The sequence below is a fragment of the Chelonia mydas genome, chromosome 3 (genome assembly GCF_015237465.2).
Source record: "Chelonia mydas isolate rCheMyd1 chromosome 3, rCheMyd1.pri.v2, whole genome shotgun sequence".
NCBI classification, from domain to species: Eukaryota; Metazoa; Chordata; order Testudines; family Cheloniidae; genus Chelonia; species Chelonia mydas.
The window spans coordinates 65,384,179-65,456,013 of NC_057851.1; the positions used below are offsets into that span (position 1 = coordinate 65,384,179).

The 71,835-nt window shown below is 41.8% G+C and overlaps 1 protein-coding gene across 2 annotated transcripts; it reads left to right on the forward strand.

Annotated features, from left to right (window-relative positions):
- Positions 1-9,753: 9,753 nt before the first annotated feature.
- Positions 9,754-35,536, forward strand: SPACA1 (sperm acrosome associated 1). 2 transcript variants are annotated; one of them, XM_043542647.1, is made up of 8 exons: positions 9,755-10,071; positions 16,338-16,394; positions 20,530-20,631; positions 21,021-21,127; positions 22,541-22,676; positions 34,731-34,851; positions 35,156-35,263; positions 35,306-35,536. In XM_043542647.1, the coding sequence occupies exons 1-8, from the start codon at positions 9,915-9,917 to the stop codon at positions 35,466-35,468; spliced, it is 951 nt and encodes a 316-aa protein (XP_043398582.1). In that variant the 5' UTR covers positions 9,755-9,914; the 3' UTR covers positions 35,469-35,536. The 2 variants fall into 2 exon arrangements, with proteins under 2 accessions (XP_037749454.1, XP_043398582.1); XM_037893526.2 differs by having other exon boundaries at positions 9,754-10,071; positions 35,156-35,536.
- The last annotated feature ends 36,299 nt before the right edge of the window (positions 35,537-71,835 follow it).

Here is a 71,835-nt window from a genome sequence, read left to right on the forward strand (position 1 = left end):
GGCCTTCAGGCAACTACCACAATGAAAATTATTATTAATAATAATAATAATAGTAGCCAAGCACTAACTGACTGAATTAGGAAAAAACTTTCCCTGTGGGTGGATTATTCCATACTTGTCCATTATAGGGATTCTAGCAGCTTCTTCCAAAATATGTTGTATTGGCCACTGTCAGACAGGACTGAGCTAGATGGGTCACTCCTCTGATCCACTTAGGCAATTTCTAGATTCTTAAGGCCACCTCCTTATGCTTTGTCTGAGTGGCTGGGCTTCAATCAGAGGGAAAATAATTTATTCCACTTACACTCAATGGCCTAGTGTGTGAGCTGTTCCCAGGATGTACATGATCCTTCCGTGTAGCTTTGGGATGCAGGATCCTCTGGAATTAATTTCCTCACTGCCTTTTCACAGTGGAATTGTGAAGGCCTGCTGGTGTTCTGTGTAAATAGTCTCCCTACATGTTCAGTTTACCAGTATTGATGGTAACATTATCAGAGTCAAAAGGTCAGACTCTCTCGTATCCAAGGGGACACCCAACACATGCACATTTCTTGAACTGATCTGTTTTTCAAGATACTCCAGATGTTGTTCTGCCACAGGATTTCCCCTTTAACAGTATTTTAATTGAATAGGCCTGTCCTATTACATATCCCTCAGCTGCTTAATTGATAATTTTTAGAGATATGCAGTCAATAGATTCTTGTTCCTGAAAAAAAATTTTTACAGGCAAAGCTTGCCAAAAGAGTCTTGAGAGCCCAGTTGTCTTGAACTGTTATTGTGATGGTGGCTCTAGTATGACAAAACAACTAGAAAGCAAGAACTAGTCCAGGGATGCACTTTTAGCACTGCTGTAAACACGATTTAAAGCTAGCAGACTAGGCGTTAACACAGTCATTTTGAACAGCTAGTATGTGTATCTGATATGCAACCGTACATGCCAGAAAAAAATGTATTTTAAGGCCATAACAATCATGAAATGATTGAAAATCTGTGTATTTCCCTTCACATCCTGCAAACCCTGGCATTTCCTTCATAGACAGGGCCTGAGTTTCATAGGTGCTGAGTACCCACAGTTCCAGTTGAAATCAGTGAAATCTGCAGCTGCTCAGCACCTTTGAAGGTCCATGGCCTTGCTCCCACTGAAGTTAGCAACAAAACTCCCGTTGACTTTTAAGTGAGCAGGGTTAGATTATGGGGACCAAATTCAGGCCTCACTTACACCCCTGCAACCCTGTTGAGTATAAAAAGGCTGCACAAGTGTGAGAGCAGAATTTGACTCCTAGTTTATGAAAACTTGCAGGCAGTTTTAGTCATGAATTCTCTCAGTTGTTAATCTCTCATTCCTTATATGAAATAATGATCAACCTATTGCTAAACTGTCTTTCCAAAGCTTGTGTTCAATGTGCTGATATATTTAAAATATGAAATTCAGTGGGAATATATGAAAAAGTCTGAAAATATATATGGATACGCTGATGTTTTGGGCCTTTTTTTTGTAAACAATTGTTTTTGTTTTTAAAAGGATCGTTTCAGGAAGATACAAGTAGCCGGTAAATAATATAGACATAGATAATCAAATGGTTTACATTTGATTTTGCAACTATAATGCATGACTTACTGAATTAACTATACTGCCCCTCATGGAAAAAATCTCACTTAAAGTCCACCAAAAGCCACCAAAGCAGGAAGTGTGCCAGCAGTAAAGAAGGAGCTGTGGAAGATCAATGATGGCTACTCTAGTAATCAGGGCCAGGTCCAGGGGCAGGTGAGCAGAGTGGTTGCCCTGGGCACCAACTTCCAGGGGGGCACCATACTACTGTGCTGCTTGGCTTCCCCCCCCCCCTCTGATTGTCTGGCTCTTGGTTTTTTTGTTTATTTTTCTACTGGAAGTGGGCAGGGGGCACCGAAAACGTTTTCCTCCCTGGCCAGAAAAATGGCTGTGGCTGCTCCTGGTAATGATAGTTGAAAGCAGGGATGGGAGAAAAGCAGCAGCTAAGAAAAACTGTACCCATCTGTGGAAGGTCAAGCAGGTAGCTGTCAGAATAGAGCAGGAGGGAAGACTTTGCCTGACTTTTGCACATCAGATGAGGTACTACATGCTGGTTTTAGTCACGTGAATGGGGCTTTACTCTTTGAAAAGTTTCCCTGAGTTTTGTCTATAGTGCTGATTATTGCTGTTCAGAAATAATAAATTTGTATTTTTGGTTTTGTGATGTCTTGGGCAGGCTATGATATATTGGTCACCATTAAAGAGTCATTGCTTATCAACAGTTACTATACGGTGGCAGGATACCATGTTTTCTTCCTGTTCTCAGTACAGCGAAATAAGTGTACCGACTTCTGATTTTTGTAAGTGACAACCACCATACATAAGACAAAAAAATGCATGGCAGGTCTGACTATGTTAGGATTTGAATGTAAACTGCAGAAGGAACAGAACTGCTCTCCCATGAGAGGGAATCTGAGCAGAATCTCAGATACTTTTTCCTGAAATGCTGCCAACAGTGTGTTCATTAACTACTTATGGATCTGCAAAATAAGTAGAGCAATTTCCAGCTGAGAAAAGCTTAGCTCACTTTTTAGTGGCTTGGGGGAGATTTCCATTTAATTCTCCTGATAAAGCCTACTGACCTGTCTGAGCCTCAGCTATGGTAACATATATAAAATACGTGCAGAGGAAGTCCAATGACCAGCGGCCAATTCTTGCTCCCATTGAAGTCAACTGAAAAATTCCCATTGAGTTGGGGATGGAACTAGGACTGTGTCCTGAGGTGTTCTGTGGTCTCTCAGTGCTTACAGAGCATGCAAAAGCTCTGCTTTATTCTGTGTCTAATTTCAGCTGGCTGTGCATAACAACAAGAACTTCAGGCAGTGCCTTGCCCAGACTCTATGTCTGGAAAGCTCAGTCCTTAAAGGCACAGGCTGCACCACCACATCTTTCTTTCCTAGCAAAAACTTATTAACAATAACACTTAAAGAACCAATATTAATATAACATGCGGTTACAAATACTTATAACTAATCTAATAACTAAACTTACTAATAACATTCAGTTAGTCATTGAGGTGCCCTGTATGCTCACTTGGACCTGCAGTGCGGCCCTGGAACCTCAAAACTACTGCTCTCAGGAGGTGGCCAAGCCACTTAAAAACATAAGAATGGCCCTACTGGGTCAGACCAAAGATCCATCTAGCCCAGTATCCTGTCTTCCGACAGTGGCTAGTGCCCAGTGCCCCAGAGGGAATGAACAGAACAGGTAATCATCAAGTGATCCATCCCCTGTCGCTCATTCACAGTTTCTGGCAAACAGAGGCTAGAGACACCATTCCTGCCCATCCTGGCTAATAGCCATTGATGGACCTATCCTCCATGAATTTATCCAGTTCTTTTTTGAACCCTGTTATGGTCTTGGCCTTCACAACATCCTCTGGCAAGTAGTTCCACAGGTTGACAGTGTGAAGAAATACTTCCTTTTATTTGCTTTAAACCTGCTGCCTATTAATTTCATTTGGTGACCCCTAGTTCTTGTGTTCTGAGAAGTAGTAAACAACACTTCCTTATCTACTTTCTCTACATCAGTCATGATTTTATAGACCTCAATCATATCTCCCCTTAGCCGTCTCTTTTCCGAGCTGAAAAGTCCCAGTCTTATTAATCTCTCCTCATATGGAAGCCATTCCATACCCCTAGTAATTTTTGTTGCCCTTTTCTGCCCTTTTGCCTCACTTTTTCTGGTTGTTTTATGTCCTGGGCCTCTGTTGTCTCAATCTGCTGTAGGTTGCCTGTCTGAGACTCTTTGGGCAAAAAGGCAAGTCCAGTGCCCAGTATCATCCTCCTTTTTGGGATTTGGAGAAGGTGTCACCATAGTATGTATCCACCTAAGGTGAAAATCTCATATGACTGTAGGGCAACCTACCTCTTGTGACCCCACTATTGATTGCAACCATTGTTTCCCAACATAGAGACACTCATCATCATTTTCATGAAGTGGTGGCAGCTGCCAGGACCTCAAATCATACTGATTTTTTTTGTTTGGCCTTATCTATCTCTATACAGCTGCAAGTCCCCAGAGACTGACATCAGTTTCTAACAGTGCAGATGTTCTTGTTTTCTGTCCAACAAAATTTCAGCAGGTAACAACTCCTGCTTGATTGATGTTATTCTGTAATTTAACAGTGCTAAATACAGCTCAGTCTGACTCCACAGCTTTTTTCAGTAGGTGCTTTATTATTTTGATACTGCTTCCCACCAACTCATTGGATTGGGGATAATGGAGACTAGTGGTTATATGTCTAAACCTGTACTTCACTACAAAATGCTTAAACTCATTCCCACTAAACTGTGTCCCATTGACTGATACTACTATGCCAGGTATACCATATACTAGCAAAAACAGATTTGATAGGCACAATCACCTGTTTAGATGTAGTATCTTCTAGTAGGACTATCTCAGGAAAGTGAGAATAATAGCTTAGGACAAATACATAGTTTTTCCTAGCCAACATAAACAAATCTATGCCTACTTTGCTCCAAAGGGCCATTTTTTCCTGTGCCAACAGTGTGGTCTCTTTCACTTGACTGGGCCTGTATTTTTAGCATATGTAACAAGCCTTAACAGCTTCCTCTATGTTGCTGTTCATTTGAGTCCAGTATAAAATGGCTCTGTTCAATTTTAACTGGCTGTGTGTAACAACAACAAGAGTTTCACAGCACCCACCCACACTCTGGGAAGCTCAGCTCTTAAAGGCACAGTCCCCAGTACCGCAGGTCCCGCATGAGATATCCCACTAATTCTCTTAGTTTAAGTTTATTCTAGTGTTTGGTCCCCTGTTGATAGATACTGGGGAGCAAATTCAGATGTTGGAGTAAGTAGATACAACTACTCAGGCTTCAACAGAATTGCATATGCTTATCCCAGGTCTGATTATGATCTAATATCTTGGTATGTTACTTTTTTCACATTACTGTAAAGCATTGAAATTTATTTGAAATAATTTATTCTACAGGAGAGAGTACAAATATGTTGACGACATGATTGCAGATTTCCAAACAATAATATTAATAATAAAAAAAATCTGCTCTGTTATTGATCCAAATGAATGTTGAAAACATTACTGTGGCAACAATTCTTACTTCATGGAAGAAGCATGGCATTATCTGTGCATAGGAATTAAATAGGAAGAGGTGTTTTTCAATGTGTTTCCCTCTACCCACCCACTACAGATGTGCTGACCTTGTGACATCAGCTCCTGCTGCAGGAAGTGTCTATTAAATAAAACATAGGGAATTATTCATTGGCTCATGCCCAGTGAATCAAGAAATACTACTGACCTCCAGCACGCTGTCACAGAAGACAACACGGTATGGAATTCACATTTTCTGAAAGAATCAAGCATCTTTCTTGCATTTAAAGCCACCATATTTATCACTGTGAATAAAAGAGACATGTTGACAGGTCCATGTTAGTGGTGTGTGTGTTTTGGTTATGTGCAGTTACAAAGCTATGAAAACACCAATTATTAGCTAAAGAAACTCTGTGAGACATCCCTGTTTGTTGTACTCTTTATGTGAATGAGTGAGGATTTAGGGTAAAAATACAAATTGTTTTCGTTCCCTCTTCTAATAGTGGCCATAAGCCTAACAAAATAAGCAAGAAACTAATTTGCATTATGTGGCTAAATAGGTCTGTCACATACAAGCCAGAGCACTAACCAAGAGCACTAATGAAGATAGGGATATTTATAACACTTCACAAGCCTTGTACTTCCTGAAGGTGTTAACTTTACCTGGGGTGCATCTCTTCCCCCTCAACACCTATGTGGGCACATGTAAGGAAAATACAACTCTGATCACTGATGTAACTCCTGCTTCTATGATCCTGGAGTGATGGTGGCTGCTATGGGCCCAGGAAGACTACTTCCCCCCTTCCTATAACTGGCAGGGGAGAGAGAAAGTATTACGTGACGTATGGTGCCAGTGATAAGAGCAGAGCCTGGAAGAAAGCTTCCAAACACCCATTCCACTGCAGAAATGCTTTTGTTGCTGTCCTGGTGCTGGAGAGGTGAGGAAGCAGTTGCAATCTCTTTCAATGATGTTCATCTGCCGGCCCCTTTCCTGTTGGGGCAGCCCAGGGTGCAACTAGCCGTGGGAGCAGTACAGGTAGGTGTGGCAAACCCACTACTTGGCAATCCACTATGCTCCTCCGTGGAGTCACTAGCAGAGTGAGTAAGGGGGGTGAGGAGAGCAGACTCGTGCACACTGACCTTATTTAGGAGGGACACCCTCTATTTTTGAGCAAAAATTTTAGCTTTTTACTTGGTCCCTTCAAAAAGCTTTCCTACGTCTGTATATTTCATTGGAGTTACATGGTCTTATTTTAATTCCGTTATGTCCTCATTTATAACTTTCAAATGCTGTCCTATCTGGAAGAGGTGAAAAATAAGGAGGATTGGAAAAGTGAGAGACAGCATGGGGAATAGTTAGACACAAGTTTATGGAGAAGGACACTCAGTATTTGTGGGGGTGCAGTGCAGAAATGGAATAAACTTCCATACTAAAGAATAATATTGACATAAAGCACGTTAACTAGCCACCCACTAGTTCTCTGCAGTTTACTCTGTGTCCATTTAAAAAAATCTGTTTTTTGGTAAGATCTTAAAAACTGAGCTCCTGTTTACCCTGTGTGGACATTAAAAATCCACTTATGTGAGAGCCATGGTTTTTCCTTGCCACTGTCTCAACATTGTCATTTGTTCTATGCACCAGTTGTTTTCTGTCCTCCACACCAGAGGTGCATTGCATTGGCACTATATTGTAAAGTGCTTTGAAATCCTTCAGGATGAAAGAATCAAAATGTAGAGTGGGAGATGGCCTATTAATTCATCTAATATATCATTTCACTGCCTACAGAGGATTATTCTTTATTTCACATTTAGTTACATTTTTCCAAACTAGTTTTAAAAGTTCCACTGGGTGGGACTTGAAGCTATAGACTATATCCTTATCATTCTGACAATATAAATGTTGTATGCAGTGTTGTTGTAGCCGTGTTGGTCTCAGTATTTTAGAAAGACAAGGTGGGTGAGGTAATATCTTTTATTGCACCAACTGCTGTCAGTGAGAGACAGCTTTTGAGCCACACGGGGCTCTTCTTCAGGTCTGGGAAAAGTACTCCGAGCATCACAGCTAAATGCAAGGTTGTCATAAAGATAAAGGGAAGGGTAATCACCTTTAAACTCCCTCCTGGCCAGAGGAAAAATCCTTTTATCTATAAAGGGTTAAGAAGCTAGGATAACCTCGCTGGCACCTGACCAAAATGACCAATGAGGAGACAAGATACTTTCAAAAGCTGGGAGGAGGGAGAAAAACAAAGGGTCTCTGTCTGTCTGTGTGATGCTTTTGCCGGGGACAGAACAGGAATGGAGTCTTAGAACTTAATAAGTAATCTAGCTAAATATGCGTTAGATTATGATTTCTTTAAATGGCTGAGAAAATTAAGCTGAGCTGAATAGAATGACTATTCCTGTCTGTGTGTCTTTTTTGTAACTTAAGGTTTTGCCTAGAGGGATTCTCTATGTTTTGAATCTAATTACCCTGTAAGGTATTTACCATCCTGATTTTACAGAGGTGATTCTTTTTACTGTTTCTTCTATTAAAATGGTTCTTTTCAAGAACTGAATTTTTTTTCATTGTTCTAAGATCCAAGGGTTTGGGTCTGTGGTCACCTATGCAAATTGGTGAGGATTTTTACCAAACCTTCCCCAGGAAGTGGGGTGCAAGGGTTGGGAGGATTTTGTGGGGAAAGACGTTTCCAAACAACGTTTTCCCAATAAACCCAGATAAATGTTTGGTGGTGGCAGTGGAAGTCCAAGGGCAAAGGGTAAAATAGTTTGTACCTTGGGGAAGTTTTAACCTAAGCTGGTAAAAGTAAGCTTAGGAGGTTTTCATGCAGGTCCCCACATCTGTACCCTAGAGTTCAGAGTGGGGAAGGAACCTTGACAAAGGTGGAACAGATTGTTTAGCTGAGTAGTTAGCACATATTCTGAGGGATCACTCTACTCTTTTCCAGATCTGAAGAAGAACTATGTGTGGCTTGAAAGCTTCTCTCTCTCACCAACAGATGTTGGTCCAATAAAAGATGTTACCTATCCACTTTCTCTAATATAAACTATGAAAGTCTTATGCATTTGATGGAATGGGTAATGCCTCTCCACCCATCAAATCAAAATCTTGCAGTGCTTTAAACTCCCCAGAGTGAAATTCCTGTCCCTATCACTATAGTAAATGAGAGCCTACCATGTATTTTAAAAAAGTAATAAGCTTTCTCCCTTCCTTCCTTCCCAGCCTATAGGATAAATAGCTTCATCAGTTCTCAGGAATTTTATTTGTTTGCTTGTTTATGTTTGTGCATGTGAGTGAGTGGGTGTTTTGTGTATCTATATGTGTGGGAAGAATTTATTGGGGGAAAGCTAAATTGAAATAAGATTTGCATTTAATTCTGAAAGGGGTGTGATCTCTGCTCATTCTTATCTCTTGCAAGAGTTAATACCATAGTCTTGGTCCAGCTTCTTTGAGAGTTCTATCTCCTTCACTCATAAGCCTCCTCTTATTGTTTGAGTTTCATCATTCCAGCAGAACATACATGTCAATGGAGGTCCTGGTCGCTGAAGGAGACACGCTTTTTTAAGTAGCTTGGGCCAATTCCAGACAAGGTTTTGAGCATCAGGACAGAGACCATGAACTGGACTCTGTTCAGTGTAAAGACCAGAGCACTAGGGACACGTGTTCATTGTGGCCTGTGATGTTAAGCAGCTGGACTGCAGCTTTGGGTACTAGTTGGCCAGAATCCCCAATCCTCCAGAACTGTTGTTTTGCACACCTGCTATCTATATTGTTGTCATCTTTCTACCCCAGATGTGACTGCATTTCAGCAGGGCTGCATGTATGTAGCTTGTAAAGAGCTTTGGGATACTTTGGGTTGACAGGTCCTATGGAAAGGTAAGATACTATTGTAAGTAATTCTATTAGGAATAGGCCTGAAGCAGAACACTGAATCCAAACTCTCTTCCCCCTGAAGTTTGGGGGAGTGCTCTATGGGTTCAATTCCATATACACATTTTGTTACTGAGGCCTATCTGTAATGAGTGTCCTCAACATTCAGGCAGTACAAAGTTTGTGGTCCACATTTTCAGAAAGTAGGGCTTTGAGGTCCATGCAGGCAAATACAGGATTGATGCCATAGATGCACATACAAATTAGTATTTAAGCATCATGCTCTCATTTGGACTAATTTAAATCCTCAGTGACTTCAGAGAAAGTTAGTCTGAATCTGTAACTCTGAATAGAGCCTGGCCCCTACATGTTACGGTGGGACTGAGAAGGAGGGCTGCTCCGGGTGCTGTGACAGTCAGATGGCCCTGGGATCTGGGTGGCTGCCTGGGGAGAAGGGGCAGCAAAGGTGGCGTTGCTGGGGTGCTGTGAGACGGAAAAGGGATGTCTGTGGGGGAGGTGCAATGGAAAGGAGGCAGAGAAGGAGGGTCTGGCGGGGGGTGCCCAGCCAGGAGGGAGGGGCAGAGAAGGGTGGGAATGTTTTTGGGGTGCCAGATGGAGAACAAGGGACAGGGGAGGGGAGTCGGGGGAGGGGGGCGGGGACTGAGGACAAGGAGGATGGAAAGAGGGTCTGGAGGGGGGGACCATGCAGTGGAGTGGTGGTCGGGAGGGTGTCTCCTGGCATCATCACACAGAGGCGGGCGCGCGGAGCCCGCCCCCTCCCCCCCGCCTTGGCGGCAGCTCCGAACGCTGAGCCGGGCCTTTGTGACGCCTCAGGGGTTGCCGGGCTGCGGCGGCGGGTTCCGCCGGGGCTGCTCGGCGCTGGGCTCAGGACGCGGGGGCGGCCACTCGGGGCGCGGCGGAGGATGGGGCTGCGGGCGGCCGGGGACGCGGGGCGCCTCGCCCTGCGCCTGGGGCTGCTCCTGAGCCTGCTGGCCCAGCAGCCCGTGAGCGCCAAGAACGACAGCGGCTCTGCCCTGGAGCAAGCCGCGGTGGAGCCGATAGTGCAGCTGTTAGAGCCGGGTGAGGGGTGGGGCTGGACCCACGGGTCCCTGCAGGGTGGGCTGGACAGCGGGGTCCTAGGCAGGGGGGGGGGGGGTGTCTGTGGCGTGCCACGCAGGGTGAAGCGATTTCAGGGGGTGCTAGAAAGGATGAGGGGGGGAGTGTCTGTGGGGTGCCAGGCAGGGTGAAGCAATTTCAGGGGGTGCTAGAGAGGATGAGGGGGGGTGTCTGTGGGGTGCCAGGCACGGTGAGGGGATTTCAGGGAGTGCTAGAAAGGATTGGGGGGAGTGTCTGTGGGGTGCCAGGCAGGGTGAAGGGAGGTGTCTGTGGGGTGCCAGGCAGGGTGAAGGGATTTCAGGGGGTGCTAGAGAGGATGAGGGGGGAGTGTCTGTGGGGTGCCAGGCAGGGTGATGGGGTCTGCCGGGTGCCAGGCAGGGTGAGGGGGTATCATGCAGCGGGGATGGTCCCTGGGTTTTGAGGGCAAGCAGGATTTCCCTGAGCATGCTAGGAGTGGGGAAGTGCAGAAAGGCTCCCTGGCCCCCTTTACCTTCACCAGGAAGGAGCTTGGCTCCCCTGGTGCATGGACAGCAGGAGAGTAGTTCATATCATATGCCAACAGTGGGAAGATGTCCTTGTTCATTCATGATTTATCAAGTCACAGAGTTTCTAAGGGCCCTCCTACAGGGGGAGCAAGGGGAATTCTAAAAATTCTAGATTTACTTGTGATTCTTGTAGCTGAACAGTGTGGGCTAAAGGAACGTGTTGGGTATACGTAAACTCCCTCATAGTCTGTTAGTTCATTGAGCAATGAGACACCTAAGTTCACATCTAGTGTGTCATTAGGCACAAGGCCAGCTATATAGTGAATTGTATTCCTTCCTTCAGCCATCTGAAAGTGGACTTTTCCTTTTACAGAATTTCATCTGTCTCCTTGTCCAAATAGGGTTATCTTATTTTTCCCTACCACATAATTTTTCATACTGTGTTTATGCCATTTCCCTGCTCAGATGTAACCACTCTCAGTGTCATTACAGAAATTGCCTATCAGGCATCATGGGGGATCAATGCAGCCAGCTGCTTTGACTACAAAACCTGAGTTCCAGCAGTCCTGGAACTAGAAATCAGAGTGTTGAGGTTACCCCCTGGACGTTCAGGCCTCATGCAGCGTAGTGGAAAATATTGCTAATAAGCCACAATAAGGGTAAAACATTTAAAACACGAATGAGTGACTTTCTCTATTAGTTCACTTCACAGGCATAACTTGGACAACCTCCATTGACATTCTCAAATAGGATTTTTAAGTGTTTATCAAAATGTATTATGTGCATCCTGTGATGTGACTTGTAATGAAAAGAGAGAATAATGGAAACAGTTTCTGCTCTGCATCGTTTTTACCAGGATTATGAATGTAGAGAAGAACCTGAGATGTCTATGCTTTGCTGGTACTAATTGCAGCCCTTGACTGGAATGTGAAATATATATTATTTTAGCATAGGCTCATCTCAGTTTGTGTGAGGTTTTCATTATATATCTCCAATTAATGCTAGTGGAAGTTATATACATAAATCTCTTTGCATAGGGAGGATGCTATACCTTTTTATCAGTGTCTGATGCAAAATGAAAAAGGCATACATAAATGTATGGATCAATAGGTTTTTTTTCTGGGGAGAGTTCTCAAATTTTAGATTGGTTTAAAAAATCTAGGGAGGAAATGCAAGTAAAAAAAGAGGTGAGATTACATCATAACAGTGAAATGTACAATATTATATCATTGCGTCTGCTCCTGTTCCACATAAAGATTTTGTTATTTGTTTTTGTTTTTCTTTGTTGTTTTTTTTCAAATTCACTGACATCAGGATTGAGTCCACTGACAGTTATTTCTGATTGGCATGCTAATTTAGAGTCAATCAGTTTTCAGTGACTAAATATGTTTAAAAGTTTAGTTGGAATAGTATTTGAAAATTAAAAAATCCTTTTTTTTAATTCAGAGTTATTCATCTCTTATGAACAAATTACTATTGTAAGTTTAAAAACATAAGAATGACCATATCAAGTCAGACCAAAGGTTCATCTAGCCCACTATCCTGTCTTCAGACAGTGGCTAGTGCCAGATGCTTCAGAGGGAATGAACAGAACATGGCAATTTTGAGTGATCCATCCCCAATTGTCCAGTCCAAGCTTCTGGCAATTGAATGTTTAGGGAAGCCCAGTACATGGGATTGCATCCCTGACCATCTTGACTAATAGCTATTGATGAACCTATCCTCCATGAGCTTATCTAATTCTTTTTTGAATGCAGTTATACTTTTGGCTTTCACAACAGACCATGGCAACAAGTTCCACAGGTTGACTGTGTATTGTGTGAAGATGTACTTCCTATTTTTGTTTTTAACCTTCTGCTTTTTCATTTCATCTAATGACCCCTAGCTCCAGTGTGATGTGTTGTGTGAAGGGGTAAATAACACTTCCCTATACGCTTTCTCCACGCCATTCACGATTTTATAGACCTCTATTGTATCCCCCCTTAGTCGTCTCTTTTCTGAATTGAACAGTCCCAGTTTTTTAAATTTCTCCTTGTATGGAAGCTGTTTTGTCCCCCTAATCCTTTCTGTTGCCCTTCTACGTACCTTTTCCGATTCTAATATATCTTTTTTGAGATGGGGTGGCCAGAACTGCAGGCAGTATTCAAGGTGTGGGTGTATCATGGGTTTCGGTAGTGGCGTTCTGGTATTTTCTGTTTTATTATCTATCCCTTTCCTAATGGTTCCTAACATTCTGTTCATTTTTTTGACTGCCGCTGCACATTCAGCAGATGTTTTCAGAAAACTGTCCACTATGACTCCACAATCTCTTTCTTGAGTGGTAACAGCTAATTTAGACCCCATCATTTTGTATGTATAATTGGGATTGTTTTCCGATGTGAATTACTTTGCATTTATCAGCATTGAATTTCATCTGCCATTTTCTTGCAGTCACCCAGTTTAGTGAGATCCTTTTGTAACTCTTCGCAGTCAGCTTTGGACTTCACTATTTTGAATAATTTTGTAACCATTGCAGATTTTGCTACCTTTCTGTTCATTGCCCTTTCCATATAATTTATGAATATGCTGAACAGCACGGGTCCCAGGACAGATCCTTGGGGGACCCCACTGTTTACCTCTCTCCATTCTGAAAACTGACCATTTATTTCTACCCTTTGTTTCTTATCTTTTAACCAGTTACTGATCCACGAGAGGACCTTCCCTCTTATCCCATGACTGCTTAGTTTGCTTAAGTTTGCAACAAAAGAGTCATATTATGTTTTATAATATGCTACTGGATTGTCGGAAGCCTCCAGAGAGGATAGCATAGTTGATATCTGCCCCATAGAGGAAGTTTGCTTGCTTTGGGTAGTAAGGTTGCTCACCTTTTGTTAGTAATCTCTGAATCTGTTGGGTCCCTGGCTGCTCTTAAATCAAGAAGTAGCAGTGACCAAAATCCTTTTTTTCATTTGTATTTGGATGGGAGATTGCAACCCCTCCTTTCAGATGTGACCACACTTTGCCACAGTTGCCAGATCTGGTCATCTCTAGATTGGATGACTGTAATACGTAGACTCTGGGGTAGACACCTTGGGTAAAAAACCTGCAGCAGGCCCCAGTCAGCTGACTCTGGCTCATACTGTGGGTGAGGATGGAAGGGCTCAGAGCTTGGGCTCCAGCCAGAGCCTGAACATCTACAGAGCAATTTTTAGCGCCGTAGCCTGAGCCCTGCAAGCCTGAGCCAGCTGATCTGGCCAGCTGCAAGTGTGCCACGTGTCTTTTACCCCTTGTGGCAGTTCCTCAGCGAGTGTAAATTGTCATGGCTCCATTGAAATCAATAGAACTATGACAATGTACAGCAGCCGAGGATCTGCCCTCCAATTTTCCCAGTTCTCTAACATGTTTTTTTTCTGTCCCTATGAACGAAAATAAACCATGTTATAATATGGGTTGATCACAGCCACATTTAAACATGTTTACATTTGTATTATAGATGGGATCTTGGAAATCTCCTCTCCCTTTCTATTGTGCTGTAGTGGTTGAGATTAGCCAAAGCTCTTGAGCTAACATCTCACAGATTTAAATGGGGGGGGGAAGGGAGGGGGAAGGGTGGGGAAGGTGGACACTGAAGGCATGGTGTCTTAAGTTATGGGCCATCTCTCTGTTTTCACATGATTTTGCATGAGGTGATACTGACAGAACCTATTTTTTCCCCTCCCTTTCTGATTTGAGAGAGTTAATAATAATGAGCTAAATTGTGAAATTATTCTTTAAATATTGTTGTACATGTACTAAAAGAGTGTGCTGATTAGCACAGCTTATATATTTAAATAAATCACAAAGTCATAGTGACAGTTAGGAATAGCACAAGTGTAGAATTATGAAGTTTCATGAATAATGTTGGAAAAGAGGTTATAAGAGTTTGATATCAATTTATGCCTACTAGCACTGTAGTGTTAATCCCTTACTGTAGAGTAAGGAGGGCTGCTTTATATTTGTGTATCACTGACTGCTAGTGGAAAGGACACACTAATTTTTCAACCACAGAAATGTTATGTAAAGTTTTAACAGCTTAAAAGAAGAGAAATATAAACTTGTATTACTGAATTAACATAACATTTTGTGTAAAAGAGATTCCAAAACAAAAAAAATGAGGAATAGAAAAAGTAAACTTTGCATTTATGGTATTTATTATCATAACAACATATTTGGAGTAGGATACACTGATTATGTAGACTTGTAAAAACAGCCAAATAAATCTTCTTTGTCCCTTTGCATTTTAGAAGATTAAAAAGATGTATTGCCTGTTTAATGAATTGTTTTAAAGACACTGCGTAAAGTTGTTTAATTCCTCTATTGAGCAGTTACTTTATCTTAGCATCCTTATAAACATTCAACTTTCATGCTAATATTAATAAAATATATCATCCACATTTGAATCCCAGATGGAGATGTGAACCTTTTGCTTCTGCATATTTTGCGAAACCCATTTCCTAGTCTGAGAAGTACCAGAAAAATGGAAGAAGCCAAATCATAGTGGTTAAAACCACAAGAGTTAATTAAAAGACTGTACCTGGTTGATTCATCGCTTGTGCTGGCTGTCTAAAGCTGACCTTAAAGTGTGATGGAGAAAAAAATCATGTGGGAAGGCTTGCATTTGCCAGAAAGAACTAGGAAATGAGTTGATTGAAATATTGTTTACAGAGAATTTTGCTTAACTCTTTTCATAGATTCATAGATATTTAGGTCAGAAGTGACCATTATGATCATCTAGTCTGACCTCCTGCACAACGCAGGCCACAGAATTTCACCCACCACTCCTGCAAAAAACCTCTCACCTATGTCTGTGCTATTGAAGTCATCAAATCGTGGTTTAAAGACTTCAAGGAGCAGAGAATCCTCCAGCAAGTGACCCATGCCCCATGCTACAGAGGAAGGCGAAAAACCTCCAGGGCCTCTTCCAATCTGCCCTGGAGGAAAATTCCTTCCTGACCCCAAATATGGCAATCAGCTAAACCCTGAGCATATGGGCAAGATTCATCAGCCAGATACAATAGAAAATTCTTTCCTGGGTAACTCAGATCCCACCCCATCTAATATCCCATCACAGGCCATTGGGCCTATTTACCATGAATATTTAATTACCAAAACCATGTTATCCCATCATACCATCTCCTCCATAAACTTATCGAGTTTAATCTTAAAGCCAGATAGATCTTTTGCCCCCACTGCTTCCCTTTTAGGGAAGACCTATATTGTGCATAGATATTTTGTACTTCTCAGGGTATTCAGTAAATCAGTGATTCTCCAACTGGGGGTCGTGACCCCTCAGAGGGTCACAGGTTATTATGTGGGGGGGAGGGGGTTGCGAGCTGTCAGCCTCCACCCCAAACCCCGCTTTACCTCCAGCATTTATAATAGTGCTAAATATAAAAAAAGTGTTTTTAATTTATAAGGGGGGGTTGCACTGAAAGGCTTGCTGTGTGAAAGGGGTCACCAATACAAAAGTTTGAGAACCACTGCAGTAAACTAATTTAACAGAGTAGATTGACTTATAAGGAAATGCAGAATATTTTCTCAAAAATGAGATTAAGATTTAAATATTAGTTATTTGCACTTGGTTTTCTGAAAAGGACTAGGGAAGACTTCAAGAAGTGACTTTCCTGGTAATTGGGTATTTCCTCCCCGTCCCTCTTCCCGCTCCCCCACACACCCTCCAAGCAGGTGTCATTGTATTAGAAATGTAACTTCAGACTTTGTGTTTAGGTCTGAATGCTACAGTATCCAAGGAAGTAGAATTTGGAGCATGCACAGTTACGTGTGGTAAGTAGGAAAGCAGATGAATAAAGCATATTGTAATTTGTTTGGTGGAAAAAAGTGCTAACTGTAGCAATTTAGCAGGTGTAATTTGCTTGCTCTCCTTCACCTCTCATTGATTTCAATTTCCGATAACTATAATTAACAAAAACAATCAAGCTGATTGTCATTAGAAGTTTAGGTCAGATCTGTTGTTTTATTAATTTCACAGCCTGCAAGCTCCTATTTTAAACTAGTTCCCTACATTTATTGGCACATGAGCTGCCTTCACCAAAGTAACAATTTTCTCTATTTGTGAACATCTGTGAGATGTTCAGAAGATGAAAGATCTTCTGATGCATCTCACAGATGTCTTCCCACATACAGTATTGCCAGCTCTATCAAAAAATCGCTCATCTGCAGTAGTCTATTCTATATTCCACATTTATATAATTTATAAACTATGTAATAGAAAGAAGAGGTATCCTGGAGAAAGATAGGATGAAAATTCAGCACACAGAATCTCAGAATTTTTGCTTCACCCATCTGATGAAAACTGGACATGTTGCAAAGAACACATCTGTGGTATTAGAGTGGTGATAGGGGCTGGAATGGAGTGGCACTGCATTGCTTAGAAAATACCCATTTAGCAGAAGGTTCAGAAATAGTATTGAATTTGTTTTGAACAGAATCTGTCTCTCATAGTATCATAGTACCTGGGAACAAGAAGGGAGGAGGGGAACCACCAGCTTTCAAATCAATTAGTCTGATCCCCAGCCAATATGGTATTATTTCGTACATTACATTCTCTAGTATTTTTTTCCTGACTAGTTCTGAATGTCACAAATGATGAGGCTTCCACTACTGCCCTTGGGAAACTATTCCACATGCTAATACATCTTGATCTCAAAACGTCTTTTTTTCTGACATTCAGTTTAATTATGCCCTTTCTTAATTTAATCATTTACTGCTGGTTATACACCTCACTTCCCTCATTATGAGCCATCCTAAATAATCTCATTTTCTTTCATGCTTTCACCCTTAAGATATTTAGAGACTATTATCTCGGCCCACCTCTTCAGTGGACCTCTCAGATGTCCCTCCACTTGAGGGACTTAACTCAGTTTAGTCCCAAAGTTACCTGTGTTCCCAACAAATGTGATGTCCCTTCACTTTTATTGATGTCAGTTATTTAAATCTTAAATAAATAATCATCAGTTAGAGGTTGGATGAAGGATTATTTACACTAAAGGTTCCCCGTAATTTTGAATTTGGATATTATTTTGTGTCCTTCATTTTGGGTTTCAGTCACACATTAGATCCAATAGTTGGGTGTTGGCAGGTTGAAAGGTACTCCCTCCAGTCCATCCAGCCAAACGATACACATTTAACTCTCTTAATCTTTACTTATAAATTCATCCCTACATCCCTCAGTAATTTTTGTTGCTGTTTGAACTGCCTCCAGTTTCTCAATATCTTTCTGGTAATGTTGTGGCAAGAATTCAATATTCCTGACGTGGTAATACCTCACCTTATAGAGAGATCACAAAGCCTTATTTCTTCATAATAATGATGCTTGTTAATATTTTGGTCAATTCTGCATTAGTCTTTTTTGCTGCTGTGTCCCAATAAATTTATGTCTAATTTTTCTGTCTGCTATTACCTCTAGGTCTCTTTCATCATTTGTATTTTCCTTCCCACTGATGTTTACTTTTTGTATTATTTTTCCCAGCTGTATTATTAACTTGCATTTTTTCAAGTTCCATGTTTCTAATCTTTCTAATTCAACATGACCATGTTTCCGTCCAAGTTAATTTGAATAACCCTTTAAAATAAGACTTCATTTTACAGGTATTGTAGTAGATTAACTTCTGCAGAGTTGGCAGCTGCTAATAGGGAGGGGAAAAGGGAAACAAGTTTTCTGGGAATAGAAGACAAAACTGGTCAAAATGGAGAGGCAGGGGAGTACTGAAATGGCCTGCAGGTCTCAGGATGGGGTTCTTTTAGTCAACTCTTTGACTTTGATAGGGTGCCACAGTTTTAATATTCAGGTAGTTAAAACAGTCATGTTCTTTCCTACTAAATGTGACCGCAGTTAGCTCAGCATCCAGATTTTTTCAAACAAGCCATTTTGATGTTCATAGGTTTTCTGCTCACTCCCCTTCTGTTTTCCCAGACAACAAAAAGACCTAGCTCTAAAGTAAGAGGAATGTCTTTAATAAAAGTGTCAGTTCATTGTCATTTACACCTCTGTCTCTGCATCCTTGAGATGAGACGTTCTCAGCAGTGGAGAATGATCCCTGTTTGTGACAGTTTCAGTAAGTGTTGTGGTCTCACTCTGTCACTTGAAGTATTGTTTCATGAGCTATATGTCATCTGTGAAATATTCTAAAATCTATCAGTGTGTATCCTACACATTTAAAGGAGGCAGATACATCACAACAAATTATTCTTCACATCAGCGGGGTTAATTCAGCATTCAAATCAATTTCCCATTTATCATACTGCACAGGAGAGTTTTAACTCCCCTTTTCCCATGCCCCTGCAGTTTAGTAAACAGCATGCTGCTAGAATAATGGCAATTTCTTCAGTGTTTACTGGGCCTAAACATACTATTCCCTCCACCCCCACACCCTATGTCATTTCAGTGAACTGTGTACACATTGTTTGGCAAAAATAAATATAGCATTTGTTTTGAATTTGTAATGGTTAAAATGAGGCAGTGTTCCCATTGAAATACTGATGTTTGAGAGTAAATACATTTTATTTAATTGAATTTTATACAGACATTTTCCTTAACCTTCAATATTTATGATTACCTACTTCCCCTCCTTATCTTCAGTAGGACCCTCCATGTCTTAGGGGGAGTTATGAGGGTCACAGTGAGGAGGTCTAAATGGGATTCACTTCAGAGCCTGTCAGTGTTGTTCCTTAGCCAGCCAATACTGGTTACTGTTCAGTGATTCAAGGCTCTCCTTCTAAGAGGATCCTATCCTATGAGGTGCTTAGCACACTCAATCCCTGTTGACATCAGTGGGAATTAAAGGTGCCCAGTACACTGCAGGGTCAGGGTCAGAGTGGGAAGGCTATCTCTACCATGCTCCCAGCACCAGTTGACTTGGGCACTGAAAGGCCATGTTCATGAATACTGCTAGTCAGCTTTGATGTTTGATTCGCTGTTTTGTTTTTTAGCAGTACACAGTATATTTCTGTTTATCCAAAACCCTTTGTGTTATCTGAATCCCTTCTTTGTCCCCCAGCATGAGATACAGGAAATACATGCTCTCTGTAGCATGTATATTATGCAGGGAACAAGAAAGGGGTTCAGTAATATGGGGGTTCATAGAATCATAGAATATCAGGGTTTGAAGGGACTTCAGGAGGTCATCTAGTCCAATCCCTTGCTCAAAGCATATCATAGAGCAGAGACCCCAGCCAGGACTATAAGGAGGTATAGTAGGACTAGCTCTGTCTACAGGGGAGGCCACTCTGCTGGTGAATGACTCCTGCGGTAGCACAGGGAGTCCTCTGCAACCCCACTGTCATGGAAGTGAGTGAGTGGGGCTGTGACAGCAGTGCTGCAGAGAGAGGTCCCTTTGCTGCTGCAGGCCCAGTGATACCCAATCCCTGCAGGCACAAGGTGTAAGATGGGTGGGTGGGGAACCTGTAGTCCTAGTGGGACACAGCAGAGACCCCAGCCAAGACTGCAAAGAGAAGAAGGAGGATGAGCCCTCAGTCTCAAGGGAGGCCACCCCGCTACTGGTTCCTGAATGACTCCTGCCCTCTTGATTATCCAAACAAAATCCGTGTCCCACATGCTTTTTGGATAATCTGGAGTATACTATATAAATTTTAATTGTATTTTGAATTCTTCTAAAAGAAGTTTAAGAATGACTTTTTAAAAATGTAATATGGTTACTCTGAGGATCTGTGTGTTTTAAAGGACCTTAGGTGATGAAAGTGGGCAAAAGTAAGTGTTCTCTGCCAAATCTTAAGCACAAATATTGGATAGCCTTGGCAGAAGCTCTGAGAGGATCTGTTTCTCCTAATGTATGGTAGATAAATTAGTTTAGCATCCAATATAAAGAAGGAGAAGGCAAAAAATGTTGGAAGAAAAAGAAGAAATGGAAACTAAAACATATTTTAAATATTTTTTGCAAAGGTATTGGCATTCGAGAAGTTATATTAACCAACGGGTGCCCTGGAAGTGAAACAAAATGTATTGTTCGTGTAGAGGAGTGCAGAGGACCAGTAGATTGCGGATGTAAGTAGAATCCTATGATACAGGAATTTAGAGTGAATGTGTTTATTCAAGGGAAACATCCTTATTCTGTGTGAGTGTGGTAGAAGTAGAATGAAATGATTGCATTCCATTCTCCAATTACTCCATTAGGCAATCTAGTAACATTTCAGAACTCATTTCTGTACTGATGTGTGTTTGATTTTAAGTTGCTGTAAAGTACATTTTCTGCACTTATTTTCTATTTTGTAGATATGTATGTAGTTCTAAATATTAAGCCAAACTGCAGATATTTTAAATGGTTTTAACTGAAAGAACAATTTCAAAATAACATTCCTTGATTAGGTAAATTATGAAATGTATGGTACATACAGAGGTGTTATAGACGTATCTATTAAAATTTTCTTCCACAGGGGGTAGACCAATTTCTGAAAGCCTTGCAACTGTGAAGATCCCATGTATTTTTATACCTCCAGAGAATCGATTTACATATCTTTGGAAAATGTTAATTCCAGACCAGGTGAGCAACTGAACCTCACCTTGTGCAGGAGAATGATGTATTCAATACTTTTACCAGCTGCTTCAACAATCTCACACAAACTCCTGGTTTAATTCTTTTCTTTGTGATCATAACACAAATGAGATCTTTCAGTTTTTCTTTGACAGTCAGATGGCACAAGAGCTTGTGTGCCCCACTACTTTGTAGAGCTCCAATTTTCCTTTATTTATTTAAAGTAAGCAATAAGTTCTGTAATGTATTTTAGAAGGTAACCTTTTTTGTTCTTACTTGAGTAAATAAATGCAAAAGGTAATGCACATTAGAAAACATAATCCCAACTATACATACAAATGATAGGGTCTAAATTAGTTGTTACCACTCGACAAAGAGATCTTGGAGTCATTGTGGATAGTGCTCTGAAAACATCTGCTCAATGTGCAGTGGCAGTCAGAAAAGTGAACAGAATGTAAGGAACCATTAGGAAAGGGATAGATAAAACAGAAAATATCATAGTGCAAGTATAGAAATCCATGATACGCCCACACCTGGTATACTGCGTGAAGTTCTGGGCACCAATATCAAAAAAGATATATTAGAATCAAAAATGGTACAGAGAAGGGCAACAGAAATGATTAGGGGTATGGAACAGCTGCCATATGAGGAGAGATTAAAAAGACTGGGACTTCTCAGCTTGGAAAAGAAATGACTTAGAGGGGATATCATAGAGGTCAATAAAATCTTGACTGGTGTGGAGAAAGTGGATAAGGAAGTGTTATTTATGCCTTCACGTAAGATGAAAACCAGGAGTCACCCAATAAAATTAATAGGCAGCAGGTTTAAAACAAACAAAAGGAAGTACCTCTTCACATAGCGCACAGTCAACCTGTGGAACTCGTTGCCAGGGAGTGTTGTAAAGATCAGAACCATAATGAGCGTCAAAAAAGAGCTAGAAAAGTTCGTGAAGGATAGGTGCTTCTATAGCTAATACGCATGATGTTCAGGGATGCAACCCCATGCTCTGAGTGTCCCTAGCCTCTGATTGCCAGAAGCTGGGAGTGGAGGACGGGATGGATCACTTGATAATTCCCCTGTTCCATTCATTGGCACTGGCCACTGTCTAGATGAACTATTGGCCTGACCCCAGTATGGCCATTCTTATGTTCTTAGAACTTGGGTTCTCAACCTGGAGGATGTGAACTAGTGTCAGTGGGTCATAACCACACTGCCCTACTCCTTTGGTGAATAGGAGGGGGATTCTGCCTAGATGTGATGGGGTTTTGGATAGTGAGGGAGAGATCCTGGTATGGAACTGATTGAGAAGTGCTTGAGTCGAATAACCAGTTTTCCATATGATTTTGATATAGATCATTTCCCCCTTATAAAGCTATTCGAAAAAAAATCCATTTTGTCTTTTTTTTTTTTTAATATGGATAGCAATCACTGATTCTTCCTAATGATTCGGCTATTCTGGAGGTACACAGGGATACCCATCCAGTAGCTTTCCAGTGTGACACAAAAGAAAATAATGAGATAGTTGCCTCTGTAAAATATACAGTATATACAACAGATGGTAAGTACATAGTAGCTTTTAAACCTTTTACAAGATACTGCTTGTGTTTAATGAGTAGCTATACGCCTTCATGAGACTGTACTTCACCTTAGTATCAGAGCAGGTGCTCACATACTATAATAATGAGTGCCATAGAAATGCTTATCAATAAAAGACGAATATAAAAGAAATCACGGCTATGGAAAATATGAGGTTTTGATGGTAGCAATAAGTAATTTCTTAAATTTATAGGCTAAAATAAATTATTTCTGTTCGTCCTGTTAATTCGTTACTATGGCTTGGTCAATCTGCACAGATCACAGGTGTCTTCTCTCACTGCTAGCAAAAAAGCAGGAAAGGCAACCAGTGAAATGGAAGCAGCTCTACTCCAGTTGGTGGCACCTTGTTCTCTGCTTCTCAGCTCCCCTCTTAAATTCCCCAGTGCAGTGCAGAAGTAGGAAGGCAGCCTTTTGAATTTTAACACATTTAGCTGCCATCTTGAATTTATTATGCATTCTGGATTTAGAAAAGCTTAAAATTAAAAAGAAGATTTCATAAAATGGTTCATCTGCAACAGCTTTCTTCCCTCTTCTGCTGCAGGTAATTTTTGCTTGCATTGTCAGGAGAGACAGCAGAGGTCCCAGTTGCCTTTCAGATCCAGAGAGGCCAGCTGGAGACTCCAGTCTTCCCAATCAGTAGAAAAGAGAAGGGACCTTATTCATGTGGACAGAGTCCCTGTCTGAAAAAAATATGGATTCAGATGGACCTAGAGCCATGGAGGACTATTTTATTGAGGAGAATGAAAAGAGTCTGGTTTAAAAGTGTGCTGCCAGCAAGACTGAATTATCCAAATAAACATTGTAGAGGAGAGGGCATGGGACTGGAAACTTCTTGAAGTCCCTTATTTTTCTACTCCCCCATGTTTTCATGTCCTTCTGAAGCGACATTTAATTCAGGAAGGAACTCTGCTCACATAGGTAAGGTCTCTTCTCTTTTCTTCTGTAGAGTATCCAGAATTTTTTTTTTCATACTTAAATCCATCTGGCTCCCGCAAAACTTCCCCGAGCTCTGGCTTTATCAGGTTATATTCTATCTCCCAGTATTCAAACTCTGAATTCCATTTGTAGGAAGGAGTGGTTACCTTTGACCCTGATCAACACAGCACTTACTCCTGTGTTTAGGTTTAAGCACTTGAGTAGTCCCATTGACTTGGAGTCATGCTTGAGCTTAAACACGTGATTAAGTTGTTTACTGAAGGAGGGCTAGGCTGAGGTCCATCCAACAGAATGTCTCACAAGGATTACGAATATCTATTCAGAAATGATTGGTTTGGCTATGCAATTATAAAACTCTCAGCAAAGCCTGGCTCCAAGATCTACTACCTCTGTTCCTTGGAAAAAAAATAATCAAGTTCCACTCTTCGGAAGACAATGGAAAAAGCCTATTTCATGCTCAGTGCCAAACTGGTTTCCTCTAAATCTGCTCTAAAGCTATACAGACTGCCAGCGGATTTTCTGATGAGTGGCTTACTTCACCTAACGTGCATGCAGCTGTTATGACCTAGAAAACTGAAGGTGGAAGAGATCATCAGTAAAGTAATTGACTGTGAGTTATACAGTTCTACAGAGACCTTTTTGTTCTGTAGCCAGATCTGCTGTCTGTTGGCTTTCTGAGATCCAGCAAGATCAGGATTTCTTCATGTACCTCTCCAAGGGGATCAAAACGTTTGAAAGGTCCCTTTTGCTGCTAAAAGCTGTAGAGATATGCCACAGGATTCCCTGTGTTTAGATGCAGACATTCTTAGTTCTTCTCTGATAGTTTGCAGCGCTCTGTTGCTCAGACTCTGGAGGGGTGGGGGAGGGGGAAATGTTACTTCACATATTAGAATGCTGTCCCTCCCACTCCAAAGTTGAAAACATATTTTGCAGAGAGTTTAGGCATTACTTTATCAGACCTCTTGAACAAGAAGGTATCTCTGCCTATTCCAGAAAATCTAAACCTTTCTCCTCAGAGTGGATCCTTTTCTTTGCCATCTGTTAATCTCCAATGAGGTAGAGCCTTAAAAGCAAATTTTTTGGGGGGGGATGGGGAATGAAGAGGTACAAGGGGCAGAATTGGTCATTTTTCAAGGCCAATTACAAGGCCAAACCCTTCTTTTCAGCATCCATATTTAACTATAAGAGTTTCAGACCAGAATGGAATTGGCACTAGGGGAAGAGTCTCAGGCTGATTTTGTCCCAGTGGATCAGTTTTACTTAGGATAACAGTGGACCTTGTTCAGTATCTCCTAGAGTTACTTCCTCAGATTCCTCCAACTAAGATGATGTCTCACCTTCCCTTCGAGGCATTTGAATCCATAGAATGTAAGTTTCTATGTAGTCTCCCTTGCTGTGGTAATGGCCACTAGGAGAGTGATTTCAACACCTTCTAGATTGTTACCTTATATGCTGTTCCGCAGATATAGGGTTCTTTGCACCTTCCCTAGTTTTCTTCCCACAATGCTTTTGTCTTTTCACATCAATCAAGATGTTTTCTTGCCCAGTTTTTGTCAGCAATGTAAGACTAGGAAAGGGACTATTTGGCATACCATAGATCTAGAGAGCGCTCTTAAGGCTTGCTTGAAAACAGAACCCTTTGGAAAGCTGAGTTTCTTTGGGCCTGAGCCAATTCCCGTTAAAATCAATGGGTGTCCTTGGTTCCCATAAACCTTAGAGGGCATTGGATTGGGCCCTTTGTTCATTTCAAGGGCTCCAATCAGTGATTGTCATTGAAAAGTATATCAGGAATCATACAGAGTACCAGAAGTGCCTTGTGTGGCTAGGGTCAGAGCACATTCTACCCAGGTTGTCTCCTTTTTTTCCCAGTAGAAGGAGGTGAAGCCTAAGTAGATGACCTATGTCATGTGGCTTTCTGGTGATCTGTGCACACTTATCTGAAGCATTGCCAGCTGAAGGGTCTGATTTTGACCGACACAACTTTGTTCAGTGGGTACTCAGCGTGGCTTTTCCCTGAGAGGATCCAGATGTGTTCTTGGAGAGAAGTGAATAGGATCATAATGGGTGTTTTCCAATTCCTTCCACTTCCTCTAGAGAAATGGAGAATGAGCTGCAAGGCTGGGGAAGGGGAGTGGAAATGCTTCAGCTTGGTTGGTTGGGTTTCCTGCTTGTTGCTGCCAGGGAAAGGAAAACCTTGTGCTGATCAACAGTTATAAAAAACAAAATGAACAGGTAAGAGGAAAACTTGTTTGTTCTGGCCTCACTCCACTCTTTTTTCCCTCTTTTTGACTTGTATGCTTGTGTAATTTGAACATTATGGCCAAATTCTCAGCTAGTGTAAATAGGCATAGCTCTATTGGAAGAAATAGAGAACACTGATTTACACCAGCTGAGAATTTGGCCCCATACAGGTATAAGCATTTTTTTGTTTAAAACATGTAGCATGATCTTTTTCACTTCAAATTTTAGGATATGTGTTAGAAAGCTGGAAGAAGTATGCATTTTGCAAAAGGGCAGGAAGAGACCTGTAGGAATTGTTCACACACATATTCCAAGTGGCTACATGGAAGAACTTGGTGTAATGTAAAGCTGCCTATAGAGAGCTTTCATTTGCACTTCTCAGCAGATTACCATAGTTCTCACTGACCTTCTGTTGAACAATAATAATGCTTTTTCACAATGAGCTGTCATCACAAATGGGCTTTTCTCCTTTATTTTCAACACAGTTCCAGACTGATTGGTTCTTTTCTTCTTTTGTAGCATCCTGGGGACAGAAAACCATTACTTGTTTTTCCTTCAGTAAACATTATTATGGCCATTGCAAGGAAAAACCCACCCATTAGGAGCTGAATTTTCCATATGTCCCTCTTATCAAATCACTATCATGAGATACAGTAAAGAATTTGTTCATACTCCTTCCTGTTATGTTGTTAAGTTGCTTTTGAAGACTCCAGTGCCATAAGGCAGTTTATTCATGTTTTCTAATTATAGTTCTGTAGGGAGGGAGGATTTTGCGGGGGAAGGGGTGAAGACAGAGAATGATTCTCCTCATGGTGCCATGTGAAGGGAGCCAGTCTGCCAAGATCCAGACTGTGCCCCTTGTTCCATCACCCTAGTGAGTGTGTTTATTGGCACCAGCAGTGGAGGAGGGGGAGGCAGCAGCTTGTCAGGCATCAGAAATGGCACGTCACCCACGTGGGCAGTAGGTTGTGCTGAGGCACTTCTGCAGCCCATTTCTCATGAGTTCAGTTCACTTCCTATTCAGGCAGAGGCTGCCTCTTTCTAACAGACTACTCTACAAAGGACATATTACATATTATCATTTTTTCTGTTGCATTATATAGTAATGAAATAGGGAATCCCAGTGACCATATTTGGAATTCCTGGTCTTTGTGTGTGTGTGTGTGAGAGAGAGAGTCTGCTCCCACATCTGGACATGCACATGCATTTTTAATGTGTAAAGAGTCTTGCAGATGATCTAAAAGGGAATAAAGATATGTGCACCGGTAGTACATACGTACAAAAAAATCTGACTAGGGAGTAAAAAGTGCATTCCTATCTAATGGAGCAAAACAAACAATATATACTTAGAAAACTGGATCTGAAATTAAGTGAAAATAATGCATATATGCTGCTGAAGTGTGTAAACAAATGGTCAAGCATTCTGTTTATAGAGAGAATACTGTTTTATCATCTTCATCTACAACATCATGCTCTAGGAACAGCTCCAACTCACTGAAAAATTTTTTGGGAAACAAGGTGCAGTGGCAGTTCTTAGAATGATGTCCCCATGGGTGCTCTACTTGTAGGTGTGACAGCACCTCCTGCGCCTGGGATCAGAGATCTTCATCAGCTGTGCCTGTTGGACTGTACATGTCCCCCACCACATGCTCTGAGTGGGACGTATATATAGCACTGTGCAGTCCGACCGCCCCCAGTTCCATCTCTATTGCCTTTGGTCTGGGACGGAATCCGCAGCAGAGCCCGCTTCTCCTATTTCCCTCACTAGATAGTGCCTCACCTGTTAGCGTAAGGCAGTTAGTATGTTCTTCTCCTTTCTTTCTTCTATCTAAATATATGTATATTTTGTTTTAATATTTCATAGTTATTTCACAGCTTAGGTTTCCATTTCTCTGCTTCCCACCCTTCCCAACTAGGAAGCCTTTTCCTTTCACCCTTGTGCCCAGATCCCCCGAGTTTAAGAAGTGAGTTTCTTGTGAGGCCACCTTCTCGGTAACGGATGGACATCTGCACTACATTTGCTGTCTGGAAGAGGGGCACGTCCCACAAAAGTGTTCCCACTACCTTGGCCTGAAACCCAGAGCCAGAAAAGACTGGGACATTAGATTAAAACTTCTCATGGAGAAATTGCTGCAACTGGCATCGGACCTGGGCCCAGACTTTTCCCTGGAGAGGCCCTCACTCTCTGCCAGGTTGTTTGCCGATCTTCACTCCCATGTCCCTTGAAAAGAAAGTCTTTTGTTTCTCACTCAGATGACAAGAAATGGGCTCCCTCCTCACACCTTGAGGCATATCCTCCCCAGCAAGGTTAGTTGCCTCAACATTGTTTGGCAGGGACAAAACTCTAGGGCCCATCCGAGTACCTCTGGTACTGATGCAAAGAAATGGTCTAAAGACCCTAACCGAGCAGATCTACAGCCCTTGGCACTGTTTCCGAGCTCTGGGGAACAAGACAGGCTGACTTCAGGAGCTATAGCACCAACAAAAATGACAGCACGGGCACCCTTTTGGACACTGACAAGACCGTCGATACCAAGCAAACCCTCGGCACCATTGAAATCATCTGCACTGGCCAAGGCACCAGCCAAGTCACCAGCACTGGCCAAATCATTGGCACCATCTATGGACACTTCAGGGGAATACACTCTTTCTTCGGCATTGAGTCACCCCAGCACTAATGGTGCTTTTTCCCCCTTCACAAGACTTTATGTACCCTAAAGACCTGCTGGTATCTGACACTTCTGAGTCTCCGCTCCTTTGACCTCCCCCACTTCCACCCTCCTCTCAGAATGCACAACACTCCTACTTTTCTCTGCCAAGGATGGCACCTCCCTTCCCCAGCAATGAGGAGGAGGAAGAGGAGGGCTCAATTGCTTCCTTGTCTCACCACCAATTGATCTCTCTCCCTCCAACGCTGCGGCTCCTGACACAGGACACATCCTCCATCCCAATCCAAAGATGCCCCATCTCAAAGCCTGGCTCCTCCATGGTTCCAGGATTTGGAAGTAACCTGTTCAGAGGCAGTCAAACAAATACTTTTAAATAGTAGGTGGGATACAACTAATCACATATATGTTCACTGAAGGACTAGATTTTAATGCTGGTGAGCCTCCCCTGGACTTATCCTGGACCACACGCCAGACCTTAAACAATCAGATCTATCCACCACCTCCATTCAGGTACACTTGGTGACAATCACTGCTTTTCACTGCCACATAGATGGTCATTCTGTCTTCACACATCTGCTCACCAAACACCTTCTGAAGGGTCTCTATAACCTTTATCCCCACATAGGAGACCCGACCCCTGCCTGGGATCTTGTCCATGTCCTACGTTCTCTGACTAGACCCCCATTTGAACCAATGGCAACCTATTCTTATGTGCATCTATCAGTGAAAATGACCTTCCTTGTCCCCATCACTTCTGCCCGATGAGTTGGTGAAATTACGGCCCTTATGGCATGTCCACCATACACACTATTCTACAAGGACAAAGTTACACTACGCCCACACCCGAGATTTCTACCTAAGGTTCCAACATCTATCCATCTCAACCAACTTATACACCTTCCTTGCTTCTTCCCAAAATCTCACAGTAATCAACAGGAGACAGCTCTACACACACTGGACATGAGACAAGCATTAGTGTTTTACTTGGACAGGACTAAACCTTTCCGAAAATCACCATGATTATTGCTCTCCACCACCAAAAGAGCCAGAGGCACAGCTGTATCTAAACAATGCCTTTCAAAGTGGATTTCGCAGTGTATACCTTTATCTTATGAACTCCACAATTGACAACATTCTACCACAATCAGAGCACATTCCACATGTTCATTATCCACCTCGATAGCCTTTCTCAGTAATGTCCCCATTGCTGAAATTTGCAAAGCAGCCACATGGGCATCAACAAACACTTTTGCCCATCACTACACTATTATGCATGATGCCACAGCAGACATTTTCCTAGGAGATGCAGTCCTATTATCGACAGTAAATGTTGCTCTGAAGCCCCAGCCTTCCAATTAGGGGCCCTGCTTTCTAGTCACTTATAAGTGGAGCACCCACAGGGACATCACTCCAAGAAGAAGAGAAGGTTACGTAACCTGTGCAGTAACTGAGGTTCTTCGAGATGTGTGTCCCTATGGGTGCTCCATTACTTGTCCTCCTCCCCTCTGCTTTGGAGCCAAAAAAAAATATGCTCTGTGGCAGAGAAGGAAGTGGGGGCAGTCAAACTGCACAGCACTATATATATGTCCTGTTCACAGCATGAGGGTATGTGTGTGTGCACATGTGCGGTCCGATGGGCACTACTGATGAAGATTTCTAATCCCAGGCGCAGGGGATGCTGCCACATCTACAAGTGGAGCACTCATAGGGATACATATCTTGAAGAACCTCAGTTACTGCACAGGGTGAGTAACATTCTCATTTGATGGGTTTCCTTTGGCTAGAAGTTGGGTTGGAAGAGAAAGTGCCCCAGGGTTGATGTGTTTAATTTATGTAATTATTAATCTATTTTTTAAAAAGAAGTGACTGAATAAATTAAATCAACTCACTGAACCAGCAATTTAGAGCGCTATAAAATGTAAGTGTAGCCAAGCTCTAAGGGCCTAATCCAAATCCCTTTGGGGTGAATGGAAAGATTCCCATGGACTTCAATGAGCTTTGGATCAGAGAAGTGTTTGACCCTGAGTATTCAGTTACTCATAATATGTTGCTCTTTCATACTGCAAATAAAATTAATGTGTTCATTAACTTGCACAAAATCAGATTTTTACAGAAATTCCTAAAATATCTTCCAAAAATGTTTGTATTGGTTTGAGGCTACACTGACTTGTGCACAACTCACTTTAGACTTTTCTTTTTATAATTCTCCTATTAACCTAAATATTCTCACTTCTTCCCCAATAAAAGCTGTTTCTCCTCCTGCCCCAATCCAAAAGCAATAACTTTGGAGATTTGTTGGGTCGGGTCCTGAGTTTTGATCTAGCCTAATTGTGCTACCCTGGTGACAGAAAGGAGGCAAAAAGCAGCTGGATCTCCCTAGCCAGGGAGTCCCAGGCCTAGAGATAATGTTGCTCCCCTTGCCCAACCCATAGAATGGGGGCCTGAGAAGGGGTACGGCAGAAGCATATTGCACTCTGGCAGTCCCCATCTGGTGGATAGCCCTTTATAGAACTGTAGGGCTGGAAGGGATCCCAAGAAATCATCAAGTTTGGCCCCCTGTGGTGAGGCAGGACCCAATAAACCTAGATCACCCCTGATGTGTTTGTCCAACCTGTTTTTAAAAACCTCCGATGATGGGGATTCCAAAACCTCCCTTGGAAGCCTATTCCAGAGCTAATTACCCTTATAGTTAGTGATGTACTAGAATCTAGACTACTCTAAAGTACTCTGTAGTTGTCACAGAACTGACCCAAAATCAGGCAGCTACAACTGCCTCATTTATGGCTTCCCCTCTCAATTTAACTTAATGGAGGCTTAAGTGCAGCTGAAAATCTGTCCTTTTCTTTTCTCTTTTCTTCTTTAATACAAACAAACAAAACAAGAAGTTTCACTTAAATTTACCACACATTCCTCTTTCAGTCCAGAAAAGCATGATCAAAGAATCAACAGCTACATTGAAAACATATGGCTGTGTAAAGGTTGGAGACTTATGAAATATACATTGACAGGAGTGGAGCTATTTGACAATAGTAGTCAGCTTCTCAGATGTTTTACTAGAGTATTGCTATTAGAGCATTTTAAAGAATATTCTCCTATCTCTACTTTTAATAAACAAATTAATTTTTTTTCAGAATTACTGGAATAAATATTACACTGGCTGAATCAGTGGATCAAAGACATACTGAGCCATGTCCTGCACTGCTCATTTTGGCAAAACTCTCACTGATTGTAATGGCAGTTTTGTCTGAGTGATGAGTACAGAATCAAGCCAGTTGTATTGCTTTAAAATACTCTTAAAGTGCTTTTTTGTGATACCTGAATCAGTATTTCCTCAGAGTAAAATGCTTGATTGGACATTCACTTTTCTCTCTGCTCTGCTTTTATTTTAATCATATGTGCTAGCCTTGACGGCATCTCTGCTTGTGTTGTCTGATAGACTACTCTAGTTCGGGATTATGTGGATCTGCCATACGAAGCAAAGGTGAATGGATCAATACTGGATGAACTATGAGATACTTCCTACTTCTCATTAGCAGACTCCCCTATTGCAGCCTGCAAATAGAGATATCCTTAGAGCATCATAATCGCTTATTACTAAGCAGTAAAATAAAAAATCTAAATTAATTAAATAGCAAAATTGAAGTTATTTTTAATTAATACCCCCCCCCATCATTCCAAAATGTCACAGTCCAGCATTTAAAATGAAACTGCCTAAAAGCAGTTAATTAGTTTAACCTTATCTGACAATTCCTATATGCAGAACAGGTTTCAGAGTAGCAGCCGTGTTAGTCTGTATTCGCAAAAAGGAAAGGAGGACTTGTGGCACCTTAGTCTCTAAGGTGCCACAAGTACTCCTTTTCTATATGCAGAACAGTTAGTTTTGGAATTTTCAACCAGTCTAGTGATCATCCCTGTCAACCCTGTATCATGCAGAAAGACCATGGGGATTATAAGAATGATCTATGATTTAGGAATAATGAAATCATTACTGCTGTGATGCAAGAAAATGGACTAGAGGGCCCATTAATACTCAAGTGATGCTATGGATTACTGCAATCACCACAAGAATTTTGCATAGCGGTGAATGTCAGGATCACACCCTGTGCTTTTAACATATATATTGCCAGATAGAAACCAATCTGAAATTAAAATTTGCTTGTGTATGTACAATGTTCCCTCTAATTTTTTCCACCCCTGGGCGGAATTAATTTTGTTATGTGCACCAATATCGAGGTAATGTGCGAATGTGCGCCACCAGTAGAAACAAAAAACCTAGATATAATATATATTTTTTAAAAGTTACCATAGGGATAATTACTCCAGCCAGGACAGGTCAGACATTTTAGAACTCAGTACTCAAAGAATTAAATTTAAGCATAAGAGAGAAATAAAAATTATGAAATGCATAGACTAATCAAAAAAATAAAATAGCACTCTGAAAGAATAAAATTACAGAGAATGTATGTGCATTGCAGGAAGTATCAAGAAGTAACAACAACAACAACAATAATACAAGTATGTGTTGGGAGGTGAGTGTGAAAGACTGTGTGTGTATGTGTGTGAAACACAGAAAAAGTGTGTATGTGTGTGAGAGAGAGAGAGAGAGAGACACACACACACATCTCCCCTCTGCAGTCCTGGCCAGGGGAGAGGTGCCTCTCTTGTCCCCGCAGCAGCCCCGGCTGGAGCTGGGGCCAGGGAAGAGAGGCGTCTCTCCCCACTCGCCCTGCACACCCCAAGCTCCCCCAACCCCCCATCATCTCACTACACTGCCTTCACCTTCCACATTCTCCCCACTCACTTATGTGTGCGCCTGCTGGCTGCTATGTGGCCCTTGATGGCCTCGTGTACGACCGCGCAGGTGCGCACCTGAGAGGGAACACAGTGCATGTAGATTGGTGAACCTGGAGTGATCAGAGGCGGGTGTATTACATTTCAGGAACTTGGATTGTTATTGGACACTTGTCAACATTTTTGAATAGAGCTGACAGTGTTTGTCCACCAAACATTTTTCTTCGCACTGTGACAATTGAATCTCATAAATTAGATGGAAAAGACTTACTAGGTCATCTTCTACCAATGTTGGATTGTTCCTTATGGTTTGTTCTCAAGTATTTTGTCTAATATCATGAAAAATATCTCAGTTAATGGGGTTGCCAGTACTTCCCTTAGAAGATTGTTCTGGCATTTAACGTACTGCATTGTTAAGAAATATTTTCTGATATCTTAAGTTTTCCCTTGCTCAATTTCATCCTATTACTTCTACTTATACCTCTTTGGTCCACCCAAAACAATTCCTTTCCATGCTTCGTGCTTCAAATACAATACAGTTAACATCCTCTCTTTTATTATTGTTTAATTATTATTATTATTTATTTGTATGCTCCTAGGACCCCCAGCCATGGATCAAGGCCTCATTGTACTAGATATTGCACAAACACAGAACAAAGAGTCAATCTATGCCCTGAAGAATTTACAATCTAAGCAAATGATTTAATTTACTTATTTTTTTATTTTTTAAATGTATACAGTACACCTACCTTTGCCTTAATCTATTCAAATGTTATAAAAAAAAATTCTAAAAAGCAAAATATTACTATTTTACTAATTCTTTTCATAACACTAACTAGGTGCTTATATATATATATATGCATGCTTTAATTTTTTCCTAATCTCAGTCTTTTAATATTTTTAATAATTTGTGCTGCTCCTAATTCCATCCAGTTTGTTACCATGTTTCTGATATTGATGTGTGCAGAACTATGTGCAGTCTTACTAGGGCTGTCTAGAGAAGGACTACCATGTATCTAATCTGCTTGTGATGGGATGCCTCTTTGGATAGAGCTCATAATTGATTTGGGTTCTTATTTCCTTCCACCATATTGCATTGCAAGCGCTAATGTAATTTACTACTACTCCTAGGCTTTTTAAAGGCATTATGTGTCTGGTTCTCCATTGCCATGCATCTTCTATACACACACCTGTGCAAAGTGGGTGTAAAATACTACTATTCTGATTTGGACTCATTTTTTTCACAGGTCTAACTGGCTACACAAGGTTTAAGGCAATGGAGAATCAGGCCCTATTTCTTTTCTATTATTTTCCTTCCATTTAATATCTGTTCAACAAGATGTTTGAGCAATAATGATCAAAGTATTTCTTCTCTTTAGAATTGGAAACAAGAAGATTAAGGAGACCAGACACAGATATAGTTCTGGTGTTTGTCCTGATAACTGGAGTTATTGTTTGTATTGGTGTGATCTTTGCATTAATCTTCATAATTCTTCACTGGTAGGTGGACAGCACACAAATGTGATTTTTGTGTTCTTTGATCAAAGTATAGTTTTACTAACTGCAAACCTGACACTCAGATGAGATCATTTAATTTTTCTACACTGGGATATTTATGTTGCTATTGGTCAGTATATCTGACAGCTTCTCTTTCTACTAGAGTAGCTTGACAAGAAGTAGTCTGCAAAGCAGTACCATAGATTATTGATGGGAAGGGACATGATATAGCATATTCTGTGTGAGGTAATGGGAATGTAAATCTACTTAAGTTTACATTTTTGTTCAATTATTATTTCCATATCAGGGCAGCTGTAAAAGCATTCTGGGCATCAAAAGTTGGTAAGAGCTCCAAAGAAGAACAATCAAGCTCTCAAGGTTCAATGAGAACCATAGAAGAAGCATCAGGAGCAGGATCTGTATTGGCATCAGGATCGAGATTAGCATCAGGATCCGCATTAGCATCAGGATCAAGATTAGCGTCAGGATCAAGATTAACATCAGGATCTGGATTAGCCTCAGCAACAGTGTCAGTACCAACACCAACAGCATCACATGTAGATACTACTGGACAAGAACAGGAGTCTTTCCATGAATGGAACAATGAAGAAGAGAATTAGAAAGAAAAATAAGGCTAGACTATATTAAAAAATTATCTAAAAACAGATTATAATAAAGCATGTTTAAAATACTCACATAACTAGTTTCAAGAATTTTTTTACATACATTGGGTATATACAGCTGAACCTTAAAGATGGTGTTGTAAAAATACTAGGCCACGCTGCCCTGCACCAAAGGGCTGCGCTGTTGACTCTGGCTATTAGGCCACGCTGCCCTGCACCAAAGGGCTGCGCTATTGACTCTGGCTACTAGGCCACACTGCCCTGCAGCAAAGGGCTCCGCTATTGACTTTGTCTACTAGGCCACACTGTCCTGTATTGAAGGGCAGCCCTATTAACTCTAGCCGCTAGGCCACTCTGCTCTGGGCACCAGGGCTATTAACTTTTCGCTGATCCTTAGACCCCAGCATGGTAAGGTCAGAGATGGACAAGCGGACGGGGTGTACATACACCGCCACAGGGACCCTTTAAAAATTTGCCCCCCAAATAATGAAAAATTAAAATAAATGTTATGACCAAATTCCGTGGATAAGAGAAATCTCTGAAAAGGGGCCCTAGGAAATAACAGTTTTGGTATTTTACATCATAGTGACTTTAAAAAAAAATTATGACTCATTTCAGATACTCAAGAATGGACAAAATTGGTTCTCAATAAACAAAAAGTATGTTGTTTAAAAAAAGAATCACAGGAAGAATATATACAGAACATAGAATTTACAAACTACTGGACAGATCTGCATATGTGAGCTACGTAGCCATAAAGGTGCAGATCCAGGAAATTTACACTCAACTGGTGAAGAGCTTGTATATTGTGAAAAATGGTGATCTTTGGGTTTTATTCTTCTTAATTTTTGGCACTCTAAAACCTCCCACAATACCCGCTGTCCCGAGAAAATTAAATGCAAAAGTCGAGCATTAAATACGGAACAGTACCTAGCTGCTCCATAGTTAAGGTTGCAACTCACTTTCTGTTACAACTCTAAGGTTATGAGATCACAAGCACTCAAAAGTCAAATTTCAGAGTAGCAGCCGTGTTAGTCTGTATCCGCAAAAAAAAAAAAGGAATACTTGTGGCACCTTAGAGACTAACAAATTTATTTGAGCATAAGCTTTCGTGAGCATCCGATGAAGTGAGCTGTAGCTCACGAAAGCTTATGCTCAAATAAATTTGTTAGTCTCTAAGGTGCCACAAGTCCTCCTTTTCAAAAGTCAGAGGTATTCTCCCTCTCTCTCTCTAAACGTGTCTTACAATGTCTGCTGTGTTTGAGTAATTTAAATTGTGCTGAGACCTTTTTGTTGTTATGTTTTGACAGCTGAATTAATTCAAAGCCCCAAACCAAAGTTTTGCTTTCTGCAGGATGTATGCACAATATTTGCATTTCCTCGTATTAGCCATACGCAATGGAAATATAGATGTTAAATTCACAATGGCTTCAAGTCAGGAAAGCACCTATATTCAGGACAGCTTAAGCATGTGTGTAAGTCCCACTGGAGTCAATGGGATTTAAGCATATGGGGCTCTTCTATGTCTGATTCCCAGCTTGAGGAGACACACTTGCACAAGGTCCAATTGAGTGAACACATTCAAAATAGAGAGTAGACACAAGAGGATGAGCACTGGGAGGGTCTAGCCACCCCAAGGGCATTCCCATCCGAGAGCATACTCAGGACAGCTAGTTCCTCCAACCGCTCAGACTGCTGTGGCTACCTTGTATTTTTAGCATGCTAGCTTGATGAAAGCCAGCACAAATATGTCTCCTAGAGCTGGGAATCATACCCCCAGTTCGAAGTGTAGACATGCCCTAGCAGGAGAAGCACAGAACTCAGCCCTCCTGATTCTGAGCTCCCTGTGGGACCAGAGCAGCTCTCAGGGTAGTTTAGACAGATCTGGGCCTGTCTAAGGGTAAGTCTACACTGCAAATGAAGGAGTCATTGCAGCGCAGGCAGATGTACCCACTCTAGCTTTAAGCTAGCTATCTCGGGTAACAATAGCAGAGAAGACATGGTGGCATGGACCCCAGCATGGGCAGCCACCCAAGTATGTCCCCAGGGCTCCTTGCGGGTTTGTTTTGAGGTGGCCAGCCCAGGCTGAAACCTATTCCATCATGTCCTCAGTGCCAGTCGCTCACATGAGGTAATCCTCAGAGGACAGCCATAGCTGTCATCCTCAGCTCCTGCACTGGGTGTATTCTCCGGTGGCTAGATCCAGGGCTTTTAGAGCCTCATTTACACTGCTGTTACCCAGCATAAAGGGGCAGGAACAGGGCTGAGAATCTCACCTACATTTAAAGTTCAACATCTACTTAAGTTCTGCAAAGTGATTTCCTGAATGGGGGCCAAATTGATTATGTCATCTTCATTATCTCATTTGCCTTCATTATCTAGATTTGATTAATCACCTTGCTATTTTTGTTTTAATCTGACAGGATTTAAAATCTTTTTCTTTTCTTTTCTTTTCTTTTCTTTTCTTTTCTTTTCTTTTCTTTTCTTTTCTTTTCAAGGATGATCCTTTTGGAATTCATAACTCGTCTGCATGCGATCCACCATCTGTCTCAGAAAATTTAGGATACTTTTATATAGTTATTTAAGTCTTGATGTATGTTTCATTTATGTCTGATCTAATACTATATATGATGGAAATCAGTTTTTCTTTGACAGCTTTACTGGTCCTTGTTGGAAATGAATTTTTTATGTTGAATCACAAAGATTTTCATTATATTTTATCACTTTATTTAGTCAAACACATTTAACAAAACACTAGGCACTCAAAGCTTTTTCTTTGGTGTTATACATAGTGGATAACTTAGCAGCATAAATAAAGGTCATTTTTTAACCAGATGCTCCATAAAATGAAATTAAAAAAACATGAGTTGAAAACAGATTTAGTTCTCTGTGATTAGCAGTGATATTTTCAGCAATGTTCTGAAAGTACAGGAGGCAAATAATTTGATTTGTATATCAGCTAAATGTTAAGTCAAATATACAGTAGTTTATGCTGGCTATGCAATTATTTTTTTAGAAATAGTAGAAAGCCTGAGTTCTGCAATTTACTTATTTATTTAAAATATATGGACTATTTTTCAGTGTACTGAGCACCCTCAGCTTCCACTCACTTCATTATGGGCATATCTTTAAATTAGGCCAATTCTGTGCACTTGTGTTTCACTACTAAGTTTCACATTAGCTGTCTAGAAATAATTTTGGGTGAATAACTGGATCAGAGTGCACAGATTGGAAAATGTGCAATTGATTATTGGAAATTCTTAAGCAATATGTGTTTTGTACTGTATCTACCCTAAAGATGTGGAACAGACCACAGCTCAAATTAGACAGTCTAATGACCATTTTGAAGAGAGTGGGGCTGTAACCAATGAATTCTTAAGAGTAGATTGCAAACTTTTTGCAGGAGTGACAGTGTCTTACTGCAAAAAGAAAAGGAGGACTTGTGGCACTTTAGAGACTAACACATTTATTTGAGCATAAGCTTTTGTGAGCTACTGCTCACTTCATCGGATGAATGCTAAGGTGCCACAAGTACTCCTTTTCTTTTTGCGGATACAGACTAACACGGTTGCTACTCTGAAAAGTGTCTTGCTACATATTTGCACAATAGGGCTCTGATCCAGACTGGGCCTTCTGGATGTTACCACAGTCTAAATATTAAATACTAATATCTACATAATGTACACAAGAATCAATTAAGCCCTTGGGCTAAAACTACACTGTACTATACATGGAAAGTTCACAGTCTTATTATATGCAGGGCTGGTAGCACTGGCAGCTGTTTAGGGTGCCCAACACTTTCCATTATAAGACCCTGTTTTCAGATTCTTATAACATTGTTAAACTTTGACTGTTTGAGCAGAAGTTTTCTATGCTGGCCATCTGCCTTGGCTGAATTTTTGGGAAAAATGTTAGGCAAATGGTTCAACCATTTCCGAGAACGAAGCTAGGGAAAATATTTTGTTTTGCCCACATTAAAAAACTCTTGAGATCTTTTTGTTGCACAGCTGTCGCACCCCCATACTTTGGAACAGGAACTTGAAATTAGGCCAGGTATGGCCTTTGTGAAAAGGATGTGTCTTTTGCCATTCCCATGAAAATCCCACCCAAATAAAATCAGAGTTCACAAATGCTCAGTAGAGATTTACTAGAATTTAGCTAAAATTTCTGAAGATTCTGTCCTCACTGAGCAGGCTTGAACCTCTCACAAACCATAGTGCTGATCAGAGTGTACATGCTCCATCCCCACAGAACAACTGAGCATGCTCCATGCCCCCACAGCTCCAAGGGCTGCTGACCAGACTATGCATCCACCTTCCCTTTGTAGCTCCTATGTGACTGGACTAAACATGTGCCATCCCTACTGCAGCTGAGCATGCTCCAGCCCAGTGCTCTGGGGGCTCAGAAAAATTAACACTGAAGTCTCTGGACTGGGATGGGGCCAGGCATTGGGACTGAGAGAATGGAGCATGTCTCTTTAGTGATCCACCCTGCTGACACCCGGGCAGTGTGGAGGAGGAAGCTGCCTGATTCAAATGCAGAGGGGACAAAAGCCAGATGAGGAGGAGGGAAAGAAGGAGATTGGGATGAGGAATCTGATGAAATTGGGACTGGTGGGGGTAAAAGGAGAGACACTGTGACAGGGAGTTGAAGTGAAAGAGACTGGGAATGGTTGATCAAGGAGACTGGAACTGGGAGGGGGAGAGTGGGACTGGCTGGGCAAGAAAACAGTGAGTTGTGTTGGGAAGGGCAGTCTGAGACTAGTTGGATGGGAAGGCTCAGACTGGGAGCCATCAGATGTGGGGGAGTCTGGGAATGTGAGGGACAAGAGGCTGGGACAGGGAGCTGCGGGAGAGAGGGAAGGCTGGGAGTGATTGGGCAATGAGACTGGAACCGGTGCGTCGTGGATGGTGGCAATGAGACTGGGATCTGTGAGGGAATGGCTGCGGAGGGGGAAGATCACTGAGATTAGGTGAGGGACTGGAGGGAGGGGGAATACTGGGATTGGCTGGTCAAGGAAAAGACAAGGCACAAGTAGGGGAGGAGAGAGAGATCTGACAAGGATCTGGAGTACAGGGGGAAAACTGTGACTGGCTGGGCAAGGAGCCTGGGACATGGAGTTGGGGTGGTGGTGGGGAAGTGAGACTATCTGAGAAAGTAGCATGGGACAGGGCATGGGGACAAGGAGAGGCTGGGAGTCACATGGTGGGGAATGGGAAATTGGCCAGCAAGCCCGAGGGAGGAGACAAGGAATGACTGGGCAAGGTGACTGGGACTGGGATGAGAAACCTGAGGAGTAGATCTGGGGCTGGGTAGGTGAGGAGATTGGGATTGTGGAAGAGCTTGGCCTGGGACAGAGAGTGTTCAGAAGGCATGGGGCAAAAGGGATCAAGCTTAGGGGAAATGGGCAAGAGTCGGTGCTCATTAGAGTGCCTTCCCCTCCAGAGTCTAGAATGGAACCCAAGATTCCCAAGTCTCTCCTTTCCTTTGCTGTCCGCAAATATCTGTGAAGTTTGCTAATAAAATGTGAGTCTTACTCTTTTAATGCTGGTCCACATAGAGGTGACAACCTACTATTGCTAACTCTGTTAGCTCAAATGGCAGAGGTCTGCATGGTAGTTCTCAAGGTACCAGTCCTGCTGATGATCCATGCGGGTATCAGTATGATGCCACATGATGGAATTTCGTTTTTGCAGTTTGCTCTATTAAAAACCTAGGAAATTATGCATAAAAATTATGTTAAAATACATTATGAAGGTAGAAAAGCCAAGAATTCAAAAGTTAGGAAATGTCAGACTTAAAGTTACCTGTGCAACCTTATTTCGGCCTCCTTGTGCTTATGCGTTATGGCACATGGGCTTATGGATTAGTTTGGGGAAGACACTCCGTGCAGAAAAGGCAACAAAGAACAAAGTTTGAAGGTTCTTATTAGAGAGGTGGATAAAAAAGCAATCAAATGTGATATGCTTGACAGAGCAGAAGAATGCAGGGCAATGGGATGGGGTACACAAGCTAATAAGTGGAGAAGGGCTTAAAAGGTACACGGAACAAAAATCCTGATGCCATTTAAGTCAATGGGAATTTTGCCATTAGCTGTGGTGGGGGTAGTATTTCACCCTAAAATCTTGAATATGATGTGCTGGTGAATACGCACACACACACACACACACACACACATTTACTGATAGACAAGTGTGTACTTCCTTGTAAATAGCTATAAAACACAACCTTTTTTAAGTTTTAAAACCTGCAGACTTTTACAGTTACAAAAAATAAGGTTTCAGAGTAGCAGCCGTGTTAGTCTGTATCCTCAAAAAGAAAAGGAGGACTCGTGGCACCTTAGAGACTAACCAATTTATTTGAGCATAAGCTTTCGTGAGCTACAGCTCACTTCAGCTGTAGCTCACGAAAGCTTATTTAAGTGAGCTGTAGCTCACGAAAGCTTATGCTCAAATAAATTTGTTAGTCTCTAAGGTGCCACAAGTACTCCTTTTCTGTTAAAAAATAAGGTAAATCCCTTGTTTCATGAAATGTTCATTAGGTGAGTTATGTAGTTCTTTCAAAAGACCATCAGTCTTGCTGGTCTAAGTATCCTCGCAGCAGTTCCCCAGCCAGCGGAAGTTAAAATGTCAGCTCTCTTTGAATATTCGAAAGGCAAGTCATATATAATTAAATCTCTTGTTTTTATTTTTCCAGTGTTGATTTATTTCAGTGTGTTTTATTCAGGCCGCCTGTGTTTTGCACAGACAGCACTTACTAGTCTCAGGGGAAGACATTTTTGATTTTCACAGAAAGCATGAAAAGTCAAAGTGCATGGAGTCTAAGGCCCAAAGGGATTATTAGATCATCTAATCTGACCTCCTGTATACCACAGACCATTACATTTCATCCAGGTACCCCTATCCTGAGCCTAATAACCTGTGGCTGACTAAAGCATATCTTCCAAAAAGGCATCCAGTATTAATTTGAAAACAACAAAGAGAGGACAAATCTCCTACCTACTCCTACACTCGTTTGCACATCCAAGGATTGCATTAGCCCGTTTTGCCACAGCATCACACTGAGAGTGCGTGTTCAGTTGCCTGTCCACGATGACCCTTAAATCCTTTTCAGAGTCACTGTTTTCCAACACAGTCCCCTGTTTTTTAGGAATGGCCTGAATTCCTTTTCCCTAGATGTCTAACTTTACATTTAGCCATATTAAAACACATTTTATTTGAATGGGCCCAGCTAACCAAGCCATCCAGTTGGCTCTGTATGATTGCCCTGTCCTCATTATTTACCTCTCTGCCACTTTTTGTGTCCTCCACACAAAGATTTCATCAGCAGTGATTTTATTTTCACTTCCAGATCTCTGATGAAAATGTTGAAATGGGTCAGCCTGGTACTGATCCCTAGGGAACCCCACTAGAAACACGCCCATTTGATGATGATTCTTCACTGACAACTACTTTTTGAGATTTGTCAGTGCAGCATGATATTCTGATCAAAAATTAGCATTATACAATGTCAGTAGAGCGCACTGGCTAACTAGGGCTATGTCTACACTGCATTTTTGTGGGTAAAACTTTTATCAGTGAAGGATGTGAAAAAACACACCTCTGGCCGACAGAAGTTTTGCTGACAAAAAGGGCCAATGTGGACAGCGCTTTGTTGGCGGGAGACGCTCTCCTGCCGACAAAGCTACCGCTGCTGATTGCTACACAATGTAGACATAGCCTAAGTCAAACACCTTACAAAAGTGTAAGTATATTATATCTATGAACTTACCTTTATCCACCACACTTTCAATGTCCTCAAGGAATGAAATCAGCTGTATTTGACAAGACCTAAAACCATAAAACCTGTTGATTGGCGTCAAGTATATTTCTGGCCATTAATTCTTTATCAGTTGAATCCCATATCAGCGTTTCCATTATTTTAATAATTTCTTTGTAGCTCTTCATGGCCACTACTCCAACTGAGGGCACCCTAGCCAGTGAATCCACATGCATGAGGATTCAGTCTCCTTTCCCCACCTTGTCCCAGTCCTCTTTCCCATGATGCCATTGACATCGGCAGAGTATCTTTGGCATATATCGTTTGTGGGGGTGTTCTGCTGTCCCAATACTCACTTGCACATGTAGGGGTTCCATGGTATATAGATCCTCAGGAAATTCCGCTCCCCTGACAATGGATAGAGCTGGCTGAAAAGGGGAAAAATACTTCACAAAAATTTTCAACGTTGTTTCCATTTCAAAGGGTTTGAAATGGAGCAATTTGGCACCTTTTGGTGAAATCTTTTTCAAAACATTCCAAATTTTCAAACTTGTGAAATTTCATTTCTGCCCCGCTCTCCCCCCCCCCCGCCTTTTTTTTGGCCCATGACTGCAATCAAATGAATAATCACCCAGCTTGCAGGGCTCCGTTCCTTCCCTTCTCCTCACCCCACTTAGTCCTCTTTTTTTTTTAATTCTTTTCAAAATTTCCCTAATTCTTGAAAAGTGAGAGTAGCAAAAGGAAAAGTGAAACTCTCTAACGCTGCTAGCCTGAAACTTTTCAAGAGTTAGAATAGCCTTTTGCCACTCTAGCTTTCCAAAAGTAGAGGAAGGTTTGAAAAGTGACAGTGGGAAAAAGAAAAAGGGTGTGTTGGGGGAAGGGGTGTATTCATTTATTTTATTGTACCCAGGGGGGAAAGAGGGACAAGTCAGGGGAAGAAACAAAAATCAGAAGCTTCAGAAATTTCAGTTTACAAAAACGGAAATGAAACAAACAAACAAACAAAACGTTTCAAAAGACCTTTTTCTCCCCCAGGGAAAAAATAACATTATAACAGTTAAAATAAATGTAAAATAACATTATAACCAAATAAAATAACATTACAACATTTAAAATAACATTTTCCCTTCAAAAAATTCATTTTCAACAAAACCCCATTTCTCAGCAAAAGTTTTCAGTGGCAAAATTTCAGCCAGCTCTCCCAATGGGGGACTTTCACGGTTTGTGAGAATGAAGCATAGCAGTAGTTCGGAGTCCTCTGTGGCAGCTTTCCCTTTCACAGTGAATAAAAGTAGCAATACTTGTGACTGCAATCAGGAACTTTAAATATTGAGAACATACCATCGACATGCCTTTTCTTTTGATTGTACTTCATATTGAAAAAAGAAGTGGGGGAGGGAAGCTCTTCATTAGAGTGTCTGCTGCCACTGCCCTGGTCACGTCAACGAATCTCTTTACACTTGACGTTATGCAGGCTAATTAATCAGATCTCCTGCTTGGGATGCAAGTGAGTCACCTTGGGGAGACAGGGAGGATTTTTTTCCTCTCCTGTACAAAACTGCAGTGTCGGCTGGTGTGACAACGTTTTCACTTGGGAAGCTCCCACAGGGCTCACTCAAAACAGGAATATTCATGACATTTACAAATCTATATATTAAACAAGTAAATATATAAGGTAGCCACAGCCATTTTTATATGGGTGTATTCATTAAATAGACTGAAGCCCTCTCTAATTTACTCAAATTGCATCCTAAATCCAAGCAATAGCAATGTATAAATTTAAATGTCCTAAGCTGTTATGTAGTCTTGCTGTGAGATGTTAAAAACTTGCTGCATTACACCCTCGAGGTTGCTGCATTTCAGTGGTGGGTGAAGCAATTGCTGGGTTTTAATGTGTGTTTAGGTTTCTGAAGTGCTTTGGGGGTCCTTGGGTCTGTAAGCCACTGTATAAATAGGAGATCATTATCACTCAGTGATTGGTGGTATAGACTCTATGTTTATAGAATATCTATTTTGGGTTATTTTCATCGTTGCTAAAAGCTAGTACCTCTTTTCTTAAGCATGATTTGCACAAGCTATATAGTGACAGAGCCTTATTTGGATCTCACTTAGACTTGCTTTACACTTGTGTAACTCCTTTGCCTTCAGAGCAGTTTCTGTGGATTTACTCCAGTATAACAGGGCCAAATCAGTCCCACAGAATCCTGGAAGGGACCTGGCTTGTGTCTCTGTAACAGCTTGTAATTTCAACTCGCATTCTGCGAGATTGGTTCATCAATGTGACATGTCAAAATGTTACCAGGAGAATGAATTTTATCTATCACTCCTCACCTCTCAGAAGACACATCCTTCTCTGGAAGACCAATTCACAGGAGCACTTGAGATGTGAATTGTATTGGCAGAATTTTCAACTGTGAATGAAAGCATGTAAGTGGGATGCCACATGCAAGTACTGGAACAGAGTGCAGAATACCTCTTTTTAGTTGTCTCTTGTAAATGCAAGTTTTATCCACCTAACTACGATGCTGTCTCTAACCTACACCCAGCTGCCTTTGGCCCCAAAGTGCTGTCCTCCCAGCTGAGTATTGCCAGGACATAGAGATGGCCTAGCTGTGTTCATGTTCCATTAGCCAGGTCCCTTATCCTGAGGTCCAGAATAGGTGAGGGTGGGTTGGGTGCCATTACAACAGCTCTATGCCACCCAGGGATTTCCTCTTACTAATGGAATCCTCCATCAGCCAGTTATGCAGCCATGGCCAGGATGCGGCTGTCTGTCTGAGCGTGTGTTGTGTACTTGCATAATAGCATTGATAGCAATGCTTATACACAAGAGAGTCATGTGCTTTGTTGCTTTGGCAGGCCAAGTTCATTGCTCACACCAGAGACTCCTTACATTTCTTCACGGTTCCCTACAAACTCTCTGTGTGCCATCCTCCCATCCCCCTCTATTTCAGGGACACCTTTCACCCCTCCCAGTCTCCCCATAACAGGGGTTCTGCATCTGCCCAAATCCCTCCTTCATCACATGCCAGCATCTATGTATGTTCCCTCCCCCATACCATTGTCCCCATCCTCCTTCCCCATGCGAGGGTCTATGTGTGCCCCCTCATTCTTCCCTTCTACCAGTTCCCCCTTTCCCACCACTGTACGGCATCTGCAGGGATTCTAGTTTTCCATGATAAACCCCCCCCAAAAAATTCTCTGATAAAAACCATAAAAAATCTGTGTTTTTCTGTGATTAAAATGAAATGCTGAACTTTAGTTTCACCAGCCACAATATATATATCAGTTGAACATAATGTTTTATTGATATATTTACAATTTTTAAGCCTACCAGTTCCATCATTCATTTTAATAATATAAGATTAATAGAACTGCAGTTTGTATTTCTTACATCTACCAAAACCTTCTATGTCTGTATTGTATATTTTTAGAAAATTGTTTTTTTTTCAATGCAGAAAACCACACAGTAAACACAGATCCTATAGGCTGAATATGTTCACATATAATATTTAAGAATTAAAAATAAACAAATGAATAATCAAGGAGTGTGTGTAACCAACAGACAGAAAAAGCCAGCTTTACACCAGTGGGAACGGAAAAAGCCTTCATACAGTTTAGCAATAGAAGAATGGTCTGTGAGACACCAATAATGATATTGTAAGGACAGTATGCCACATGAATAAATGATTCTTATATTCGGCTTAAGTAGATTTAGGATAAACCTTACAAAAGTGTCTGAGTGACTTGGGAGCCTGGAAACATATTTCAGCCTACCAGTTAGAATATATAATCTGTGTTTTTGCTACTAGTTATTACCATTGTATAGTCTGATTGCTGACCAGCAGGGATCTTAGTTTTCCATGATAAAAAACCACAAAATTCTCCTATAAAAACCAAAAATCCACATTTTTCAGCTATTAAAATGAAACACTGAACTTTGGTTCCCTTAGCCACAAAATGTATACGTATCAGTAGAACACAATGCTTTATTGATATATTTCAGGTTTCAGAGTAACAGCCGTGTTAGTCTGTATTCGCAAAAAGAGAAGGAGTACTTGTGGCACCTTAGAGACTAACACATTTATTTGAGCATAAGCTTTCGTGAGCTACAGCATCCGATGAAGTGAGAAAGCTTATGCTCAAATAAATTGGTTAGTCTCTAAGGTGCCACAAGTCCTCCTTTTCTTTTTATTGATATATTTACATTGTAAAATGCTGGATGATCTAGTCCCAGTGCATTGTTTCATTGCTGTTATCGATGGCAGCCTCTTTGTTTTCGTTTCTTGTCATATAGCTTATGTTTAGCGCTTTCCACGTGTTCTACAATTGTCCGCCTTCGAACATAACCTAAAGTCTTGCTGCAAACAGTGCAGAACAGCACATTAACATCAACGTGAAGTTTGTCCTTGCCAAACTCAATGACATGGACTTTAGGGGTGATTTTTCGTTTTCGGCATCTTTTCATAACTTTAATTACTCTCGTCTGGAGGCTGAAGTGAAATCTGAGATGCATTAAAACACAAACCCCTATACGCCTTTGAGTAACCTCTATACATTTGAAGCAGTTTACTGGAGAACGTTTAGCTACGTACATCTACAGCGCATTCAAAAATCAAGCATAAGGGGGGAGGTTGTGCACATTGAATAAATAACACTGGTACTTTCAGTAAAATATAGTTAATGTGTGTTTTTATTTTTTCACAAAATGTAAAAACTAAAGATTCGTAGTAAAAACGCAAATTCTACGTTTTTCTGTGTTTTTCCACGGCAAGCGGATTTCTAGGATCCGTGGTGATCTGTGTGCACCCTATTTCCCCTCCACTACATGCTCTATGGGCCGTCCAATTTCCCCCCCATGGCTCCATTCCAGGGTCCCCCTTCCTTGTACCCAGTGTTCTATGTGCCCCCATCTCAGGAGCTCTGTGTGGCCCCCATTTCCCCTCTTCTCCTCCAATCTTCCTCCCCTCCAGTATGGGAGATAAATTATTCAGGGTATCAACATTTTTAAACTGTATTGGGAGGATAGGCAGAACTGGGATGACGTATTATTAGGCTGGAAGGTGCTATAGACTGGCTCTTTGATCTATAGTGAATTTCAGAGCTGGATAAAGCCGATGTGTGCACTAACAAGATACCAGGGACTCTGAGCACCCCCCCCCCACTTCCTTCTTCTAGTTTTCTGAATTTTATCAAAATCAGTAGGGTTCTGACCATTCATGCCTAAAATGTTTCTTGACTTTTTGGAATTGATTGGATGCGGAGTTCAAAGTTATCACATTACAGAAATAAATGCTGTCGAGTTGAGTGTAAGGCCTTGCAAGCTCAGCCAATGACGTTAAAATGAGCCTCTATGCAAGACCTTACAGACTTTGTCCGTCTGATTGTTTCTGCCACTCTCCAAGTCTGATTCACTCCTACATATGCTAGGTATGTGCAAGTGTAACCTCCCTGACCCAGTAGGTGCTGCTGTGCCCCGAAGGACACCCACAAGGAAAGAGAATAAACACAGTGATTGGTACCACTGCCCCCCAGCTGGGAGAAGGCAGCTGTAGACCATGGTTGAGGTTTCATAGCAGCCAGCTGGAAGAAACTCCCAAGGGAATGGACTGAATCAGCACATTCCCCACTTCCCTTACTCATGCTTCCTCCACAGCCAGTGCCACCAACTGCTTTGGCTGGCTGTGTGCTCCTCTAGTGAAGGGAAAGGAAATGTGCTGTGTTGTCACTCCCCTCCTCCCCCTGCTCCCAGGGCCTGGGCAGGTTTTCTTCTACTGGGGATTCTTCACCCTTGGTAACAAGAGCAGGCAGCTTCTTTGTATCTGAATAAGTAGTCAGATACTAGCGTGACTTTGTTTGTTTTGTGGTATTCTGGGTGAAGAACTGTTTGAGAAAAAGATCTTCAGCTTCAAATTCTTTTCAGTGCAGGGTTAGTAGCGGCTGTGATAATTGCCCACTATTCTGGGAAACTCTCATTTGTCATATTATCTCCATGTGACCACTTCCTACAACTGGAGCCTAATCCTGGGCTCTTTGTGTACCCAAAGATCCTATGAAAGCCAATGGGTGCTCTGGGGTTGCAGGGGCAGGTGTCAAGCTGTTAAATATTTCTGTAATATTTCTGAGAAAGATCTTGGTGTCACCATGGAAAGTTCTCTGAACACGTCCATGCAGTGTGCAGCGGCAGTCAAAAAAGCAACCGGGATGTTAGGAATCATTAAAAAAGGGATAGAGAATAAGATGGAGAATATCTTATTGCCCTTATATAAATCCATGGTATGCCCACATCTTGAATACTGTGTACAGATGTGGGTCCCCTCATCACAAAAACTTGCATAACATACTGGCATTAGAAAAGGTTCAGAGAAGGGCAACTAAAATGTTTCGAGGTTTGGAACGGGTCCTATGTGAGGAGAGATTAAAGAGGCTAGGACTTTTCAGCTTGGAAAAGAGGAGACTCAGGGGGGATCTGATAGAGGTCTATAAAATCATGAGTGGTGTGGAGAAAGTGAATAAGGAAAAGTTATTTACTTGTTCCCATAATATAAGAACTAGGGGCCACCAAATGAAATTAATGGGTAGCAGGTTTAAAACAAATAAAAGGAAGTTCTTCTTCACACAGTGCACAGTCAACCTGTGGAATTCCTTGCCTGAGGAGGTTGTGAAGGCTAGGACTATAATAGGGTTTAAAAGAGAACTGGATAAATTCATGGAGGTTAAGTCCATTAATGGCTATTAGCCAGGACGGGTAAGGAATGGTTCCCTAGCCTCTGTTTGTCAGAGGGTGGAGATGGATGGCAGGAGAGAGATCACTTGATCATTACCTGTTAGGTTCACTCCCTCTGGGGCACCTGGCATTGGCCACTGTTGGAAGACAGGATACTGGGCTGGATGGACCTTTGCTCTGACACAGTATGGCCATTCTTATGTTCTTACTTCACCTAGTTAATGTAGTGGGTAAAAGCCTAACAAGTTGAAGTTAATGGGAATTTTATCTGAGTAAGAACTAAGAGATACAGGATCTGGTCTCTAAAAAGAAAAATATTTGCCAGATAGGTTCACACTGACCACTGTGATGTGATCTTATAATAAAGAGACCCGAGCATAGGGCCTATGCTTTTGTTCAATCAATGGGAGTTTTACCCTAACTAGGATAAAGATTAGACCTATATCATATACACACAGAGAATGGGGGTGGGGTGTCAAGTTAAGGTCTACATGAACCATGACTCTGAAAGTCATGACTTCTGGGGGCTTAAGATATTAATATTAGTGCATTATAGTTTTATTGCACTTAATATATAAAAACAAATATTTCTTTAAGGGTCAGTCCACAGATGTATAGCTGCAAAAAGCTAGGTTTAAATAGTGCCAAAATGGTGACATGTCAGGAAATGTAAAGTTAACTTGATACTTAAACATTAACTCATGAATCTGACTGTTTGTTATTCTTCACAAAAGTCAGGAAATAAGAAGAGTGTTAGACTTAATTTTGAATATCCTGGCCCTGGCCGTGTGGTGTCTCAGAGATAACATTCTCTAAACATTATGTCTTTAAAAATTTAATTTCCTTCTTATTTCCACGTTCCTGTTGCTTTGACTTTAAAGCTTCTGTTATGTGTATTCTCTTGCATCTCAGACTGCTTGCTATTCAGTCTCTCTCTCACGTACAGTCTCTGATTATTTACACTATGCATTTACAATTGTTCCTTTTTAGCCTTTTTTTCCAGTGAAAGGTCTCAGTTCCCACATATATGGCTCGCCTGCACCACTTGTTTGAAAGCAGAGAAGTGAGGATACACTAGATACCCTTGAAAAATCTGTATTTTTCCTTATGCCCTTCCTTAACCCCATCCTACTGAAGATTTCCACTTCCCAACATCAGCATATCTTTGGCAGGAGCATCTCTGAGTCCTCTGCCTAATACACCCTGAAACTAAGAAGAGAAATCCTCTGCACAGAAGCAACAATTAAGACCTCTCAGACCAACCAGCATAAGCCCTTTGCTGCGGCATTGCCAAGATTACCTCTGAGGTTTCCAGCTCCTACTATATCAAAGACTCCAGTTTTGCTGTTCTCCCTTCCAATGCACAAGAGTTAGGCCCCAATCTTACGATGAGTTGTGTGACTGGAGAACTGCGCCCACAAGCAGCCCCACTAACTTCAATGGGGCTCCACACAGGAGCATGGTTTGCCCACACAGAGCTCATTGCAGGATCAAGAATTTAGTCCTTAAATAGTTAACATGTGATGTCATGGATGACAACGCTTTTGTTGTCCTTGGGAGTTTGGCTCACACAACGTGACAGAATATATTTCACACCATAGTTGTTTATTAGGTTGCTTCCTTGAACACTTCTTCAACGTAATCTGTGCATTATTCTTCATTATTGGAGTTTTTCATGTACAACCCTTTTTAGTTATGCAAATATGACATCACCTGCTCTCCTCACATTCCCTTATGGAATCAAATTCTATTCTATATAATCATATTCCTTATAGAATCAAATAATATCACATTTTACAACAAAAGTGCTTCTATTAATTTTCAACCATGTTTACCTCCTTCCTCTGAAATCAAAAACAAAATAAGGTAAGTGACTCAGCATGTGTTGAAATTATTTTCTAATAATGGGTAGATATTCTTGTTTATTATTTATGTGCATATAATTCAGAGAGAGCAATTAACATCTTAATGAAATCTTTACATAGAATAATAGGGACTTTTATGAAAATGGGATTGTGAGCATGATTTGTTGCTTCTAGCAAACAAAACATAATCAGATTTTGTTTAACAATGTACAAACCTATTAACATATGAAGAATGCACTCAGATAACATTAGCATTATAACACAAGATAAGAACAAGCTTAACTCAGTCCCTTTTCTCATGGTGTTGCCGCACAGATGAGACCAAACTCCGCTGTCATTTACACCACTACAATCTCATTGGTGAGGTATTCAGCAGTTTATTTGCTGAGGGTTTGTGATTTGTCAACCTTTATTTGGTTTTAGTCCCCATAGATTTTCACCCCTCGATTTTACTTGCAAGTTTAGATTAAAAGAAACCTGAAACTTAACAAGGAATTAAGGCCTTGTCTACACTGGAGATTTGGCTGGATTATAGCCATTGGTGACAGACATCAATGTAGATGCACTGGCACCAAATCCCAGTGTAGGCAAACAAAGCTGATATTTGCATTGGTGGAGATTATCCTGGTTTCAAGCAGAAGTAAATTGCAATAATGCAAATCATAGCAAGTAGTGCCAGTCTATCTATACTAGGGGTTAGCTCAGGGCACCTATGCTGATGGCTGGAATTGGGGCAGATCCCCACTGTAGACAAGACCTAGAACTGAAACCAAAGGTTGGAGTTCGCTTGGTTTCCAATCCCTTATAAGAACACATGGGGAGGGAACAAGCGGTTTGCTTGAAACTTGGCCAAGGTTCACGTGAATCAGACATAGGTCAACTGGAACATGGCCCACACTCACTCTAGATGTGCAGGAGCTGCGGCAGACCTTTGAGGGTGTGTCCACACTGCAATTAAACACCCACCTCTAGCCTGCGTCAGGTGACTCGGGTTTGCAGGGCTGAGTCTACAGGGCTGTTTAATTGCAGTGCATATGTTCAGGCTTGGACTAGAGCCCGAGCTCTGGGACCCTTCCCCCTTGCGTGGATGAGTCAGCTGACATGGGCCAACCATGGGTGTTTTATTGCAGTGAAGACATACCCATTGACACTTTTGAAACTTTTAGTCAAGCTTTAAATCTGGACAGGTTGAATTCCCCTGCTTTGATCTGTTATGTCACAGCCTTGGTGTTATTTACACATCAAGACCCAGTTTTTCAAATATGGGTGCCTAAGTCATACTTACGCACCTAAGTGAGTCCAGGAATAGAGCTGGGTGCAACTTTTCAAAGAAACATTAAGCAAAAAAGGGAGATTCAGTGACCCAGATTCTGTGACATTGAAACGTCACCAATTGTTCTGGTCAATTTTTAAGAAAATATTCTGAAAAAAATGAAACATTTCAATGACATTTAAAGAAAGGAAAGGAATTTTTGAAATGAAAAGGAAAGATGTTAAAAATGCTCAAAATCAGAACTTTTTTTTTTCAGGTCAGACGAAATGCTTTATTCCAACCCAAACCAAAACTTTTTGATTCACTGAAAATTAGAAAAAAATTGTTTTCAGTTTGACGTGGCAATGGGGTGTATAAGCTCAACACCAGGGAACCAAGGGTTAATGAGCAGCTTAGGGCCCAAAAGTCCACACCCAGTCACACCTGCTGGGCATGCTCACAATAGAGACCGAGCTGAAAAGGGAGAGGCCCAGCTCAGTCAGCACGGACAGAGCAAGGGAGCAGTCCTACGCTGCTAGCTCCTGCAGAGAAACTAGCAGCTCTGCCCTGGCTGTGACTTTGGAGGGGCAGAAGCCATGGTAGGAAGTGACCCAGGAAATAGACTTGGTGGCATTGACCCCCTGCGCCACATAGCCAACCTGCTAGTCACAGGGCCTTGTGTTGGAACCCAGGTTCCCCTACTGTCAGCCCCACTGACTCTCGTCACTGAGCGACACCACTGTAGACTCTCACCATGGGCGGACAGCGCCAGAGTCAGACCCAACACTCCTCAAAATGAATTTTTTATCATTATTTTTTTTCTGAATTGCCTGTGGACTGAAAAAATCTGTTCTTTCCCCCATGCTAGCTAGGAACACACATTTAGTGAACTTGTGATTAGAGATCCATCAACTAATCCTACTTAGCACTTACGTAGATGTGAAGTGATGCATGTTACATCAAAGCTATATACAAACATTAAATAGTTAATCCTCACAACAACCCTGCGAGAGGTGGGTGAAGCAGAAGTTAAGTACTTTGTCCAAGTTCTCACAGCAAGTCACTGGCAGATTTAGGATGTAGATTTGGAAGTACTTGGCTCCCAGCTCTGCTTCACTGATACTGCCCTGAGAAAATGGGCTATGGTTTGACCCACATTGACAGGTTTTTAGCTCTAAGCAGCTGCTTGTATATTATTTGAAACATCCCTTGCTCCCAAACAGGCTTCTTTAGGAAGCAATTCAGAATTCACCTGAATAAAGTATTTAGTAATGCTATACCAGTGATCTCATATTTACTGTGGGTATGTCATGTGGGAGAGGTAAACAACTATAGGGATTAGTCATTATTAGACAAGAACCCTATATGTCATTCTCTATAGTATGCTATTATCGTAGTTATACGAGTGGTGTGAAACCCACCCCTCCCCCAATATCACATTGAACCTTTAATATCAAAAGTGGTACAAAGCCACCAAAAATAAAACTCCTCACAAGATCTGACCAAGATTTTGGAAAACCACTAGCTTAGCTATAACAAGAAAACTAGTGGAAAACTGGGATTCCTTCCAGAGGTGTCTTATTGTTTCATGGACTGTATGTTCTATAGTATGATGTTATTTTTATGGTGGTGTGTCAACATGTGTTGGTTTTTGTTCATCTCTTTCCTTTTAGTTTTGGAGTGTATGAAAAAGCTCAATCTGCAGAAGGTGGCTTTTGGCAGCTGATAGAAACAGCAGTGGGTTTCAGGGAAAGATCAGATTCAGAGTGTGTGCTGCTAACATAATACTCATGTGATGTTTCACTGGCTGAATATGTTAACTTTTGGTATTCTGCTAGAAAGTTGTGGGGATGTGGCAGTTCTGTGAAACTCAGTTATTTTTCTACCATGTCTCTGGACTCCAGACACTATAAATGTGTTTCTGTTTTACTTAGATCTGGATTACTTTTTGCTGTATGCGCCTTGATGCTCAATACAGGCTTGCCTCTGAACTTTGAGGATGCTAGCTATTGTGTTTGTGGATTCTTAAAGAGAGAAAATTTTCCTCAAAATAAATAAAAAGTACTCTTCCTCTTGAGTGTAACTTACTGCAGGCATTTAAACAATACACATGATTAATTATAGTTTCTCTCCTGAGTTTATAGGAACCTAATTGAACTTGCAGTTTTTACTCTTTGAAATTTATAAGTGGATTCCGGAGAGCTTCATATTTCCGAAGAGCTTCACAGTTTGTCTTCCAGGCCATATTAAATATTTACACGTAGGACCAAATCCAGCCTGCTCAGTGCAATGATGTGACAATGATACAGTGAGGTAATGCCACTGTCAAAGAAATTCTGCTAGCCAAGGTAGCATCCCACTGGATGGGCTGGCTGTGCCACAAGAAGATCACTTCGTTGCTTCTTTAAGCAGGAGTATTGTGCGCACCCTTGGTCTGCTGGCTAGTGCGTGCCATTGGTGGCTGTAAAAGTGCCAGTTGGTCTGGGAATCTGGACTCACCCCAAGCTGCAGAACAAAACTCCCATAGGGATGCTGTCAGCAGGATGCCATATTAGCTGGACTCACCTAGTGCACTTCTGCTGCTTGTGTGAAAAGATAAATCTTCATCTGCTCCCTTTGTGCAGCATGGCAGGAATTTAACCAATTTCTATATAAATGGGTCTATCATATCAGCAGTGTCTCTTTCTTTCCTCCCCCAATAACTTTTCCTCCAGCAACTTACAATTACAGTATTCTTTCTATTACCATTAAATTTAATATGATCCATCAAGTAGTCCCACAGGGGATATCTTTCACTTTGGATTTATCTGCTAATAGACACATGGTAGCAGATGATGGCTCTATTTTCAATAAGATTATTAATTAAAAAAGCACTTTTATCACACAAGTCTGACAGTCTCCAAACATACATTTATATTTCCCAATTCCATTTGAACATCTTCACTGTAAATTACTGCCTTACCGGTCCCAGTTTCTACAGTCATTTGGACTTCCAATAGAATCTATGAAAAAAGACATGCATAATTTGATACATTTCTTCTTATTGACTAGCTTCTGACTCATCACTTGATCCAACTGTCTTCTGAACGTTTACATACCAATTCTTCTTAGCTTTATAGAAATTAAAATGGAGGCCGGATCTAGGTCTACCCTCTGTACATACCCAGCTCCCATTTAGTTGAATAGATTCATAGAGTTTAAGGCCAGAAGGAACCATTAGATCATCTAGACTGACCTCCTAATGTCACAGGCCATTAAGTTTTACCCCGTTTATCCCTATGGTAAGCCTAATAACTTGTGATTAACTTGAGCATGCCATCTAGAAATCCATCCAGTCTTGATGTGAAGCCATCAGGAGACAGAGAATCTACAGCTTCCGTTGGTATTTTGTTCCAATGGTTAACTCACACACTCTGTTAAAAATGTGTGCCTTATTTCTTATTAGAATTTGTGGATTCTTAAAGAGAGAAAATTATCATCAAAATAAATAAAAAATACTCTTCCTCTTGAGTGTAACTTACTGCAGGTATTTAAACAATACCCATGATTAATTATAGTTTCTCTCCTGAGTTTATAGGAACCTAATTGAACTTGCAGTTTTTACTCTTTGAAATTTATAAGTGGATTCTGGAGAGCTTCATATTTCCGAAGATCTTCACATTTTGTCTTCCAGGCCATATTAAATATTTACACATAGGACCAAATCCAGTCTCCTCAGTGCAATGATGTGACAATGATACAGTGAGGTGACTTCTGATTCCAGCCATTGGTGCTTTTTATGCTTTTCTCTGCTAGATTAAAGAACCTTGAATACTCAGTATTTTCTCTCTGTGAAGGTACACATGCTTTAATCAAGTCATCTCTGGGTCTTCTTTCTGATAAGCTAAACATATGGTGCTCTTTAAGTCTTTCACTATAAAAGGCATTTTCTCCAGCTTTCAAATCATGATTGTAGTTCTTTTCTGCATCCTTTCCAATGTTTTACCAATGGGGTTCACGTGCATGCATCTGAGGGCGAGAGTCAATGCTTTATTATTACATATACGGGGAAGCCTAAACTTGCAAATACCTAATTTTGATTTTTTTAAAAATACCTCCTTTCACCTTACCTGTTTATTAACTAGCCCAAATATAGAAACATTACCAGTATGCTTCTAATACCATGCTATGGGCACAGCTCTGCAGGATGATGAACACTGCGGCCCAATCCAGCAAAGCACTTAAATCCCCAGTGGGCCTCATGAACTTAAAGTGAAGCCTTGTCTTGCTGGAATGGGCCACAGTGCTCAGAACCTTGCAGAATCAAGGTCCTGTGTGCTGTCATTGTTCCATAGAGCTCCCATCGAAGTCAATGGGAGTTTTTCATAAAAAGCAATGCTAGGATATGTTCCCATGTTTAACAGAACACGGCAGAATGGAAAGTACATATCTACGTTGTGAAAAAAGTTGCAGCACACATTCTACATGACATGATATGCTCCAGCCCTTTGAGACTTTCTGTCAGAAGCTAACTTCTTAGTGACACAAAACATGACTTGATAGAAAGTCCAGCCTAAGAGCTGCATGGCCTTATTGTGAGGTGGTGTATGTTGAGGATCCATCATGCATTCACCACTGAGAAACTGTTCTTTCCATAGAAAGATAACTGTGCTTCAAATAACATTATTTACAGAAACAAGGCTGGGGAGGGAGCTGATGAGATAGAAAATCCAGACTGAAATTTGAAAGAAAGAATAATGCCTATTGCATGGCAAGTGCTTTCAGGTAACCATGCAGGAACAAAATCGAAGGCACCCAAGGTACACATCCTATAGTGACCCCTCTTTCAGAGAGCACAGCTGCATTGGGCTGCATTGATGATTTGACCACTTGCAGAGCCAGAGGTGGAGAGAAGGTTGGAAGCATCTTGTCCTACCAGTGGGCTGTGCAATACCTTGGGCCCTGCTCCAGAGTCTTCAACAGCTTCTTCTGGGGCAGAACATAAGGGAATGAGACTCCAGGCAAGTTTTCCCTGGTCAGACAATGACTGGCCATGCCCCTATACGTACACCCTCCCTCCATGGTGCCTTGTGGAGTTCTGTTCTGCCATGCACACAATCACCATTCCTTTGGCAACCAACCTTTAGGCCTCTTAGTGGTTTGGGACCCAGTTACCTGCCTCTCTCCGCATGCCATCCTACTGCCGCTGAGATCAATGGAGATGCCGGTGTAGCAACACCCTCATTACAAATGGCAGGAAGCTGCAGGAAAGAGGTTCTTCATGAAAGCCCTCTTCTTTGGAGCTTGATTCCCACTGGGGTTGCCAGAATCTGGATTTGTTAGCTTTCTGGTTATGCTACACGATCCCTTCGCCCAGAAATGTGGAGCAGGGAGAGGAAGAGCTTTATTTACTGTTGAAGCATTGAGTAAGGAGAGAAGGTCAATTACTTTTGCTGGAATGATCAGTCTGTTGTTTGTTTTAGTGGTTACATTATTTGAGAGGGTTAATTTTAATTGGTCAGCTTGCCCAGGGCACAGGATGGGCTCCTGTTAGTTGGAGCAATATCTTTTCTACATCTTGAAAGACTAATATAAAGTCAGTGCTCCGGCTGCACTGTAGTGTGCTCTCCCGTGCAAAGGGCCTGCAGAATATATACCCTTTAGGCCTTATTAGGCTCCAGTTAAGGCCCTTGATAGGGGCTTAGCTAGCAAATAGGGCCTTGTGTGGTCCCTCAACTCAGGGTTGAATTTCACGCTAATGGAATATAGACTGTGACATGGGTTGACTCACAGTACGAAGGAGACCGTGGAACTCATAGGCAGTGCTGGTGTTTGGGGAAGTCTGTTTATTTTGTTGTGCTATTACTAACCTCTTTTAGCAGCACTGCCAGGTGCTCACAGCAATATGTACAGCAAGGCCACACAAACAGTGATCTGAGAAAAAGACTATATGGGACCCAGTCAACTTTGGTCATAGCAAATGGCAGAGAGCTACAAATGAGCTGGTGGTGTCTCCTGCTCCTGGCCACTGGTTTGGTTCCATGCATAGTTTATAGCATCTTAAGTCAACAAGGAAGTCTCCTATTGACTTTAAGGGGCTTTGGAGTAGTCCCTTACCACAAATACTATTCATCTGGGCTTCCCCAACAGATGAAGAGGAATTTTAAAGAAAGCCCCATCTTAAAGATTTATGGGTTAGATCTGAACAGATTTGCCAGAAGTGCATCTACAGGAAGGAACCACTGACCACAGCTTACTTCACAAAGTCGTCTCCAGGAAAGCCAGCCTACTCCTCAACCCCTCCTCCCCGCCCCCGCCGCCCAGATGTGCTATAAAATTCTGCTGCTACAAGCCAAGAACATGGCTCAACATTTGTCACTGGTTGTTATTTTTCCCTTCAGAGGAAAAAAAGGTACTTAAATAGGATTACAGGCCAAGTTAAATCTGTGCAGGAAACACGTTTGTCATTGATGCAATTAAAATGTGACTGGGTGGGCTGAGCTAGCTCACGAGTCTGCTTGTAAACGTGGTGGAGTTGTTTGAATTCACAAGAGCTTCCCCATCAGATTTATTTACCAAGTCTGGTATCCAGGGAACATGGATTTTGAGACAGGAGTAGGTATGGAAGAAACATGTTTTTTTTTTAACTATATGTGCCCCGAGTGCCTCCAAACATTTGTTCTAAAATCAGAGTTTTCGAAAAGTGCTCATTTTTCCAATTCTCATATTATTGTAGATGGGGATTTAAGAAAATAAGAATCACTGAGGGCTTTTGGTACCTAGGGCGCTGTGGTGGCTGCTGTTTGACCATGGTGCCTTTGTTGCAGCAGGAATTGGTATTCCTCTGGCTTTGCCACTCTGACATCCCGATTGGCCATGCCAGTTCCTCCTCCAAAACACATCCAGTTCTGTCTGCCGTATGTGACACCAGCCCCTGAAATCCCCAGAACCCTTGAGTCAGCTGTGGCAGTATCCAAGAAGGAATTGCAGCAGCCAGTGCAAAGGAGTCTTGAGGTATGTCTAAACTGCAGCTACCTGTGTTTATCAGTGCAGATCGAGAGACCTGCTCACTCTGCTTGAGCTATCACATTAAATATAGCAGCGTGGATGTCGCACCATGGTGGCGGCTTAGGTGATTAGGCCAAGCCCACATGTAGTCCTGGGCCTTGGTTTGGGTGGCTAGGCCAGGCAGCTACCCATGTCACAATGTCCACACTACTGTATAAAGATTTCAGAGGGGTAGCCATGTTAGTCTGTATTAGCAAAAATAACAAGGAGTCCTTGTGGCACCTTAGAGACTAACAAATGTATTTGGGCATAAGCTTTCGTGGGTTAGAACCCACTTCATCAGATGCATGGAGTGAAAATATAGGAGCAGGTATAAATACCTGAAAGGATGGAGGTTGCTTTACCAAGTGTGAGGTCAGTCTAACGAGATACATCAATTAACAGCAGGATACCAAGGGAGGAAAAATAACTTTTGAAGTGGTAAGAGAGTGGCCCATTACAGACAGTTGATAAGAAGGTATGAGTCTCTAAGGCGCCACAAGGACTCCTCGTTATTTTTACTGTATAGAGTGCCATTAGCTCAGGCTGAGCCAGCCCCAACCTGTCTGCCCATGCTAGGAATCACACCTCCCAGCTGCAGTGTAGACATACCCTGGGTTGGATCTGTGACTCAGAGGTGCTGTCCTGACACAGCTGAGCAGAACTAGGGATCCATTTAGCAAGGCAATGAGGGGAGCAGACAGGAAAGGACTCCACACGCGGAGATGAAGCACAGTTTGTGGTTGTTCTGTTGATGGAAACCATTGCCCTAGTTCAGTTCTGGTACCGACCACAGAATGTGATCATATTAACAGACGTACTGCAGCACTAATTTCAACAAAGCCCCTGGGAGTGCCCAACTTCAGTTCTTCCTAGGGTCTTGCCATCCCTTCCCCATGATAAGTATTTTACTATTTAATCATGCTCTCATATTCTGCTTTCTGGAATAGAGATGTTTGTTTCCTTTTTGGCACAAGGTCCCAACAGTAGGGAATATACCAGGACAGCAAAGGTATTTCCAGTGGCTTGAACCTATAATTTCACAGTCAGCAGGAAGGCTAAAGTTTTAAGCAGAGGCCAGCTGATTTAGAGTCTAAGATTAGATATCACAAGCAACTACATAAAACCTCTTGTAATCAGCAAGATGGGGAAGATTGGGAATTAGTAAGAACAACATATGAGTCTGCACTGAATGCGAAAGCTGATTCTGCCCTTTCTTATTATAATCAGAGGTTTTATCATGCATGGAATAAATAAGGAGACACTGTTACTCTGGTTCATAGGGAGAAGAAACTGTAGCAGTATTTTACATGTAGTTAAGAACAAACAAAGGCCGAGTCTTGCCAGGTGCCAAGACCCTCAGTTCAAGTCGTGCCCCAGCATCTTGAAGGATTGAACCCAAAAGGATTTACTGTGTAATGCACGAAGCAATTTAGGCACCTAAACTCCAGAGTTTGGAGCCTAAGCAGGGGCGGAGGTAGCCTCCCGATCCAATGGGTGCACTATAGCTGTAGCTCACGAAAGCTTATGCTCAAATAAATTGGTTAGTCTCTAAGGTGCCACTTGTACTCCTTTTCTTTATACTAAACTTGAGAGTCATGGAAGGGATTTTCCCCCCCACTTCCAGGCTATCAAAGCTCACACCCATACAATCATAACAGGAAGTCACGCACATGCATACCTAGCAATGAAGTCTCAAAAAATCAGTTTCATGATTTCTGTCAGAGCTGGATTAAAGAATTTGGGGGCCAGTGCACTATTGAAATTGGGTCCCCCCCCACCTTCCTTAAACTAGATGGAGAGGGCCCAAGCCTGTGGGATCACTGCCCTCCTTGGGAATGGGGATGGAGGTCAAAGCATCCAGGCCTGTGGAATTGCTGCCTTCTGCGTAGGGATTAGGGGCTTTGCCCTGCATACGGGCAGGGCCCTGCTCTCAATCCTGCTTCTCCCTGAGTGCCAGGCCTAGTTGCCAGTGGAAGTGATATCTCTGACACTCAACCCTACTCCTATCTCTAGGGTCTTGGCCTGGTGGGTCACTTCAGGCTTGGCATGCTGATGGCTGCAGTGGCAATGGTATGTTCTGGGCATAGTCAGGATGGGCAAGTTGCTCCCCGTCATATCATTGGCAGGCATCAAACCTGAATGGCGCCAGGGTGCAATGCCACTCACTCTGTTTGCCCAGCTCCCCAACCCCATCATGACTGTTCTACTGTGGCTAAATATTTCAAAAGTAATTGGGCCAGAGAGCGAGAGACTGATTCTGCAGCCCGGTGCTTGGGAGACCCTTCAGGTCTAGTCCCCCATCTCCAATTACTCTCTCATTATTTATCCACTGTGGAACAGGTTCAACAGGAAAGGCCCACATCAGAATATCTCATAGCTCAGTGTTTGGAGCAATCTCCTAACAGGTGGAAGACCCATTTTCAAATCCTTTCCCCCCCCACCATTCTGGCAGAGAGTGGGAGCTTGAACCTGGGTTTGCCACCTCCCAGACAAGTGTTCAGGCTAAAAGTGACAGGTGGGGGGCAGTAGCAGTGCCACCTCCTCCTCTGGCTGTTTTGGGTGGTGCAAGGCAGGCACCCAACTCATTCCCATAAGCAGCAGCTTAGGTGCCAAAGGCACCTGACTCCAGGCAGTGAAGTCCCATTTGTGGGTCACAAGGTGCAATAGGCACCGCACTGCAGCCCAGACTTTGGCACCTATCTCTGTGAGAGGGTCAAGGCTCAGCACACACACCCTCACCTCAGCACTTCCCATTGGCTAGTTTAGGCCCACCTCTCATGCTGGGTTTTGTGGACTACAGTGTAAGGTGCGTCTCTAGCCCTTTTCATTGCACCAGGAGTTCTAATATAAGAGCTGTCATACTGGGTCAGACCATGGTTCTGCTTGCCCAGTATCCTGTCTCTGACAGTGGCCCATACCAGAGCTTCAGGGAGAATCTTCAGAACAAGGTAGTTATGGAGTGATCCACCCCTGTTTTCTGCTTCTGGTAGTCAGAAGTTTAGGGTCACCCTGAGCATGGGTCTTTGTGGATCGCAGTGCTGTTCCTGTGATTGGATCTTTTCTAAAAGATGTGCTTTAGGAGTTATTTTGGAGCAGTTCTATGGCCAGTGCTAGACAGGAAATTAGTCTAGATGATCACATTGGTCCCGTCTAGCCTTCGAATCTGTGAATCCAGGTGCTGTGATGCTCAGCATTGGAACACCTAAGTCCCTTCATGAGTCCCATCCTTTGTGTTTTTGTTTGTTTGTTTTTTAAAGGAGGCAGCCTATAGGGCTCTGTGGCAGTAACTTACCTCTCCAGCACCAAGTGCAGCCACTGCCTCCATTCCCCTCTTCTTACTAGGGTAATTTAGCCCTCCAGCCAAACTCAAAGACTCCTCCCCTTCCCAGGGGCCAGGAAAGTCAAACAAAAGGTCCCAAATCTTCATTTCTCAGTCCTCCTTTCATAGAAATCATAGAACAGGAAGGGACCTCAAGAGATCATCTAGTCCAGTCCCCTGCACTCAAGGCACCAGTATTATCTCTAGACCATTCCTGACAGGTGTTTGTCCAACCTGCTCTTAAAAATCCCCAATGATGGAGATTCCACCACCTCCCTAGGCAATTTATTCCAATGCTTAACCACCTTGACAGTCAGGAAGTTTTTTCTAATGTCCAACCTAAACCGCCCTTGCTGCAATTTAAGCCCATTGCTTCTTGTCCTATCCTCAGAGGTTAAGAAGAACAATTTTTCTCCCTCCTCCTTGTAACAATCTTTTATGTACTTGAAGACTGTTATCATGTCCCCCCTCAGTCTTTTCTTCTCCAGACTAAACAAACCCACTTTTTTCAATCTTCCCTCATAGGTCATGTTTTCTAGACCTTTAATAATTTTTGTTGCTCGTCTCTGGACTTTCTCCAGTTTGTCCACATCTTTCCTGAAATGTGGTGCCCAGAACTGGACACAATACTCCAGTTGAGGCCTGATCTCTCCTTTGGTCCAGGACTTACAAGCCATCCTTTTGCACTGGCACTCTTCCACAGCCTTTTGGCAGAGACTTACAAGGAGCTCCCACTCTCTTCGGTCTCCTCTAGGCTCTGGCCCAATCACCACCCTTTCCTCAGCCTCTTGGTTATTTCTCTAGGACTCTTCCAAAACTCCCTTTGAGATACCCAACACCAGTTTCTCACTGCTTTCAGGGAAAGCTGCTTCTTATGCCCCCTTGGTAACTAACTTTCCCAGCAGACCTTGCTGTGTCTACAGTTCTATTAAATGGCCAGCACATGCTCCTATTATTGTAGCCTCTGATTGTGGCCATTGTTATATAGGGCTTGAACTAGGGCCCTCCATAGTTAAGAGGATGAGTTGCTACAGCATGAGCTAAAGATCCAGGCTTGCAAGGTATAAATGACCTATAGCCTTTGTAGATCAGACACAGAGGGACATGTAACACACATCAAGGAGTGGATTACATGAGCACTACACAATCCTGAATGGATTTAACCTGAGGAGAGAAGAAATGCTATGATCCCCATATTACAGATGGGGAACTGAGGCACAGAGAGGCCAAGTGACTTGCCAAATGGTGCACAGAAAGTCTATGGCACATCTCAACCCAGGTCTCCTGAGTCCTCAGCTAGTGTCCTAACCACAGGAGAATCCTTCCTCTCGTGAATGTGTCTTCCAAGCACACAGTCAACCGACCGGTGTGCACTCATCTTTTTCCCTTTCATCATTCAACTCCTTCCACTTTCACCCCAGACTTTCCAAGTCTTTTTTATTCCCCCTTACCACTCCATCTCTCCTTGACTCCTCCTCAGTAGGGTGGGGACCTTGTCTTCTGGCCAGCCTGCCTACATCTGCTTACGACTTATAGAGATGGATTTTATGACTAGATGTCTTCTTCCTGCAGTGGAACTCCTCCCAGAGTCAAGATGTCCCAGCCCTCCTTTCCCCAAATTGGCAATGAAGGCAGACACCAATCCAGCCTATGCCTTGGCTGTCCTTAGCTGAGAGGAATCATGGTCGAACTGGAATGCAAATCAGAAGAGCCAGTTTCTTTTTTTCCAGCTCTGTTACTGACCTGCTGTTTAAATTTGTGCCAGTCACTTCACTTGCATTTCTTAATATGTGTTTGTATGGGGTCTAGCACAATCAGGCCGAGGTCTTTGGTGAGGTGTCCCCGGGGCACCATAATAATAACCTTTCTTTGAAAAAAATAGTTGTCCTCTTTCCCAGGTTCCTTTCCCACTCCCTGGGTTGAGTTCTGTCAGCATCTTTCAAAAGCACTAAAATAATGCAAAAATCAATATGAAAAGAGAAGGAGGAGGCAGATCATTGTAATGCTCAAAGGCAGACTGTGTTACTCAAGCTACATGTTAAAATTCTGGTTAAAGCTTTAACCCTCAGATTGAGAGAAAATGCCTTTATTATTAGTTTTTGCCTGATCAAACTGGATTTGTAGCCGGTAGGTGTTACGTATATACTGTGACCATTACTGCATATTAGATTATGGGCTATGAGCTCTGGAAGCGATGACTGCATTGTTTCTTGGACTGGTGATGAGGCATTTTGTAGGACCAGATTGTCAGTTTTATTCTTTGAGAAGGTTTGGTTTGGGAGAAGTATTCGCTGAGTGGATAACCCTGTGTAATTCTCTGTGCCGCCATTATTAATAATACACCCTAATCCGCATTCTTTCAGATAGAAAACAGGACATGTCAGGGATGTTCACAAGTTCCATTTTGCTTTGCTTTTTTCATTGCTATCCTTAGCTAATGTACTGAGGGACCACTGGGACTTTTCTGGAATTACACTGGGAGCTATTATTGTTATCAAACCAGTATTATACAGAATCAATCTGCTATGTTTTATAGCTTAGCCCAAGGCTCTGTCCTTCTAATAACTTTGATTCTGTATTACTTTGCTTCTTTTCAGACAGATTTCAGTATTAATTTAATAAAATCCCAGTGTTTACTTAATCCTTTCAGTTTTTCTACTCGGTGTCTCCTGGACTTTCCTATGGAAGAAGGAGGGCACCAAGGAGGTACCTACTGGAGATTTATTTTATCCTCCTGTGCTTAGAGCTCCCATAAAGGTCTACTTTAACCCCACTAATTGGAGAATATTGTGGGGCTGCTGGAGGTGGGCCATTTATTTTCCGTTGTTATTTGTATGGTTTTCTGTGCACAATAATCCGTTTGCCCAAGTTTCAGTAAAAACTGCATGAGGCTAAGACTTTTGTTGCTATTCGCTTAGTAGAAAGCCTAAAAACAAAGTCGGCTAAACTAAAAGTAAAAAAGGTTGCACAGAGGATGGACTGGCATTTCCTGATTTGACTACATCCAATACGGTTTGTGAGTTAATGCGTCCTTCTCTATATGTGTCTGATTAGACTGAATTGATACTCACTAATCCAATTCTGCTGTGTGTTTTTAGATAAAATTATGATTTGAAGCCCTTGCCCCGACTAGTGCTTAATACTTTGGAATTGTTCCATGGCATGAAAGTCGTGTGAAGTCTTAAAGGCAATCTTTTTCTGACTCCAGTAATGCGCCAGAGGCTTCAACTCTGGGGACTTGTGGGGGGCATCCTCCTCTGTAGTATTGTGCTCTGAGAGCCACCCCGAAACTAACAATGCTTAAAGCAGCATTAATTAAGAATCTGTCACTTCACCCATGGAGGGACAGGTTGTGGTGAATGGCAGCATGTCCTCTATAACAACCATTCTGATTGGGAAAGGGGCCAGAAGAGCAACAAAGTCCCTGACCTCCCCAGAGAACTAGGGATTCCCTTCCCTATAGAGCCCAGAGAGCCATATGGTTAGGAGATCTTTGATAGAGTCCCAAGCCTTTCTCGCTCCTGAGGGGACAATATGAAGGAATATCTGGGGTTGTTCACATGTGGAATTTGACCAAGATAAACTATTCCCCAATATCTATTCCAAAATAGCTCCCCTATGTCTGCATGTGGACACTGTATTCTGGAATAAAAGTCACTTCATTCCAGAATAATTATAGTGATCACAAAGCACACTAAGCCCTGGGCACTTTCTGGTCCTTCTGACCATCTTCCTGAAGCTATCTTTATGATGCTGGCAGGCCAGGTGCTAGCTCATGCCAAGGCCCCTAGGCCCCAACTGAACACTGATGAATGCATAGCTGGAAATCAGTCTGGCTCACCTGTGTATTAGGATTCGTAAAATAGGTACTAGCTTTATAAAAATGTGTTTAGTGTTTAGACTTCATGAAGTGCTTGTAGGATGCTGCATGTACTAATCTCACTTATAAAATCTGTACCCCACTTTATAAGGTTATATTAAGTGTTTCCATTGTAACTCTCTGTAACTCACCAAACAGGAAAGTGGCATTAACTCATGTAAATCCTGGCTTCCTACAGAAGGGGTTAGGGCCTGCCCAACAAGAAGGCCCATTGAAACCAAATGAGCCAATGTGAAACACCAAAGAACAAAGACTGTGTTAACTGCATTCCACTCTCCCCCTCCCCTGCACTCATGAAGTGGAGGCCTGTGTGTGAACTCCTCCCATCAGTTTGAACTCTGGGAGGAAGGGAATAAAAATCCCCAAGAAGAAGAAACTGGGGCTCTGCATTGCTTGAACTCTGTGGGGGAGGATGAAGATTTCTAAGCATAAGCAAGAGTGCCCCAGGGCTTGGCCTGGATTAACCTATACAGCTTGGACATTACAGCAGCTTCTGTCATCTTTTGGAACCTAAGACTGTAGCTCGTTTGTGTGTGTATGTTTACTTGCTTTAATCTTGTAGATAACTCTCATTTCTTTTTCTTCATTAATATATCTATAAATAGTTTATTATAGGTTTGGCTACCAACATTGTCTTTGGTGTGAGATCTAAGGTGCAATTGACCTGGGGTAAGTGACTGGAAGTAACCTGAATTTTGCTGAGATTTTTGGTGTAAGGGACCATCTATCACAAAGGCAGGCTTGCATGGGTGGCAAGATAGACTGGGGTACCCAAGGGGACCATCTGTGACTCTGCATTAAGGCTGTTGCAGTGCCTGAAGTGTTGATACTTGGTTGGTGAAATCTAAGTATAGAACACACACAACCAGCTTGGGGTTTCTGGCCCGGTTTGTAACAGGGTCCCCTGAGGCTTATAATCATGTTCATGGGCCACTCCAGGCATCTTGACAATCTCCATGCCAGTTTACAATTTGTCTAAGTGGCGTAGCTTTATATTTTAGAAGGGGAGGAGTGGGTGGAAGGCGGGCAGGCCAGGAAGTTGAACTAGTTGAGTATGTCAGGTTTATATTAGCTTCTAAGTGATCTGCTGAACCAGCTTGGCATTGTTGAGTGATGGAGTGCAGTTGGAGGAGGATCTTCAAATTGAAATTTCAGTGAACTATACAATAGGTGTTTTAAGGTGTTATAGTTCAGATGAGACCTAAAAAACAAGGTGCCGACTATTTATGGTTATTAGAGATTACATGGGCCTGACTTTTCTCACATAAACTGGTTTTGCACTGGATGTAAGTCCACTGGCATCAGTGGAGGTATTCTTGAATGACACCAATAGAAGTGAGACGAGTCTCATGGTTTTTGTTTTTTGTTTTTTGCATGAGTAGGGCTGTTTATTGGGTGTTCAATTCATTTTCTAGCTTTGATGATTACATTATTTCTGAACTACTTAAATTCCCTTTCCAGTTTCAACTGGAGAAATTATTCGTCACTTCCCCTTTGACCAGTGTTATGTAACAATGCTGGCGCACAACGGCTGCTTTGCTTTACCTCACATGTGGCGTGCATTTTAATGGGGAACGACGAGATCCCTATTTATACAGCATCAAATCCTCAGCAAGTTGGGGATCTAGTCCACAGTCTGTAAAGCATTTGGCCCCAGATTTGCAAAGGTATTTAGGTGCCTAACTCCCCTTCAAATCAATTGGAGTCAGACACCTTAAATGCCTTTGAGGATCTGGCCTTTGGGTCCAGCTGTATGAACGGTGGACTTGATCATTCTTGCTACAGGGCTGCATACAGCACTGCCACTGAAGCTCATCAGAGTCTCACACACTGCTACAGACTTGGCCTGCAGTGACTAATCATCATGTTATTTCTAAAATCCCCCCTGCCTATATTTTCAAGCTATATTAGGTCAGATTATCTAGAAAAAGGAAAATTTAAATGGCAATGTCAGGTTACAATCCCCCCTAGTATGAATATAAATGGAAACAATTAGGTTTCTAAGTGGGCAGTGAGTGTCAGGGAAGTAGCAGCATATTCTGATAGTTTTTACTTGTCCAGGATCTTATTTATTTTGGGGTACAGTTTTGAATTTTTTGTACTTGTTTACTGGAATGCCAGACAGAATGTTCTCCCTAGACATATTTTGGGAAAGCAGAGTAAGCACAAAATCAGTACTGAAGTTAGAAGAATGATTGGGGCAGTTTTGTTTTTGCATAGTATTTTTGTTTATGACATTTCCCCCTTCCCCCCTCCCATCTGTAGTATAAGGGCCTAATCCTGAAAACACACATAAATAAAGCTACTTATGTGTGTTTTCAGGATTAGGCCCTAAAGCTACTCACATGACTGGTCCATTGAACTCAGTTGAGTCTTTACACTGAACTATGCATTTATCCATTGGAATCCAAGGCTCATTCTCTTAATTAAAAATTTAGTTTGTATGTTATTTTTTGAATCTGTTAATGAAAGTACAAATCCAGTGGAACACAACATTGCTAAACTTCAAACACAGACTAATAGTGCGACAATCTTGGCTGAAATCTTGGCTCCACTGAAGTTAATGGAAAAACTACTAATGACTTCAATGAGGTCAGGATTTCACTCCTGAATTGCTTTAGCATTAAAGCTAATCCCTCTTTATATAATAAAATTGAGTTATTGGAATACAATGCCAAGGCATGTAAATGTGAGTGTTAGAATTACCTGAAGACCTGGTATTAGATTTTTCTGATAATTGAATGTTCAGAATTAATGTTTGTGACCCTGGGAGCCCTTTCAATGCCAACTGGCAGTAAACCTCCCATCCCCCCTAAATCACATCAGGCCTGACACATTCATTACCCGAACACACTGTTGTCATTAACTATGTCGAAAAGTGTCATATGAAAACTGGTAACCCATTGGTCCTGAAAATCATTGTGTGATGTATGGACAGGGTGTGTACAAAGAGCTATAAAGGTATGCTGGAAATGTGTTCTTAGAATGTGTTGGTCAGACAAGTAAATTCCTTTGTCTAGGGCAGACTTGGCTTTATGTGCTGTCTGCCAAATTTGATTGCAGAGGACAATGAAAAGTACAACAAAGCCATCAAGCTAGCAAGTAGAAGAGATGCCCACGTAACGATCACAATGGGGAATAAAGTCTGCATATTCCCCCCCTCCCCCAAGGGACCCTTCCTGTTCTTTGACAAACTTTGAGATAACATAAGGGGGGCAAAGAGACAGTTTAGTCACCCATCACCTAGGGGACAAAGGGGCACAGCACCCTTTGAGTTCATGAAAAGTGGATCCTGGGAGGCAATCCTGGAAACTGACTATAGGTGAGAAAGCTGCTTAGACAAAGATTGTAACTTACTTTCAGTTAAAACTGAAATTGTGTTTTAGTTGCTAGGACGCGTTTTCTTTTGTTTTACTCAGCCATACCCATTTCTTTCATTCTTACTTAAGTCTCTGTTCTTTGTTAATAAACGTATTCGTGTTTTATTACAAAACCATCTCAGTGCTGTGTATTAAACTGGCGAGCGAGTCCTGAGCTAACCCAACTGGCTGTTGTGCATACTGTCTCTTTAGAGGCAGCAAACTTCATAACTTCTGTGAGTGTCCAGTGAGGGGGACTGGACACTGCAGAGAGATGTCTCTTAGGAATTGGGGTTCACTGGTTGTTGCCTGGAAGGCAAGGTTTGGACTGGCAGAGTCCTGTCGAGCTTGCTGGCAAGGCAGACAAGTTGATGTGACAGGGAGGTGACACATAGCTTAGCAGCAGTAAAACTCACACTTCCTGAGGCCAAGAGGGGTAACACAGTGGTTTACAATTCTGTGTACCGCAAGAGAAGCATATAATAATAGATAATGAATTTATTCCAGATTAAGTTTGGTAGAATCCCATTAAAGAACAGCTACCTATTGCTATACCTAGCTCTGCTGTTTTAAGTAGACCTTTTATGTCCATTTTTTAAATAGATTGAGGTATGCCTGCAATGTGGAGGTAGAAAGGTATTCTAAAATATGAAGGGAAAAATCAGTTTTTTTTTACTGGGCCAAGTCTTATTGAATTATGCTGGAAAAGATATTTTTTGTTTCTGCACTTATTGTTCTTCCATTGGGTATCAAGACTTCAGTACTTAATCTGGTCAAATTCTGTGTTTTCACTGGAGATTAAAAATATGTATTATTGTGAGTGGGATGATACTGTGATTTTTTAAAAAGAACATCAGAAGAATAGGAATGATGATGGGCTTGATGTTAACTTGAATGGCCCAAATGATGATGGTATAACTGACTGCATATTTCCTGAATAAGAATAGTTTGGAAAGACAGTTGCTTGGATATTTGTCATTATTTCCTCTTGTTTTGTTAAAAACAGACATACAATTTGGTTATGTAGTACTTTCAAGAGGAAATGTTGCTGATTTGTAGCAGTATGGCTAGTATTTATCAATGAAACACTACATGGCATGCTAACAAAATGTGAATATATTCCTAGTTGTCTTGATAGTTACAGTTTTTGCCTGAGATGCTCAGATTTTGATCTT

What these genes read in the sequence shown, in the direction of transcription:
- SPACA1 (XM_037893526.2), top strand. Translation starts at nt 9,915, where the DNA reads ATGGGGCTGCGGGCGGCCGGGGACGCGGGGCGCCTCGCCCTGCGCCTG. An exon ending in AGTGCAGCTGTTAGAGCCGG is followed by an intron (nt 10,072 to 16,337) that starts GTGAGGGGTGGG and finishes CTTTGTGTTTAG; the next exon opens with GTCTGAATGCTACAGTATCC. An exon ending in TACAGTATATACAACAGATG is followed by an intron (nt 22,677 to 34,730) that starts GTAAGTACATAG and finishes TCTTCTCTTTAG; the next exon opens with AATTGGAAACAAGAAGATTA.